The sequence below is a fragment of the Lactuca serriola genome, chromosome 6 (genome assembly GCF_051521515.1).
Source record: "Lactuca serriola cultivar US96UC23 chromosome 6, Lser_US96UC23_V15, whole genome shotgun sequence".
NCBI lineage: Eukaryota > Viridiplantae > Streptophyta > Magnoliopsida > Asterales > Asteraceae > Lactuca > Lactuca serriola.
Window position 1 is genome coordinate 78,445,886 of NC_136413.1, and position 72,089 is coordinate 78,517,974.

Consider the following 72,089-nt stretch of genomic DNA (forward strand, 5'->3'; position numbering starts at 1 on the left):
ACATAAATATATGTCAGCTCAAGGTTGTACCTGGTCTATTTCACCCCTGAGTCTATTTAAACTCATATGTTAGCTTAAGGTTGTACCGAGTGTATTTCACCCCCGAGTCTATTTCAACTCAATCGATAATTTTGAATCGTACGGGTCTATTTCACCCCATATACATGTAACAAATAGGCATACAAACATACAACAAGAGTCATAAAGACAACAAGCATATAACATATCCTAGTGGGTCTTCCTTGGTACCTTCGACCCACGGGTATAGTGAGGAGACTCCCTTCAATCTAGATATAACCGAATCACACGTGCTGCAGCTATTGGGCTCCTCACACTAAACACATCCAAATTATACTTAATTGATAATTAAGAAAATTTCCCATAAACCAAGTTCCAATTCATATCTCCTTATAAAAATGGGTAAAAGACTATTTAACCCTTCTTATACTTGGCCCAACAAGGCAAGGCCTAAACCCAAAATGACTCAAGGCCCAAAACCCATTCAGATGCATATGCCCAGAGTATGATGTTGAAGCCCAAATTCATTTCCAAACCTCTTAATGCCTTAAGACAACATGCATAACTTCCATATTTGATTCTTATGGGACATCTTGAGTCATAAATTTCCTGACTTTATGACTTTGCATGGCTTAATTGTGCCTAAAACAAAGCCTTAAATCTCTAACTTCAACAAAAGACCACCAAATCATGTATAGATGGAATATAAGGACCAAGATCACATTTTTATGGTTCCTAATAACTCCGTAATGGATAAATTTTCCAAATTTATCCATTAGAATGGTCCAAACAACCAAGATATAGTCTTTAAGTCTCAAGGGACCAAAAGTGTATCTTTTTCAACTTAATCCAGTAAGTCTAAGTCCCCAACCTTTAGATCTAAATCAATATGATGTTTAGATAGATAAAGTTTCCAACTTTATCCATAATAAGGTCACAAACTTTCAAGATCTAAACTTTATGCACTAAAGTGACCAAAAACTCATAACACCCAAGACTAGCTAGATCTATCAAATGCATCATCAAGATTCATCCTTTATACCTCTAGAAGAAAGAACAATGTGAAAAAGGCTAGCTCTACAAGCTCTATGACAACCAACACTTCTCCAAGGAGTTCTTCTTCTTCTAAATGCACAAAATCCACCAAAAATAACTCAAAGGCTCAATATCCTTTCAAATGGGGCTAGGGTTTGGATTTTAGGGTTAGAGGGGATGAAGGCTAAAGATAAGGAGGGTTTGAAATGAGTTAAGCTCTTTAAATAGGGTAAAAAAAAACCCAAAATTAAGGTTTTAATCTAACATGCATACACCCAACGTACTAGGTTGGTCATCCACGATCATTCCTGCCTAGTACACCCAACGTACTCTGCTTACTCGAAAATCTTCGTAACTTCAAAGGGTCATAACTTCTTCATTCCAACTCCGTTTTCAATGATCCTTATATCCACAAAAAGGTATTGAGGAGATCTATAACCCTATCTAATTACTTATGAATTAAAACACATCAAACTAAAATCCTTAATTCACAAAAGAAGTATGAAACACCACTTTTCCCATTTTACCCTTTGACTCCAAAGCACAACTGTACTCTTGGATCACATAATCTACATTACCTACATCCAAATGGGTCTAAAACTCTCTTTCCCTAATGCCTGAAGCCTTATGATACTTGATCTTCAGGTCACAGCCCCAAATTATGAAACGACTCGAAATTGGGTGTTACAAATTTATAATGCATATGTATTTTTATAGATATAATATATTGGGTAACGAAGGGTAGTGAAAGATTCTATAGTACGATAAAAGATAGGATGTCCTAATATGTAGATAAGGATAGGATTCCATGACTTTAGGAATGGTACTAGTATACCAACGATGTAGTCACTTAGAAAAACATAGGTGACAACTACCAGACTAATTGATGACAGTCCCGTATAATATTGGCAGCTATGGACTTAGTGCCTAATAGATAAATAATGACATCTATGGACTTAGTGTCTAATAGATAAACATTGATAGATATGGACTTAGTGCCTAATAGATAAATAATGGTATTTATGGACTTAGTGCCTAATAGATAAACACTGCCAACTATGGACTTAGTGCCTATTAGATAAACACTGGCCGCTACGGACTTAGTGCCTATTAGATAAACATTGGCAGCTATGGACTTAGTGCCTAATAGATAAACATTGGCAACTATGGACTTAGTGCCTATCAAATAAACCCTTGTGGCGATGGGCTTCATGCCTATTCCTTAGGACAAATCCCTAGGAATAAATATAGAAGAAAAAACTACTGGCACGTATCATGGAGGAATCCCTGAACTGGTACTGTCAACATAAATGATCCTTAGGGCAGATCCTAAAGAATAAAAGAAGATAATGGGGATGAGAATTAGGTTAATTTTTTGATGATTAAACATATTGATTATATTATTGTGGGTTGAAAAACCTAATCACTCAACTTGACCCACTCAGTTTATTGTATCACATGTAGCGATATAAAAAATACATTATGCTGAGATATTCGAGGAGTATTAGGCCACTAGTTTAATTACTATAAGGCTTGTAATATTTCTTTATGCTTATGTTTTTGTATTGACGATGACATCCCAATGTTTTAATATAAATCAAATAAATTTCTTCAGAAATGCTTTGACAATATAATTATCATGTTTTTGGGAACAAATTTCGCAATATTATTCCTCAAAAAGGATACTCCAATTTTAATTAAGCATAAACAAATCGATCTTTTTCTGGCCATGAAATTGGGGATGCCACAGTCGCTAAATACAATTGCTAATACAAATTCGAATAACCAGTAAATAGTGTTTTCCAAAAACACTGCCAAACTCTGATTAGACGTTAGTCCTAAGATAAGTGATCATCTATCCCTCCTTTCTACAAGATACTACACCAACGTATGTCGTAATTGGGTGTTATATAGCCGAGCACTTTAGATGTCGGTAACGAATCATCGGGCAATCGACTTAATGACTAAACTTGTTAAAATGTTTCATGTCAATGCTCTTAGCACGCATATCATGTCTTCCTTTGGTCATCACTATTGTGAATGAATCATCAAAAAGGTATTCACTTCACAACTAGATCTCCATGCTCAACATTTTCTTAGGTGTAGTGGAATTCCTCCTTTTATGCATTGACCTTTTGTGATATCAAGAATCCTTAGTCAACATGAATGTACTTTCAAATAATGTTTTGAATGGAAGTTCGTTACTCAAAACAAATCAAATGTCAACTATGAAGTTTTTCTAATGTAGGTACGCTCCTTGGATACTTCACTTGCACTAATGTGGTCTTAACCATATTGTCAAATCTACCGCCATCTCCTATATGAAACCTTTCACGTTACAACTTAAAATGAATATCCATTTAGTCATCTCTAAAATTCATGTCACTATAACTCTTCTTGATCATGTCTCTACTGTCTACAAGCAACCATTTCTTACTATCTTTCAATACCTCGGAACGCTCTTGAATATTATCTAGCGATCCAGTCATGCCAATTTCTGATCTTATCTCACGATGCTCAAAACATCTGAGACATCAGAATAATCACAAGTCATAGCATTCATGATTGATCCTATACTAGAAGCATATGGGACTGAACTCATCCTATCATTTAATGACTAGTACAAAAGAACATTTGAGATTCATTTAATTCCTTGCTATGAACAATCCATTTGGAATTTTCATGTTGAAACCTTCCAACACATTGTGCTTTTACTGAATCGTATTAATCATTTCATTATATACTTTTAGATCCAGAGACCAAGTATCAATGTCATTTATCCATGTCCATCATAGCGAAAGAATTCTCGAGCTTTTGCACTCTGCAACTTAGAGACAATGTTTCTTATGAGTGATATTGTCAACATGAAATATTAGGAAGACAATGACACTCCCACAAGATTTGACATGTACTCAAGACTCATATATACTTATAGAAAGACAAAAATCTTGACTTCTTTGTGGAATAATAGATTCATGCTACACAATGCTTGTCTAAATCTACAAATAGATTTTTCAAGCTTACACACCTTATTTAGATACTTTGTATGTTTAAATCCTTTCTGAATATGTCATACATCCTTTGAAAGTTTCCTTTTAAGGAAAGTCATTTAAACATCCACTTTACCATATCTTATATCAAAGAAGGCAACAATGGTAACAAATAACCAAATATACATTTCTTAGCTACTGTGAGAATGTTTCCTAACAATCAATTTCTTGAGTCCGAGCGAAAACCATTTCTACCATACTAGCTTTGAATGTGTGTACATTCCTATCCATCTTAGTCTTCTCATTAAAGACCTAATAATAACCCATTGTCATATGACTAGGCTTTCCATAAACAAGTTTCAATATTAGTTATCCTTCATGGACATAATTTTGCTATCCGTAGACACCTCTAATGGTAGCCATAGGGCCCACCATTGCTTCTTAGTAGCTATTAGGCTTATCTAAATTGATTAATGTTTTATTACTAATCAATGTATCTCCTTCCACAGTTAGATGAAACTCATAAAAATTAGGAGGTGCTCTAACTCTATTATATCTTGTGAAGAGATAAGGCAATGTCATTTGACTCAACCGGTTTATCAACCTCAGGTTGAGAACTAATGCCAACTATGGGTTCATTGTCAGTCATATCTTGAACTTCTTCAAGATCAATATGACTCTCGTTGACTTCTTGATATATTTATGTTATTTCTCTCAAGGAGTATTCCTTCGAGCTATAATCACAAATATCGAAAGTCTTTACTGAATGTTCGACAATGTAACACTTCTCAGATCTCGATTCAAGTTGGTCATTGGTTTTTCGTCTAACGAAATACCTCACAACAAAAGATCTAAATATGAGGGAACTTTCCAACTCCATATTTCATGAGGTGTTTTCAAACCTACTTAGTTGGATACAAGGTTAAAAATATGCTTTACTATTTCAAGGGTACATTCCTAAAAATTTGTGAATGGTAGCGAAACACGACTCATCATAGATCGAGCCATATAGTATTCGACTATCCTTTTATTAACATCATTATATTATGGTGTTATTGGAGAAGCCAATTATGGAAACCGTTCCACAATCTCTAAGTTGATTGTAGAACTTAATACTAAGTGTAACTTTCAGTTTAGGTGAGCAATTGTCAACTTAAAAAATTCAAAATTTTTTGCCTACTCATGACATGAGATATGTATATCACGTTGTGAGGAGATTAGTGAAATCACGCATCACCTTTGGGATCACAACATGAGCACATATGGCTCACGACATGAGACTTGCATGTGAGGAAACCCTAATATTGGGGGTTTTATTTTCGTATTTAAATGAAGTGAGTGTTGGGGTTAGCCTACCCTCACCCTTATCACCTCCTTGCACTCGCCTTTGAAACCCTATCATCCATATTTGTGTTGGATCTATATGCCCAAGAATCATTATGGAGTGATATTGCTAATAATATATGATCCTATAGGGTCACACCTTTATCAAGTTGGCACATTTTATATATTTATTGTGATTATTAAATAAAAATATTGATTCTTGTATTTTAATTAGGGAATAATTATTCTTTTATGAAAATAATAATTATAAGAGAGTATTATTGGTTATTATTTCATATGGTATGAATTAATAAGCCATGCACAACATTTTTGATTAGTTGGATTCTTTTGTCTTTTACCTAAAGACAAAGTTTATATTTTATAAACTTGGAGTTTATAAAAAATAAAGAATCCTCCTCTTTTCAAGAGGTATGGCCAAAAATATTAAAATATGGGGGTTGTTATTCAACCTCCATGCTTTTGTCTCCCATGCTTCTAAAGGCTACCATTACTTTAGATTATTTTAATGGTTAGACCTTACCTTTCATGGACTATATAAGAGTGTCTTATGTATGAGAAATGTGCAAGTTTTTGGTCTCATTTCTTCTCTTGAAGCACATGGTCAAAACTCTCTCTTCTCTTCCCCCCTCTCTCTCTTTTAAAGTTAGTTTGGTGGTTTAGAAGACCTCTTGACTTGTTCTCTTTAGTTCTTATTTGAGTTAAGCACTTAAAGGTTTAAGACACTCAATAATACAAGAAAGAACTAACATTCCAAGTGCCTTACTCTTGATGATGGATACTTGTATAGAAGATCATACACTTTGATATTTTGCTATCTTCATCAACACCCTAAAACCAAGTGGGTCCAAAGGCTTCAAAGGTTATCTCTAAAACATCTTATGGTTGGTTTTATTTCATTATAACCTCTATAAATGGATCCATGATGGTTTGGTTTTGTTATGAACTAAAAATAAACTTGTTATTTTTAAAGTCTTTTGTTGCCGGTTTTTGTGAAAAACAAGCTTTTATTTTGTATCAAAACCCAACAATTTGATCTTGAGCTTATTGGTGGTGATTTTGGCCAATGAGAAGGAGAGGAAGAGCATCTAGTCCATCATTTCTGCATTCAAGTCTCACCATCAAGCATTTGCACACCTTCTGGACCTTTTGTGAGTATCAAGTTCATTGCTTTATGAGTCTATAAGCTTAGATCTAGGTTTTTATGCTTAATCCTTCATATGCAAGATGATGTAGTGTTTGGAATACATAAAGTCGCCAACTTTATGGATCTCCAGTGTCCCTTAAGTAGTATAGATGCTAGATCTGGAATATGGTTGAGTTTGATGACTCTTGCATGAGATTTGGGGCCATTTTCTCCTTTTGTGCCCTAGTTAGTGTTTGGGACATGTATTGGAAATGCATGTCCAAAAATCATCGATTTTTATGATGTTTTGGAGTAAATAAGACATTATGGAGGAATTGGTTGCTTGACCAAAAGATATTAAGAGTTTCATTAAGAACTTCTGATCAAAGCGTTCTCATGATGTGAGCACATGGGTGTCACGACGTGAGATGGTATTCCTTGACTATTTTGACTTATTAAGTCACAACATGACCATTAGGGGTTACTACGTAACTAATGGATTATAGGACAATCGAGTGTGGATTGATTTTGACTTTGACCAAGTTTGACCTAAGGGAATTTTGGGTATTTTGAGTTGTATTTGAGATTGGTCGCTATTTGATGAATACGTGATCGGTAGAGCTGATATTTCGAGTAGTGTCATGTTCAACGATATTTTCAGACTGAGAGGTGAGTTTTCCTTATTGTTCTTGTGGGTCGAAGGAATCAATGTCGGTCCATCAGTTTATGTATCCTGGTATATAGGATGTTGCTATGTAGTAGTGATATGTAGAGTTGTCTGTTAGTTTTTTGACTGGTTATATGATTATTTGTTGCTAAGTATATGTCATTTGTTATTTATATGTCGGCAAAGTATGTGGGGTTGAGACTGTACCGCTTTGTGTTGTCAGTCAACAGACTGGGGCATTCAAACCAGGAGGTTGTGGGCCGGGGGTAATCCAACCAGGAGGTTATGGACCCGTTATGTGTTAAGCAAGCCAACCGTAAGGTTGTGGGCTAGGGGTAATCCAACCAGGAGGTTGTGGAACCGATATCTGTTGATTATTTGTTTGTGTGGTGGTACTTTGGGGGAACTCATTAAGCTTTGGCTTATTGTTTCAAGTACTTTAGATGATCGTGGCAAGGCGAATGTGTGATCATGCACATCCTTCAGATTTATGTTATTTGGATTTAGGGATACTTTGATTACTGAAATACACTTTTGAAACAATGGTTTTGGGTTGTTTCTAAAAATTTAAAATTTATTGATATTTTTGGGATGTTACACTAAGGCATTCTCCTTTCCTTTCAGATTCGAGTTCATTTATCTTCTTGCCCAACTAATTCCCTACTTTGTTCTGATACTTTTGAAACTTTTCATAGTGTTAAAATTATTCTTAATCATACCACATATACTCAACCTATCAATAAATATTACATGGTAGTGTATGTTGTCTTTTGTGGTGGATTTGATGGGTCCACACACATTAGTATGTACAAGATCCAACAACCCTTTATCACCATCACATGTCCATGTGAATAGTGACTAAGTCATCTTACCAACATACAAGACTCGCATACATCATCCAACTCAAGGTCGAATGATTCCAAGGCAGGTCCAATTGGAGCTTGGTGATGCGATTCTTACTTATGTGGCCAAGGCAATCGTGCCACAAGCACGATCATATCTAAGCTATTTAGAGGAATCAATGTTTAAGTCGTCACTGCTATTATTAGAAACACAAACTATAAATTTATGAATGTCAATTTCAAGAAGATTTTTTAGACATAAAACCATCATCTTTATAAACTAGAATTGTCACTTTTCCATTATTAAATGAAAATTGAAATTCATGTTTATATTCAACGCATAAGATGAAATTTGGTTTCTAAACATCTCTGAAGAGTAATATCAAGCGATTAGGTTTATCCTAACTCCATTACTAAACACAAGCTCAAAATCCTCAATCATCGAGACATGCGACATTCGTCTATTCCAATGATTAGGTTTAGCTCTTTATGCTTAACTTCCTTCTTTCATATATATATATATATATATATATATATATATATATATTCTCTAATGCCATCTAAATGTGATTACCATATCATGCATTAAGGATCCATGAATTTGAGTCTGATTATTCAAGTGCTTAATGTAGAGTAAAACATTTGAATTTACCATCCCAAAGATACTTAGGCCAATCTTCGTTTCATATGATCCTTGCCACTGCACTAATTGCAACTTGACTCTTTTGAGTCATGGTCGCATGGAATAAAGGGCACACCAATGCCATTCCTTAAAAATGGGAAGTTTTGTCCGAAAATGTTCCTTTCTATTTAGGATTCAAACGTTTCATATTCATTCCGCCAAAATTCAAAAGTGATAACTGAGATTGGATAAGAAATCTAATTCTTCTCCAGTTTTCTCAGTTTGGAGAAGGTTTAAGAACCACATCAATGTTTTCCTCCATATTATTTGTATAATAAATTAAGTCGAAATTATCATAAGAACAAACGAAAGATCGAATAACAAGATCTATAGCAAGACTCTTGTCAAGGGCAACATTTAGATTCTTGAGTTTGTCTATGTAGATTTCATTGATTACATATAAAAGTCTATTCTTCAATTCGAATGCAATTAGGAACTTTTGATGATTTTCAAATCACTCGTGTTTTGCCATTTGGTGACACATTTTACTCAATTGCAAATTCATTTCATACGTTCACATGCTCATAAAATTCCTTTTGGAACATCGAGGACATAGACATAATAATGCAAGAAACCTTCTTTGACAAATCTACATTTTATGGGAACAACAACTTATCTAAAGTTGACACATTATTGATTTAGAGATATGATCATTATAGACATCTTTCCCAATATCAAAATCAAGGAAAATATCATAATAATTGATCAATTCTCGAGGGACAACAAAGAGAAACTAGAATTAGTAAGTGGGTGCGGAGGTAGAAGAGGATTCCATCTAACTTAAAGGAAAAAAGTTTAATTAAGTCGATTTATTCCTTAAATATTAACCTAATTTTAAATTAAGTCTATGATCCATAAATACAATTCGTAATAGGAAGAGGGATGTCATAATTACATCATGAATATATTTTAAGTAGGTAAAGCATTTTACCAATTTCAATCAAAATGAAACTCCTAAATCTTTTGAGATCAAATGAACAATCAATGACGTGTTAATCTCAGATTATGCTCTTCGATTTGCGGCTAAGATGCTAAGCATCACAAATAAGTTGAGAATAACCATGCAAACCCATGTGATATCCTCTAGGTCATTTATGATTTCACATTGATGTGCCAGTTAACCACACACGCTCCATCAACAATCATAATTTTTGAGAATGTGCCATCATTTCAACTTTGTAGTCCCACATTAGTGTGTCGGTTAACCACATACACAACACTAACGACTCACAAAGAAATAATGTGCGTTTTCATGGATTAGTATACACTTTTACATTTTTATTCTAAAGTAACTAAAGTGAGATTTTATAGAAGGTTTTATTACTTTATACATTATACTTATAATGTGATTAGTGTCATATCAAACCCGCTCGACTAACGACCATCCACCACACAAATAAGCGACGGGTGAAAAGGATTACCAGCTAATATTTAATAATTAGTATTTGAGCTATGATTTAAGAATTATCTATTAATTAGACATTTAATTAATTTTCTTAAATCTTATTAGGATAATCATATTATTTTATAATTGGTAGTTATCTTATTTATCTTCCTTTCATATTCAAGTTAGGAATCTAAATTACCTAGTTGATATATTCAGATTTTATACATTTAAAATAACATGGATTAACTAGTAATTGTCCTATCTTTTGAATCATGGCAAGAAAATTCATAAATCACAATCCAAACTGTCTTCACGTCATGACAGAAGGTTGGTCACGATGTGGCAAATAATTTTTTAGTTTTTTTTATTTGTTTTGAGTTTATCTATTATGTACCATTAATGTGAAAATAAAGTTTCTAATACCACTGATGGGAATTCTAGGTTACAATAACAATATACTTGCGGAATTTCACTTAACATGTACATGCAACCTAAATTGGATCTATGTCTTTTCACATCTAATAACAACATACCTACGAAATACACAAACCAAAACCTATGAATCAAAATTCAAAGTTAAGAAGATTTGATTGATTAAATAATATATTTTATCCCAATTCAAATCATTTTCTTATTAGCAACTAGGAGACTTCTAGAAACCCTAAGAAAGACTCCAAAACTGTCCATGTCATGGATTATTATAGAGTTGTCTCTTTTTTTCAACTATTGAACAATTACAAATCACCCCTTGCACATTTAGTTAATTCCAATTAATTACGAATTAATTCCAAATTAATTCTAATTAAGAATGAACCAATTTTGACCATTTCTAATTAATTTATTATACATATAATAAATTAACACATCATCAATTAAATATTTCTAATTAATATATTAATTACATAATATATTAACAAATCATTTTAAATTTATCATTTGATCAATCTAATCCATTTCCTGGTTATAAGGGCAAACCAAAAAAGATTTTACTTTTATTCATCAACATTATACCAATTTAGATAGGACCTTAGACACTTAATCCAACAAATTCAATGTTCAAAAATGGATTCATTATCGGCAAGATCTTGAAGGTAATCGATTTTGTATTATTTTTCTTGAAGGTCGTCGTTTTGACTCTACGAATTTTGTGGTGGATGGCAGCGGTGGATTGTGGTGGTAGTAGTGATTAACTTCTTTTTTAATCTTGTTATTTTGCAGGTAGTAAAGAAGAGATTTCATTAGACATTTTGTTGATTTACCGGTCCACCATGTTTAAATTGAGACCATGGTAGACGACAGAGCACATGAAGTTGATTCTGACGACGAGAATTAAATGTATCTGGGTCACGGGATATTTGAGTGTGTCTAACATTAGTCCCATCACAACTATTATACCTCGAATAAGGTATCATCGAGGGGATTTAGATATGAGGGGGAGGATTAAAAACACGAAATGAGAGAATGGACCGATGAAGCAATATACTAAGGTCTGTCATGTTCGGAAAATATAATCTATTCTGGCGAGGATGGTGATTCCAGTGAAGAAGAAATAAATATTAGACATTCCAACATACCAAGCTTCGATTGTCCGACATGCTTAGTGGCGAGGATGAACGTACAATGACCGATGCTAAATCCGGTGAGAAAATGAAGGAGGACATAGGTTAAGTAATATGAAGAGAGCGATGTTAGTAGTCCAAAAATAACATTGAGTATGCCAACTACTGTAAGGAATATTAGATGTCCTTTAAAAATATATAAAGATCTAATTTAAAATGTCACATCACTAAAGTAATTGTCTCTCCCCACATCAGGTCATATGATATTGTAATTGACACGTAAAGGTTAACTTTAATGGTCTATTGTGCCAAAAAAAAATATAAATGGTCGATCTAAGACAACCACAAAACTTGATTGCTAGTAGAATGTCATTTTCCCTTACATTTTCTTTGAATTTGTTATTTGGTGTTTGGTAATGTTTCTAAATATTTATTTAACTTTAATATGGTTCTTCCCCTAAATGATAATCACTTATTATGATTTTAAGTTTTAAAAACATTTTTATAGGTTTTTAACTTTAGCCTTTGATAGTTTACTCTATCAAACACCCTTAAGAGGTTTGATCCTAATAGTGCTTAATAGTCTCCTTAAGCTCAATCTATGTATTTTGACATGTTTTCAAATTTGAAAACTTAGTTGAAGACCAATATGAACTTAGCAATTGGATATTAAATGTTAAATTATTTGAAATTTAAGATGTATTTAAGGATGTTACTTTACCTTGGTTTATTGATTATGTTGTTACAACCTCGTATGTCTCGACACTTTAAACTTTTTAAATGTTAAGGACTTAACTAGTTAAAACCTATATCTGCAAGTAGTTTCATGAAATGATTCTTATTTTTCACATTAGTAGTTGTTTTTTGACTATCTGAAAAAGATATCTATGAAATGTCTTGGATATTTTTCAAACAATAAAGTTTTCAATGGTGGATCTTAATTAACATGAACAATTTGCTTTATGATTAAATCAGTGATATTCATATGGATATCACTTTTTCTATAACCCACTTATAATCATATATAAACATGAAAAATATGTAAAATTCATTTTTATGAAATTTGTTAGAAAGAGTATAAATTGCAAGTTATATATATATATATATATATATATATATATATATATATATATATATATATATATATATATATATAAATTGCAAGTTATATATATATATATATGTATATAAATAACGTGTAAATATTACGTTCAATGTTTTTATTAAAAAACTAATATGAGATTTCTTAATAAACAGATTCAAGAATTTCACCTCTCTGATTTGTGTTTTTCTATACATTTACAAGAAACACGGTTTTACATTTTTCAGTCTCATTACAGTTTAATCTCAACTAGTTCTATGATCTAGCTCACTAGTCCTATCAAACTCGTTCGACTAACTACCATCCACCACACAAATAAGCGATGGGTGAAAAGGATTATCAGTTAACATTTAACAATTAGTATTTGAGCTATGATTTAAGAATTATCTATTAATTAGACCTTTAATCATATTTCTTTGAATTTGTTATTTCGTGTTTGTTAATGTTTCTAAATATTTATTTACCTTTAATATGTTTCTTTCCCTAAAAGATGATCACTTATTATGCTTTTAAGTTTTAAAAACCTTTCTATAGGTTTTTAACTTTAGGTTGGATATTTGACTCTATAAACACCCTTAAGAGGTTTGATCCTGATAGTGCTTAATAGTCTCCTTAAGCTCAATCTATGTATTTTGACATGTGTTCAAATTTGAAAACTTAGTTGAGGACCAATATGTACCTAGCAATTGGATATTAAAAGTTAAATTATTTGAAATTTAAGATGTATATAAGGATGTTACATTACCTTTGTTTATTGATTGTGTTGTTACAGCCTCGTATATCTGACATTTTAAACTTTTTAAATGTTAAGGACTTAACTAGTTAAAACATTTATCCGCAAGCAGTTTCATGAAATGATTCTTATTTTTCACATTAGAGGTTGTTTTATTTAACTATCTGAAAAAGATATTTATGAAATGTCTTGGATATTTTTCAAACAATGAAGTTTTCGATTATGGATCTTAATTAACATGAACATTTTGCTTTATGATTAGATCAGTGATATTCATATGGATATCACTTTTTTTATAACCCACTAATAACCATACATAAACATGAAAAATATGTAAATATCATTTTTATGAAATATGTTAGAAAGAGTATAAATTGCAAGTTATACATACATACATACATACATACATATATATATATATATTTGTGACATCCCCAAAATCACGGCCAGAAAAGACCGGTTTAATTTATGCTTTTAAAACAAGTTCACAGTAATCCTTTGATTAAAAGAGTTGCGGAATTTGTTCCCAAAATGAAATATGATAAAATAAGATTTATCAAAGCATTTCATAAAGAAATGTATTTTCATTATATAACAAAACTCGGGATGTCATTTTCCGATAAACAGAACAAAAGCATAAACATTACAATACAGACCTTACAACAGTTATATAAAACAATATGTCTATAATCCAAAAATAACTTGACAAGTCATCCAACTTATGCTCTGGCTCCACTACCTGTAATACAAAGAAAACTGAGTGGGTCAGGCTTGGGAGCCTAGTGAGCATATAGGGTTTTCAACCCACAATAAATAATTATATTTAATTCCACCAACCAACAATAACCCAATTACCCATTCTCGTTATTCTCACTTTACATCCGTAAGACAACTAACATAAGGGACCTAGTCTAAGAAGATTTCATCAGGGCGACAACACATGCTTCGGGGGTTCCTCAGCAATATAAGTCAAATAAGGCAACCATGAGGGGGATGGAGTATAGCGAATGAACACCCAAGTTCATTAACACCTACAGGTGGCGAGCCTACTAGCGTTCCATAAGACTGTCTAGAAAAATTTGTGGTCGTCATCTAAACTCCGCTAGATGACTAAATCAAAAACATCGAGGCCTCTCATCTTTTTATCACAAGACAACTATCTACCCATGTTCTACCCAACATTTTAGTAGATAAATTATTAATTTTTATACATACTTTAAAACCTGTATGGTATGTTCATTCAAAACACATTCCAGATAAAAGATGAGACACATAAACATAACACGTATTTCATAAAGAATAAATCATATCTATGAGATTAGAAGATAACATCGATACACTCACATAACACATATACTTAGTACGTTAAATCGATACCTGTATAAAATCGTGCATTTGAAAGAGATTATGTACCCCTTTCAAATCAACACCAATATATAAACACATAGCACGTATTTCATAGTAAATACTTCGTATTTATGTATTAGAAGAAAGTAACTGCACACTCGCATATTAAGACGATGCTTGGACAGCACTTCGGCTCTTAAAGTGGAAATTCTTCAATGGATCCGGGATATCTTCACACACCGGATTTCTCACGGGTAGAGCTTCGGCTCGGAAACTCTTTTCTTCTCGGGGTCTTCGGGCTTCGGGACTTGCTTCGGGTCTCGGGATGATACCGGGGCTTCGGGGCTACTTCTTTGCACGTAAATCAAGGTAATATGGGTGAGAGAAGGGTGAATTAGCAACCTTGGCCGGCTGCCCCTTCAAATCTATTTATAGGGCAAAATTTTCATTTTCCACATCGTGGACACTATTTCCACGTCATGGGCTTGGTCGTCACTGCATGCGTCATCGCAAGTTAGGTCTGACAGACTCCAGGAGGCGTCAGAAAACACTCCACGTCGTGGGCACTGTTTCCGCGTCGTGGCCACCGACAGTTTTGGGGTTTCGCGCCCCGAACTTCATGAATTCATAACTTTCGCATACGAACTCCGTTTTCGACGTTCTTTATATCGACGCGTAGGTGAGATTATGCTCTACAACTCTCGTTTAGAATCTATTGGCTAATTTTGGCTTTATTTTTAATATATTATAAATATATTACTTTTATATTATTTTTAGTAAGCCGGGACAGGAAAACTCCATTAGAAATTCATAACTTCTTCATCCGATGTCCGTTTTCGTCTGTCTTTTACCGTTGTACTACTATCAACGAGATCTTCGATTCTCGTTTAGATTGTTTCGGCTAAAAAATCACTCGATCTCATATTCGAGTATTCGGGCTGCATACCGCTAAGTCGAAACTTCGGAAAATCATAATTTCCTCATACGAAGTCAGATTTGGGCGTTCTTTTTATGCACGCTCTCGGTTTAACATAATCTATGACTTTAATTTAGATCACTAAGGCTAGATATCACTCTATCTTAAGTTCATATTTTACTTCACTCAGCGTCGTGCCGGTTCTGTCGCGAAACTTCGACAGGTCATAACTTCTTCGTTATAACTCGGATTTCGGCATTCTTTATATCTCTGGAATCCTTGTTTCAACCACTACAACTTTAAGTAAAGAAATCGGGCTTATATCATACTTTAATTTTGATGCTTATTTTATTCTTAAATAATTAAATTATAATAATTAAGCAAATAAACACATAATTCACGTAATACTCAAATATTTCATCATTATTACTTCAAAAAGAGTTACAAAGGTCAACCTAGACTATTACATCAACGTTAATGCCTAGAATAGAAACGCGGACGTTACAATATTAAGTTCAAATGAGAACACTATTTAATGTGAGAACGTGAGAACACTACTTTTTGTTACTATTCTACTATGAATTTTGTATATACAACGATATTACATTATTCATCAACAAATATACGAACAATCACACATTAATATTCACATTAAAATTTTGTATGTACAACTTTATGACATTATTCATCACCGAATATATGAACAATCACATATTTAACATTTACATTAGAATTTACTAAATTACTACACATATATATATATATATATATATATATATATATATATATATATTATAGTAGAATAGCAATATAAAATTGAATATATTCATATTATAATTACTACAATCCTATACATATAAAATTCATAGTAGAATAATAACATAAAGTAGTGTTCTCACGTTCTCACATTAAATTGTGTTCTCATTTGAACTTAACCATATATATATATATATATATATATATATATATATATATATATATATATATATATATATATGGGCCAATCAAAATTAAATAAAAAATTATATATATATATATATATATATATATATATATATATATATATATATCCCTATTTTAATAAATGAATAGTTTTAATCTCCATTTGACATGTGTCACTCTAATACAACTCTTTATTAATATTATGCCACATGTCAAAGAGATATATTAGGCAACACTTCAAAATTCAAATTTAATTTTTTTTAATTATATTTTAAATTTGAAGTAATAATAACTTTAAAATTTTGGTATCTTTCATAATTAATGATTTATTTAAAGTAACTTATAAATAATTTTTGAATTTTACTATGGAAATTTAATTTATATTGTAACCGTGGTTTCCACGGGTTATAAACTAGTATATATATATATATATATATATATATATATATATATATATATATATATATATATATAGGTTTAGGTGTTCAAAGTAATTATTGTGTGATTGTATACATAAATTTGGGGCAATCAAAATTAAATAATTAATTAAATAAATAAGGGTAATTTAGTAATATGATTAATAACTTCCAAAAATAATCCCTATAATCATGGTATTGACTTTTAACCTAATTTCTCCAGGTTTATATCTAGAGTCGTTCCGCTCTTCATCTAAAAACCAAATCTTGTCCGATCTGCAAAATTGGAATAGACTACAAAATCAATCTTGAGTTCGACAAAAATCGATTGACATCGCCATCTCCGATCGCCATAAACAATTACTCAACGACGTCATTTTCCTGCCATGTCTACTCCGTCGCTCGTCGCTCCCTTCCGACGTCCACACCTCCGACCGATCCCATCAGGTGAAATTGAAGTTTATTCGAGTTTTACCGGTTGCCATCGTAACCCAAATCCTAACAATCTAGGGTTCATAAAGGTTTGTCGATTTTTGCTAGGCTTGATACATACAAGCACAAGCTTTAATTTGAGGTAATATTTTTCTTCTTAATAATAAAATAAATAATTAATCATATCTATTAGATTTAGTGTTGATTTATTCCTTGTGTCTTGCAATTTAAACTTTTTTGTTATCGATATTTTTTTTACTTTCATTAGATCTAGAAGCTTTTATTGTAATCTATATGCCAATTCTAAACTATTTATGGAGTTTTTGGCTTGTGACTATTGGAGGATATCATCTATTTTGAGATTTAAAGTTCAAAATTCAACCATATTTTTAAAATTGAGATATATTATTGAATCGCATGTTATATTTATTTGACTTTCATAGTAAGTTTTCTTTTTATTTGTGTTAAATTGATTGCTTTTTATATAAAACAATGATTACGAAAACTTGTTTCCTGGAGCATATATGTTGTGTGGAGATTTGATGAGTTTTTTATTTTAATATTCATTATATGATGGTTTTCAATTTCATGGATGGTTGGTCATCTATAAGAGGCATCCAAGTTGTCACAAATTCTACTCATCATTTCTGTGTATGATTCATATATTTGTCCATCAACTTATGAAACTACTTTCTAGTAATCCCTTAGTGGTTTGTGTATTTTATAAAATTCCAATTCTATCGGAATTGAATCACGAATTCAAATTCTATCAGAATGGAAACACGAATTCTAATTATGTTGGAATGGAATATGGATATTTTCTCATTGATTATACATGTTCTACAGATTTTGGTTATTGGTTTTGGTGCAGTTAACAAGTCCGCATATTTTTCCAAAGGAATATAGTTTTTTATTTATCATTTGCTAATGTGTTATTGGATTCTAAACTACAATTGGATTTTTTTTTCACAGAAGTTGATGCTTGAAGAAGTTGATGTTTGAAGAACGGACAACAAAATTGAAAGTGTTTCTTAGCAACATTATTCTTTTAGAATGAATTACTGTATTTGTTAGATTTTGATGTTTTTTTTCCGGATTTGAAAGTTTTTTAGTTTTATTCTTTAACAATAAATGTAATTCTTAGCAATTGTTACATGTATTCTATAAGAATTAATGTAATTTTTGTTTTAATTCTTCAATTGATGGTTCAAGAATTTTGTTCTTCTACAAGAAATTTTTAAAGTTATGATCAAGAAATATGTTCAAGAATATTTTTATTATTTTATGGTTCAAGAATATTTTTATTTTTGAAAATACTCAAACATATTCTGTTAGAATGTCCGAATTAAAAACCTTATAATTCGTAAAATCAGATTTTTAAAACTAATAGAATCTATGATCCCTTAAAATATGCAAATTTCCTTTGTTAAATCTATATTAATTGACTAAAATACCCGTTTAGTTAAATTAGATGGTATTTTTCAATTATATTTAATTTAATAATATGTATTAATCACTTTCTTAAAATAAGTAAAATGATTGGCCCACAATCATTAATACAATCACACAATAATTAGTTAGAATATATAATAACCTAAGCCTATATATATATATATATATATATATATATATATATATATATATATATATATATATATATATTATAGGGAAGGGTTATTTGGAAAACAAAAAAACTCTAAAAATCATAAAAATGCATAAAAAAATACCAAGACATCACAATACTTTATTTTGAATTTTTTATCAAAAAATCGCAGCATTTTTTACAATTTCGCTGAAGAAAAAATAAAAAATCAATTTTCTTTTTTTTTTTGTAAAAAAAAATTTTCAATTTTTTTTTTCAGCGATTTTGACCTAAAAGTTTGCAATTTTTTGATAAAAAAAATTCAAAAAAAAGTTTTGTGATATCTAAGTATTTTTTATGCATTTTAATGATTTTTATGGTTTTTTGTTTTCCCTAAACCTATATATATATATATATATATATATATATATATATATATATATATATATATATATATATATATATATATATAAGGAAGAGTTATATGGAAAATGAATGATTAGGGCAACACATATTTGAACCAATGAAAACATGACAACACATCACTTCCACAATAACTTACACAATACATTACTTGTGAAGAAAGAAATGGACACGTGTCATCTGATTATTGGTTCCGGTAGATGTTGCCCTACTTATTTGTTTTCCATATAACTCATTCCTATATATATATATATATATATATATATATATATATATATATATATATATATGAAGATAATAATGTGTAAATATTACGTTCAATGTTTTTATTAAAAAACTAATATGAGATTTCTTAATAAACAGATTCAATAATTTCACCTCTTTAATTTGTGTTTTTCTATACATTTACAAGAAAAACGGTTTTACATTTTTCAGTTTCATTACAGTTTAATCTCAACTAGTTCTATGATCTAGCTTTATTGGTTCTCACTAAATAACATGTTTAGATGCAAGCTAAATTATTATTCATGCAACAAGATTATATAATGGTTAGGCTATTGGATATACTTCAACATCCTAAAAATATGACCCAAAATTTTCATTTTTCATTCAAGTAAAAACAATATTCCAAATCATTGTTCATACAACCCAAATAAAATAAGTATGTCAAACATCATAGAAATCAGAGTGTGTCCTATAAACAGAATCCATATGGTGTGTGCGATGCAGTAAACTCGAGCTCTTCTCCTTGGAACCAGAAGTACGTGAAACATAAACTAAAAATCGTAAGTACAAAGCTTAGTCAGTCCCCCAAAGTACTACATACCAACATACATAACATATAACGAGCCCCGCCCTAGCTCGCATAACAGTCCCCGCCCAATGAGTATAACGGGCCCTGCCCTAACTCGTATAACGGGCCCTTCCCAATAAGTATAATAAGCCCCAACCTAACTCACATAACGGGCCCTACCCACATATAAATCATATAGCAACTAATTACATACAAGATAATTATCGGCCCCGCCCATAAAACATACAAGCACATATACATACTCGTGCCACACAAACAATGAGTATCCTAACATATCATATCATGGGTCGGCATTGGTGCCTTCGACCCGCTATACATGGTAAGGAAACTCACCTCGAATGCTGAATCTCACGGAAGATCCCTAGTTGTTGTCCTGACGACTCCCCGAGCTATCAGTACAAAATAACACCCTATTAACACTTGGGTTCCATACTATAACTAATAATCCATACTTGGGGTGAAATGACCATTTTACCCATGGCATAGCTTGATCCAAGACTAAGGCCCAAATCCAAATCTAAAAGGCCCAATATCGAATAATCCTTTAAGGCCCACTTATGGCCCAATTTTCCAAATTGGGTCCAATTCCTTCTAATGGGCCTTTGCCCAAGGCCCAATAATATTTATGGCCCAAAAATCCCAAATTCAAATGGCCCAACTAAACCCTAACCTTCTAAGCCCAAAACGTGACCCAAACCTAAGGCCCAACTTTGAAATGCCACCTAACTGAGTATGCGGGGCGTACTCAGCTTGTATATTAAGCGTACTGGTGTTAGGGTGCAAAGCTATTCATGATTGACTTTGTAAATGTTTGACTTTTGTAAAACCCACTTGCATGTGGAGTATTAGCCTTGTGACACATGAGAGATAGAGAGTGAGAGAGAGACATGTAAACACCTCTATAAATAGTGGGTTCATACCACTTGTAGAGGTGTGCTTGAGAGATGTAAAAGTTGAGTGTGTAAGTGTGTGTTATCAATGTAGTCTAGATCTATATCCTTTTTGTATAACACCATACATATTCAATACATCTCTTGAACACCCAAATCACCATGTTCATTATGCATTCTTTAATTCCGCATGCCAAACCATGTTCTTATGTCACTACAATTGGTATCAGAGCGGGTCTTCAAGATCAAGGTGGTTTTTGAAGATCGATTCTTGGTTTGGCAACTTTTGTCGCAATTTGAGCAATTTTGGTGAGTCTCTCTCTATGATCTCTCTTAATTTCATTGAATTCGTGTGTTGCGTTTTTGATTTGTGATCGTTTGACTCATTGGATCAAATATTTTTTGAAAAAAACCCCATTGTGTGATCCAATAATTTTTGTTTAGATCAAGTCAACCAAAAACAAAATCAATTTTACTGTTCATCAAATTGAATTTCAAGCCCAAAGACAAATTCAAAAGTAAATCCATTTCGTTTATTCAAATATCGAGTCCATTACTCGAGTTTGTTACTGTTCATCATTTGTGATTGTAGCCCAAAATCATTATCTGATTTATTTGAGCCCAACAGTTGAGATGTTACTGTTAATAATCCGTTTGTGAGCCCAAAAATTCGTTTACATCATATGATTTTTGAGTTTTGTTCCAGATCTAGTCACATGTATGCATAAAAAAGTTGTACTTTACTGAAAATTCGAGACTCGAGTGTAGTTCGACATATTCTCACGTTTTTGTTCTCGATTTCATGTTTATGTTAACCGATTAAAATTTGTTCGTAATCTAGACTTGTGAATCGATTGAATTTGAGTTGTTCTATTTCATATCGATTATGATCAAGTCAAATTTGAAAAACATCAAATTGTATCTTTGATTTCTATGAAACTGACCAAGAACACTTGTAGGAGGTGAAGAAAAGTTGGTTGAACAAGTTTTGATCTGAAATTTGTGGTTAGATTCGTCAATTTCGTGTTTCTTGATCTTTGACTTCGAAAAGTCAATCCCATAAAAAGTCAAACTCGACTTCTATGGGTTGATTCAATGAATTGGAAGAAGAAATTGGAAGATACAAGTTGTTTTTGAACTGTGAATGTCAAAATCATGTTCAATTTGGTGTTTAATTTTGAAATTTCTTGGATTAGAGCTAATGGTGTCGATGCCTGTTCTTATGTTCTTGGTTGATTTTGGAACTCGATCTTGGAATTTATTTGGGGTCGAATGTTCTTAATGTGAGTCAAAGTTGATGTTTTGGGTTCGTGAATGAAAAGCAAAGTTAATGCAAGAGTCGATCGATGCGAATTCAAGAAAGAGTGGAATCGATTGATATCCAAAGACGATGGTAAAAGAACGAAGGGTGTATATGAATGTTTTGGATTAACATCTGATAACACGAATTTGGGAAGAAAGCAGGTCGATTTCAAATGGGAAGGTTGTATGAGAATCGATAGTTAGAAACGAACTGGGAAAGATCGACTTGGTAAGGAATTATGTTTTGATGTGTCGATGTCTAAATTGGAGTTCGTTGTGGGATTTATGGAGTCAACTTTCGCATCAATGGATGATAATTCGCATCTGGAAATCGATTTAGGAATATGACTGATTGAAATCGACGAGTTAGATGTCACTTGGATTCAACATTGAGTATTTTACTGGGAATCGAATTTGATTTGGCAATTGTAGAAGGCTTCGCTTTTGTGATACTTTGATGACGAACAGATGGTCGATGCGAAGTCTAAGTGGATATTGGAATCGATTATGCGAAGTTAAGGATTAAAGGAAGTCATCATTCGCAATCTATGATGTTTTGGAGACGTTCGCATCTGGAAGCAAAGTGGAGAAGAAACAGATTATGTCGATTCGCATTCCTAAACTTTCACTGAAATGACACTTTATACAACTTCGCAAATGGGTAATAAAAGTTGAGAAATTGCAAAATTTTCAGTTCTGGTCCCTGCAGTTTGTGCGAATTTACACATTCTACCTAGTTTCGCAAATGGGGGTGTGTTTCGCATATTTGGCTGTTTTGGGCACAACGAGTCACTGCAGAATTTTGAAATTGACAATTTCTACCCATTTTTGAGAAATTTTGTCAAAGGCAATCCGTGAACGAAGCTAAAAATTCAATATTTTTTGGATTTTCCGGATTGAAGCACAAAGTTTATGCCACATGTTAAGGGAGAGTTTTGACATGAAAAATTCCAAATAGACCATGTTCTTTTTCCTTTGGAGTTTTATAATCAAATTTCGATTATAAAAAGGGGAGAAGCTTTATATGGAAATTCGAACTTGAATTTTTCATATTACGTGGATTTGAAGACCGAAGTGATCTTGAAGTTTTGAAGCCTACGAGATGATGCAATTGGAAGTTCGGAAGTGATGTATTCGAAATGGGTTTGGAATTATTGAAGATTTTTAGGGTGTGTTTTTATGCGCAACTTTAGGGTGATTATTTGGAGTTTGGGATACTCTTAATCATTCGTTGCTGCTCGGATTGTATTGTCTCACATCCTAGAGCCCAAATTGAAGAATCATGGAATAATTGAAGATTGAAGTTCGTTTCAACATGTGTCACCTTTGAGGCTCGAACTGCGTAGTTGCTCGACTTTGGAAAATTTGAAGAAGTTCATTCATTCCTAACTTTGAGGGGGAGAATGTTAGGGTGCAAAGTTATTCATGATTGACTTTGTAAATGTTTGACTTTTGTAAAACCCACTTGCATGTGGAGTATTAGCCTTGTGACACATGAGAGATAGAGAGTGAGAGAGAGACATGTAAACACCTCTATAAATAGTGGGTTCATACCACTTGTAGAGGTGTGCTTGAGAGATGTAAAAGTTGAGTGTGTAAGTGTGTGTTATTTATGTAGTCTAGATCTAGATCCTTTTTGTATAACACCATACATATTCAATACATCTCTTGAACACCCAAATCACCATGTTCATTGTGCAATCTTTAATTCCGTATGCGAAACCATGTTCTTATGTCACTACAACTGGCTCGAAGGCTTGTACGCTGCGCGTACGGGCTTGTACGCACAAAGTACTCATCCAGATAAACCATCTTCTAGATTTAACTCTCAACCCATTAAGACTTCACCCCATAATGCATATTTGACCTCCTTGAGTTGGGTTATCACGTAAAGTTGCCAACTTTACGTCCATGCATGGCTATATGAAGCTCTAAAGCTCAACAAGGACTTAATAAGAGACTTAATGAATGCATGAGGCCCTAAAGCCCATAAAGTTGGCACCTTTATGTCTAAGGAGCCCATGATAACCTTAGATTTGAAAGAATAAGTCTTTGGGACGTCCTAATTCCATCATTCACCCAAACCATGGCTAAAAATATAACAATTTAACCCAAAAAGAAATCTAAGCAACTATTAATCAAGATAATACTTGATACCTCAAACTCCTTGCAAAATGGGTAATGGTTCTAGATCCAAGACTTCCTCTCCAAGCTTAGAAACTTCAAGATCTTCTAACTCCTTCACAATGCACAAAATAAACACCAAACTCTCTTCAAAGGCTCAAATGCTTAACAATGGTGGCTATAACTCGATTTAGGGTTTTGGAGGCGTTGGATGCTGGAAATGAGGCCAACCCCAGAGAATAAGGTGACTTATATAGGGTGCAAGACCCTCAATCAGGGTTTCATTAAAGTCCACGTACGCCCAACATACATGACCTAGGTCCCGACTCGGCAATAACTCAGTACGTTAAGCGTACCAAGTGGTACGCCCCGCGTACTACTTCAAGGACCAAATTTGATAATTTCAAAATAGAGGGGTCATAAGGTACATACCAGGGCATAAGTGTTACATGTACCCTCACCACAACATATGGCAGGGGTGTTGTGGTATTGAATGGAGGTGGGAGAACATCACACCAAGTGGTGTGATGAGTATAATACCTTCCACTATGAGAACCGAAACCAATACATAACCTCCTTTTTTTTTCTCCATTGTTTTGACACTTACAATACAATATCCTATTGATTCATATTTATTAAACATTATATAAGAAGTATAAAAAATAAAGGAATAATGACAAAAAAATGAGGTACGGTAAAAATAAAAGGAATGGGATGAATATACATTTTGACCGTATAATGAATATTCACTTCTATACCTTGTCTCTACTTATATCACATCCTTGTTTCCCAAATCATTCATATAAAAATCTATTGGGTGATTCGATCTCGAGGCCTTTACTGAAATATGTGAAGGAGCTTCCGTTGACGCAACTGCCCCTCCAAAAAAAAATACTGTATATAACAATTTATTACTACTTCAAAGTGAAAAATCTAAAAATCTTGAGGGGAGTCAAGTGTCGAATTCCAAAACCACAGGGCACGAAATGGATTCGTCAGCCTTGACGACACAGTACACACCAACAAGCCATAAACCACAAACCGGAAAAAGAAAGACGAGAAAAAAACGGAAGGAAAAGGAGTGGAGGATCGATTCTTCACAGGAGAATCCAGCCATAGCAGCACTTACCATCCCCAACACATAAAACCCTTCGCTTTTCTTGCTAAAAAGGGAATCTTTCAACGCAAAGGGTTCGTATTCTGTTCGTTGTTTCATCAAATTTCTTCATTGGTTACCCAGAATTCGCACATTTACAGATCTCTTTCACCTCCGTAAGTCTTAATTGAAAACCCGTTTTCAGTTTTCTCGAAATCTCCACCGGTTCACATAATCAGAGCTCAAATTTTTTGTTTTTCCACTCTTTTAGCTTATTCGATTTTAGCAACTTACTTCCTTTCTTAAATTTGTTTATATATACTTGAAATTGAAATCCTCAGTAGCTGAACCTTGCCTTTGAATACTTCAATCATCGCGTGGGACAGCTAGTAGCTTGACGCAGCAGGGGAAAATGTTTCGTAATCTATGATTAGGTATGCAATTGCCATAAACTCAGTTCATATTATCTGTATGTTTATATTTTTGGGGATTTTCGCATTAGTTTTTTTCATTGGCTATATTGGGTCCATATATTATATGCGATTATGGAGCTAGGTTTCCAATTGTTACTCTGATTGTGCTTTCATTTGATCAAATTTGAAGTTTCTAGGGCTAGCTAGGGATTCATTATGATCCCTCACATGTCACACAAACATCATGTATATGACTACTTTAAACACTCTGTATCTCTTTTATTCAATCAATGAAATCTTTCTTAACCTCAGTTGCTAATAATTTCATTTGATTCTGATCAAAAACCATACAATTGGCTGATTTCAATTTCCTTCAGGTGTCTAGGGAAAGACCTCTACTAGTTTACTTGAATGAGGATACGAATGTGGCTTTCAATAGAACAAAGTTTTTACCTGATTTGAACTTGTGGGGAGGTGTTCAAGTGCATTAGTGATGTGGACAAATGTCTTCAAAATCGTACGTTTCTTCCCTTTACACTAATCTTCTTTTGAATATATTATTATCGCTTGTATTCGGCTATAGTAATGTTAACAATTGCTATCTACTTATCATTTTCAGCTAATTATTCAAGTTCTTGATTTTCTTCCATTTTGGACGCGTGTTATTGTTTCTAAAGATCACATGGTTTTATTATTCATATTCTCATTTACTTTCTCTCTTTGACTTTTCTGAAGGGTGGTCTACATCAAGTATCATGGTTCCAATATCTCCCGAACGAATCTGATCCCAACATTTCTGATAGAAGGTTCTTCATTTTCACAAATTTTAATACTTTAGTATATTATAATTTATTAATTCTTGCTAAAAATCATATCTTTTTCAATTTTTTCACAGTGCAAAGTTAAACCAAAGAGATTTTGCTGCACAATTAGTCCTTTCATCCCATTTGCAGTTACAAAAAGATGGATTCCTTAGCACATGGGGTAATTCTTTTGTTGGCCCTTGGGATCCATCTCAGGGTCTACATAACCCTGGTAAACCTTTAACTCTTCAATCACCTGTTTCAAGAATTGAAAAAGTGACATATTTAGTCCTCCAACTAATTCTTACTTGACAAAATCTTGTAGATGAGAAAATCAAGCTATGGCTTTTTATCCCTGGTCGCCATTCGTCTCCCAATGATAAAGCCAAAGCCATTGTATCTAAACTAAGAGGTGCACTTTTTTGTTGCAATCCATGTTTATAATCTGTGAAAACATATACTAGCAACAATACTATAAAAATACAAAAATAATGAAAGCAGATATAACTTATAAGCAATCATGGTGTAATCCATGTTCATAATTTGTTGCAGTTCTAGCATCTGGAGTTTGGTTAGCACCTGGGGATTCTGAAGAGGTGGCAGCTGCACTTTCTCAAGCTTTAAGGAATTGTATTGAAAGGTTCTTTTTTTTTTTTTTTTTCCTTTTCTATTCTTTATTTAAGTTTCTTGAAGAAAACTATATAATAAACATATGAATTTCTTTTTCTCTTAACTAATGTTGACAGAGCATTAGTAAATCTTTCATATATGAGATTTGGGGATGTATTTTCAAGATACCATCCATCTTCACAAGGAGAATCATTTAGGTATTGATCATTGATATTCTGTAATTGTTACTTTTTGGGTGTTTAAGTAGCTTAAAAATTACGATTTTTGCCATTGTAGGAGAGGCAGACCAATGCTTGAGTTCATATTTACTGCAACAGAAGAAGCAGTATTCGTTCATGTCATAATATCTGCAAAGTTTGTTGCTTTCTTCCTTCTTTTTTTCTTTCATCAAATCATCAATTGTCTTTATGACTATGAGCTCTTATTTGCTATATGAAGATATTTACATTTATACCCTTCTTCCTACCAGGCATGTTCGGGCACTTTCAAATGGTGACATGGAGGCAATCTTGAAGCGCACGTCTAGTCATTCTAGTGACAGGCTTCCAGGTTGATTTATAGCATCCTACTTTCATTTATTTCTATTACAACTTTGTACTCATTTTTATTCTTATTAAAGCATTGATTGTACTTTGAAAAAATCTATTCAATTATAGCAGTAACTGCTAAATCTTTTTCTTTTTGGACCATTATACTCTAAAAATCTTTCCATTTATATTTGGATGACAGATTTTCCAAAAAACAATTCTGTAATAAGAAGAAATGAAAGTAGAATGCTATAGTTAACAAATCAAGAAAATTAAAATTGCTATTTCTTGTATTTAACTCTATAAAGTATTTCCTTATGCAGTTATTGCCTCACCTCATGGAATGCGTGGCAGACTTACAGGATTTTGTCCAGGTGATCTTGTGAAGCAATTGTATTTCAGGTATTCCTTCTTTTTATAATAATTAATAGTTTGATAATAACAAGTAACAACACATAACTCATATTTCTTGTTTTTTCTTGTTCTTGTAATGAACAGTTCTGGAAAGTTCAAGGCTTCAAATGGAATTGTAGGTCTTCCAAACCAAATGTCCCAAACCTCCGGGTGCCAACTCAGGGGCCAAAAATGTTACCTTGAAGTAACCCTAGGGTGCGAAAATGTCAAAAATGAGAAACCATTACCATCAAATTCAACTAAAAACTTTTCAAAGCATCATTCAACTGAAAATGAGAAGGGGCCCACGTACGATAAAACTTTCATATATCCAACCGAAGCAGTTCTTGTACCCGTTGTTCAAACATCATCCGCTAGATCCTCTCTAAAAAGGCATCCCACTTTATCTTTCATTATTTAAAAAAAAAGAAGTAAATAAGCTTATATTGCTATTATCTATTTATATGTTCACTAAGTGTTACTTTATTGTATAGATTCTGGCTTCAAAACTGGATGGGCCCATCATTGTCTGGTTCCTCTTTCTCTATGCAATGGTAACTCTTTTTGTTTTCAATCAAAACATACAAAAACATTGTAACATTTACAATTACATAATCATAATCATAATCATAATCCGAATTCTGTTTGGATCTCTGTGTAGTGATGCTTTGAGTAGCATGGATGGATCATGGCATGATGCAAGCATCCGATGTCAACAGGGTTACAATAGTAGTGGGAATAGTAATAGTAGCAGTATTAGCACAAGTTCATCTAGTGATAGTGATTATAGAATGACAGCAGAAACTGGTGACCTTGAAGCTGATGCTGATTCTCTTTCTTGCATAAAATCTGGATTAACTTCTGCTGATCAAATGCATATTGATGCCTCCAAAATGGTACAATCATTTATCTAAATAGTAATTTTTTTTTTGTTGCATTATCTTAAATTATATATTTTAAATCTATGAATTATATAAAATTATGCAGGGTAGCAAGCGATCAAGGCCTGGAATGACTGAGTCATATGGTCAAGCTGGAGCAGTCATTAATGACTTTGGGTCAATGGAAGTCAACAATGAGCAAGGTGGGTCCCAGTGGGATTGGGATGATGATGACAGAGGCATGGGTATGGACATTCAAGCACTTCTCTCAGAGTTTGGAGATTTTGGAGACTTTTTTGAAAATGATGCTTTACCTTTTGGAGAAGTAAGTGATAACATTACAAAACAATAAAATCTTTTAAGAAAAAAACTTTTTGTTTTCTTCTAAACTTTTATGATGTGTTTTTTTTGAAAATTTTAAAGCCACCAGGGACTGAAGAGTCACAAACACAAACTCCCATGTTTTCTGCAACGGATGGTGGAGATGCAAGTAGCAGCCCATTTACAGGGATGATGGATGCATCTGATCAGATCATTATTCCACTTGGGTTTTCATCTTTTGAAAGCTTTAATCCTCCATCAACTGTTGTAGAAGAATCCATAAGCAAAAATCAAGAACTCACAAAAGAAACAGTGTCATCAGGCTCAATGAACTACAACCCACCAGCTAACAACACTGAGTTTGATTATGTAATAAAAGCAGAAGCCATGATGACATTCGCACCTGAATATTCAGCAGTTGAAACCCCTGGAAATGACTTGTTATTAACTGTCATTAAAACCCCATATGTCCCAAAATCAAGAACAACCGAAAGTGCAAATTCAAGCACGAATAATTACATCTACTCTTCAATTCCTCCTAAGCATGATTTATCTGATGATAAATCGGGTGCGAATTTGAATGATAAGAACTACTACACTCATGTGGAAAGTGGAAAACTTAAAGACAAAAAAGATGAAAAGGATGAAAAGCTTTCGTTTCGCGACAGTTTTGGTTTTGGAGAAGATGTTGCTAATGCTAATGCTAATACTAATGCTAATGCTTCAGGTTTCAGTTCTTTAAGTACTGCTTCAAGATCAAAGATTTTGGAAGGAGGATTAGGAATGGAGAATTTTGTTTTGTCATCAAAGACAGGTGTCGCGAATGAACTCGAATGCGTCATGTTTCAAGCTTTTATGTGTAGAATAAGACATACATTATTAGCTTCAAACAGATTATCCGGGAACAACAACAACAACAACAACAACAATAATAATAATAATAACAATACAATTTTGTATCAAATGCATAGTGAATCAAATGTTTTGGGGGATAACATGTCATCAAAATATGATATAAAAAAGAAAGAAACAATTCCAGTTAGAATCGCAGGTGGTGACATGGACACTGGGCTTCTAGATGGGCCTTTGAACTCGCCTGTTGGTGTTTGGAGGACAGTTGGTGTCGCAAAAGGGTCAAAGGCAATGAGCATGACACAGAATATGGAATCTTTCGGGAATATTCCTCATAATTCTTTCACTGAGGAAGGAATGTTGTTGTCATATGGTCAAAGGCAACCTCTTTTAGAGCTTCTTGATGGAATGTCTTTGCTTTTTCAACAAGCGTTGACTTTTGTTGATGTCACTTTGGATTCCGATTGTGGGGATGGGCCCTACGGGTGGTTGGCAATGCAAGAGCAATGGAGACGCGGGTTTTCATGTGGGCCCGCTTTGGTTCATGCGGGTTGTGGCGGGGTGTTGGCGGCTTCTCATTCTCTTGATATTGCTGGTGTCGAGTTAGCGGATCCACTTTCTGCTGATGTAAGCTTCCACACTTTTTTTTTACTAAAAGACTATTTTGCCCCCCATTAGTACAACTTGTTCTTTGGTTATGACTTATGACAGATGTAATCATTCTACATTTTTGTGAAAATTTGTATTTTTAATTAATGTTTGATAACTTTAATGTTATGTTTCAGGTTCCGGCATCGTATGCTATAACATTACTACAATCGGACATAAAGTTAGCCTTGAAATCGGCTTTTGGTAACTTTGATGGACCCTTGTCAGTCATGGATTGGTGCAAAGGGCGAAATGGTCAAATTGATGGGTTTTCAGCTGAGTCATCAGCTAGTATAAACGATTGTAGAGATTCTTCAAGTACACCAACAAGCCCATCTCAATCTGCTGGTGGATCAACATCCTGTCTTAGCAAAGCTGGTAAATATTTTTACTCATTTAGTAAGTAGTAAATACATTTTGTTGTATACATATTTATTGTTTTAATAAAATAAAAATCACATATTGTTGATAGATGGAAATCGAATTGATGATGTAAGCGAAAGAAGATCAAACCAAGATGAGTCAGAGCAGCAACTCGGCCTCAGGCCTGCACTTCTTGTGCTTCCTATTCCTGCTATTCTTGTTGGGTATTATTATTATTATTTTTAATAATATAAAGTTTTTATAATGTTATTTTGACTAGTCAAACTCTAAAAGGGTGTATTCAAATATAACAGGTATCAAGATGATTGGCTAAAGACATCAGCAAGCTCTCTTCAACATTGGGAAAAAGCTCCTTTTGAACCTTATGCTATGCAGAAACACGTGAGAAAATTTTAATTTACCCTTAGTTTTTAACTTTTTATTAATAATTGTTAACTAATTTATTATCTTCTTTTACATAATTTTTGCAGATGAATTATTGCGTTGTATGTCCAGATATCGATCCCCTTACAACTGCTGCTGCAGACTTCTTTCAACAGCTCGACACTGGTGTGTCATAATTACTTGTCTTCTTCTTTTTCCATTAAGTTCTTTTTCTTTTTTGGACTGAATGAACTAAGTGTCTGTTTTCATACAGTTTATGAAACCTGCAAATTGGGAACTCATTCACCTCAAAATTTGGGTAACCAAACTTCCAAAGACTCGGTCAAATGGTCAACTTCTGGGTTTGTTTTACTAGATTGCCCTCAATCAATGAAGATCGAAGGCGATAGTGCATCTCTCGTGGGATCAATCAGTGATTACTTTCTTTCTTTATCCAACGGTTGGGATTTAACAAGTTTCTTGAAATCCCTCTCCAAAGTTCTCAAAACCCTAAAACTCAATTCCATCTTTGCCCCTAATTCAAAAGAAGGAAACACCACTCCATGCACAGTAATATACGTGGTGTGCCCGTTTCCCGAACCCGTTTCGATTTTAAAAACCGTGGTTGAATCATGTGTAGCCATTGGATCTGCCATGTGTCCACCATCCGATAAAGAACGAAGATCCGCCTTACAAAATCAAGTTGGAAAGGCTTTAAGTTGCACAACAGCTGTAGATGAAGCATCAATTTCAAACATTGTGACAATTTCCGGTTTCAGTGTCCCTAAATTAGTCCTCCAAATCATAACCGTTGATTCCATCTTTCGTGTCACAACCCCATCTCTCAACGAGCCCGTGATTTTAAAAGAAATCGCCTTCACCGTCTACAATAAAGCCCGAAGAATCTCCCGAGGAAATGGAATCGCGGATTCCATTCCATCGGTTAGATCTCAGTCGCAGTCTCATTCTGGAATGATGCAAATGAATTCGAATTCGCCGATTCCTGGGATGTGGAAAGACTCAATTGCCCCTCGAATGGTGGGACCTAGAGAGGGCGAGTGGGATAACAACTCATGGCAAATGTCTAATCGTGTCACGGGAGAATATTTTCTTCAAGATGAGTTAAAATACATGTTTGAGCCGCTTTTTATTCTTGCGGATTCACCGGAACGCGGGATTCCGCCGGAATCATTGAAGGTTTTGTCAGATGATGGGACGAGTTCGGATACCGGAGACGGGTTGGATGACGGATACGGGTCGACCCATAAACCTCCCCCGAGTTTACATTGTTGTTATGGATGGACAGAGGATTGGAAGTGGCTTGTTTGTATATGGACTGATTCCAGAGGGGAATTACTCGATAGCTATACGTTTCCATTCGGTGGAATCAGTAGTAGACAAGACACAAAGGGGCTTCAATTCCTTTTTGTTCAAATTTTGCAACAAGGTTGTCAGATACTTCAGGCATGTTCACCGGAAACAACCACCGCCAGGCCACGAGATTTTGTCATTACGCGTATCGGTTGCTTTTTTGAACTCGAATGCCAAGGTATAATTACGTTTCTACCCTTTGGTATTACAATTTACAATTACAATACTCGTGTTAATTAATTAACATGATGTGATGTGTATGCAGAATGGCAGAAAGCGCTTTATTCTATTGGTGGCTCGGAGGTGAAAAAGTGGTCATTGCAACTCCGGCGATCGGTGCCGGATGGGATTCCGGCGAGTAGTAATGGCGGTTCTGAAATGGGTATGATTCAAGATCGGAATCTGGCGGCTCATGGGAAGGGCGGTGGGTTTATGAAAGGTGGTGGGATGGGACAGGCGGCTTCTAGAAAGCAGATTTTGAGTGGCGGCGGTGGTGGTGGTGGACATATGGGAATGGATAATTCCAAGGGTTTGCTTCAATGGGTGCAAAGTATAACTTTTGTATCGGTTTCAGTTGATCATTCATTACAGTTGGTTTATCAAGCAGATTCATCTCCAGGTTAGTTTTATTTTGGAAGGAATGGAATGGTTCATTCCAAGGAATGTGATTCCTGTTTAATTTAATTTTTTAAATTTCTTGGTGCAACAGGGACAACTCAAGGGAGTGGAATCATGGGGCAATCGGTGTACACTGAAGGATTCACACCTGTAAAATCTCTGGGTTCCACATCAGCATCTTACATATTCATTCCATCACCCACCATGCGATTCCTCCCCCCGAACCCCCTCCAACTCCCCACCTGCCTAACCTCGGAATCACCGCCACTCGCCCACCTCCTCCACAGCAAGGGTTCCGCCATTCCCATTTCCACCGGATTTGTAGTCTCAAAAGCCGTTCCTTCCATGCGAAAAGATTCAAGAACCAACTCCAAAGAAGAATGGCCTTCGGTTCTCTCAGTAGCCCTTTTTGATTACTACGGAGGCAACAACAATAACAATAGCAACAACAATAATAATAATAATAACAACAACAATAATAATAACGAAAAAACATCCAAGAACATGGGAAAATCTATGGAGAATCATGTGATTTTGGACAGAGTGGCGGCTGAGCTACACGCGTTGTCTTGGATGACTGTGAGCCCGGGGTACTTAGAAAGAAGAACATCGCTTCCTTTTCATTGTGATATGGTGTTGAGGTTAAGAAGGCTTTTGCATTTTGCGGATAAACAACTCTCGCAGATTTCGGTTAAGTCAGAAGTTTAGATGTCTTAATGGGTTATTGTGGAGAAATAGTTGTACAATGTATAACTAAAAAAAATGCATGAATGTAGGTTTTTTTTTTGGTGATTAGGGATAATGTTTTTATCAAGGGTTGTGAGAAATAGAGGGGAGATTAAAATACATAGATGGTCATCAAGTGTTGTAGTGGTAGGAGTTGTTGATTGTTTGTACAAAAACAACATTTGGATTTTGAAGGGTGTTTGTGAAGCATTATAGATCAACATAATCACCTCTTATGTTAGTCCATTAGTCAAACAAATGACTAGATGACAGTGTTTGATATGTATTGGACTGTGATTTGATTAATATTAACGAGACAAAAACTATAATATTTTGTTCTGTTAAAAGGTTGAAAAAGACAGCAAATGCAAATTTTCAAATACAATCTCATCTATGGGTATGAACTTCATCCATTTTATTTGTGTAAAAAAAAGAAAGAAAAAAATTATATAATATAAATATAGAAGGATATACCGAGAGAGATGATAACATGGGGTGGGTGGGGGCAATTTAACCCATGTGAGAGACAAAGGTCCAACCAACCGACCCTTTTCGATAGTGAAAAGCAATAATTATGTGTAGACACTCATTTGGGTTAGGCCTTCTTCCCCCATGTGCAATGCACATGATGCCAAAATCTCATTTGTCATTTTACCTCACCTTCATTGTTCATATCTTGTGATCCTCAAAATATCTTTTGTTTTTTTCATTATTGATCGACCTAAATTTTGCTCACATAACATGAAAAATAAGTTATAAACTTGGTTATTGTTTTATATTATTTGTTACGCATTTAGTTCAAAAACCAATATTGTTTCCATTTACTCAACTTGATTTCATTTTGTTTTGGATTTGGTCACATAGTCCAAAATCAGGACGCTACGCTAGTCGTATGTCTGAGGGTATTTTCGTCTTTTCATCTACGTATTTGGTGAATGCGATTAATGGTTTTATGAAGAATGATTGAAAACAACCTCTCACACAGCATGTGATATGATTTGACGTCTAATTTTGGACAACATACCAATCGCAAAACAAAATGAAACCACAATAATAACAATTGTAACACAATAATTTTTGAATTAGATCTATAACAAACAATATAAGTATATAAAACAAAGATAATGGTAACAAATTTTGGAATTGATTTACATTAGTAAATAATTATTTCTATTAATATTTGTAAGATGGAACAGTTTTTGGTCTGTTTTTAGCCTTTAGGATATGCCATAGAAGTTTCTGTTTTTTGGAGTTGAGCACAAGTTTTCTCCAATGATGTGGGGTTGATTTGATTGTTAATCTTGTTTGTTTTATTAGCATTATTATTTAATAATTCAAAACAATAATGAAGGTAACATGTTAATTCAACTTTTCCATCTTAAAAAAAAAAGTCGTTCTGTCTTTTCTTTAAATTAGTGAAAGATGTCTCCTTTTCTACTCAACAAATTTATCAACATAATTGTTGTGATCAGCAACTTGAATTTTGAACGCAAAAAACCATAAATTTCTTATTATTATTTTTTTTTTACCTTCTCCGATAACAGAATAGTCATCTTGCCATTTTGAATGGTTTACGTCCCCTTGTTTTCATACAAGAATAATTTAAGTAAAGCTGCTATACTAAAGTTCTTATTATTGAATTTAATTGCATATAATTACAATATTAATTGGAATTATGAAAAATAGGAGAGTATCGAAAAAGCCATTGATTAGCAAAAATAAGTAGAATCTGTCAAAAAAATTAAATAAAGGAATGAATTGGATTATGAAGTAATTGTAATCAAATAAATATTTGGTTGACAGTAAATAAGATAAAAATCAATAATAGAATGATTTTTTATTTATTTATTTATAATATAATGACATGTTATTTATCTACTGATGTTCCGGGAGTAATGGTATATAGAAAAGGTTGTGATGTTGAATTAGGTGTTGTTTGTTTTTTGGAAAAAAACCTTTTCAGATTTCTTATTGTTGCGCGGCACACGCGTAATATTTTTCATCTCGCAACTATTTATTTTTCAGAAGTCTTCGAATTAAAAAACCTCTGCACGTGTTCTTGGCGCATAACTTGTTTTGTCTCTTCCTACCTTTTTCAACCTCTTCTTCTTCTTTTCCTACCTTTTTCAACCTCTGCACGTGTTCTTGGCACAATTTTTTTTTCGTTTTTTTGTTTATTTTTATTGATTTTTTTATATTGAATAATAATAATTTGTTGATGAAATATCATTATTTTATGCTAAAATATCATTATTTTTTTGTTAAAATATCATTATTTTTTTGCTGAAATATCATAAATTCTTATCGAAACATCATACATTATTAAATTTTCGGTATTAAAAAAACTATTTTCAGATTATAAAATCAGTTTATTTTAATTTTTTAATACCTGCAGCAGCATGCAAATGTTAAAAAAACAAACACGCTTTTTATTACAGTATGCAGCCGTTTGATCCATCTCTTCTACTGCAGAGGGTTGCAGAGGTGGTCCACAGACTTTATGAACTTTTGCTTCAAAAAAAACAAACACCTTAGTGAATCTTGAAGCATACTCATGAAGCTACCGCTTTGTGAATCGTATTGTTGGAATTGTGGAGGCGTTGTGTTTAGCTAGAACGGCGCATCTTGACTTGCGGTGTTTGGGTTTCGTTTAGGTGGTGGTTTGTTTGGATTTTACTTCATTGGTTGAGTATAAAAAAATAGATGAGAAAAGAATTAGTTTATATATATTATAAAATGAAAGATTCTAGTGAGGAAATATTTTGTTGAATTTGTGTATATTTATAAGTAAAATTTAAATTGATTTTAGAATATATATGTTTAAACAGTAATTAAATATAATCTAGCATTCCAGTTAAATAAACAATTCCACATTCATATAAGTTACCATCTCATTAAGTCATACACAAATAACACTTAAGGTTTGATTCAAAATGACATAACAAGACGTCTAAACTGTTTAAAGATATTTGAGCATTAAGTGAATGTTTCTTATTATTAATCAAATGTTTTAAAATAATTATGAAAAAGTAGAAACTATTTAATGATCATCTTATTACTTTTCACCTAATTTTAATTGACCTCCATTAATAAAATTCTAAAATTCCACAAAAGGAATAATAATGTGAAATTTGAAGTAGAATCATGTACTACGAAGTGGGAATGCTATTCCCAAAGCACAGGTTCGGAAAGCAAGATTTCGAATAAAGCTACAAAGGTGCAATTGTGCAAACGCATTGAGATTTGTTTTACTTTTGAGATGATAGAAAGCAAAATTAAGAATTTGATCAAAATAATCTGAAACTATCTAATAAATCCAATTCCAATAAGAACAATGTTCACGTAATCTGTATCTTCTCAAATCCGTAGATCAAATCCAATAAAATCAGGAACTGAATTTCATTAACAAGAATGATACAATATGAGTATGGAAATACTGATTACATCGTTAGATTTAACATTATGATAGTACTAGCTCCTCCCAAATCCACAGATCAAATCCATTAATATCACGAACTAAATTTTTTATTAATCTACCAAACCCAAACAGAAATATAGATAGAAGATTTACATTCTTCTCTCTCGCTTCCTTCTATTCAAAATAGGAGAAAAGAGAGGGAGCAGAATTGATAGGTATATGTATAGTAACAATAACTCTGAAAAATAAACCATACTCTGGAGTAGAATTAATTAGAAGAGGAAGGAGAAAACGAGTGCTGATAGAGAAGCGATGGCGGTGGGGATGAAGACGGTTGTGGCGTCGGAAGTAGGAGCTGGAGCCGGAGCCTCTGCGGCGGAGACAGAGATGGCTGAGACGGCCATCGTCATCACCATCATTATGGCGAAAAGCTTCATCATCTTTGTTGCCTCCATGAATGAGCTCTGCAATTCAATTCTCGATGAAGATTGTGGGAGAGAAGAGAATTGTGAGAGCAGATAGTGGGGAACAGAAGGGTTCGGGTGTTGGGGTTTTATAGGGAAGGGTAATGGAGTATTCTCAAGACATGGGTGGTAGTAATAGAGAAGGTCGCTGCCCGCTGCCCGTTTCTTTTTTGGAGAAGAGTAAATTAGTGTTTTGGTACATTCAGCCACCCTCAATTGAAGCCAACAGGGATCGAACCTGGGTCACATCCTTTGGAGAGTGATTTTCCATGTCAATCTTGTCCTTATGCCATCAAGGTGATGGTTAAAATATCATCCTAATATTGTTTTTTTCCATCATTTTTTAAAAATTAGTAACCACGAGCATCTCATCTTCTCCGATGATACCCTCACCAACTACAAATTTGAAATTACACGAGTATTGAAAACTACAAAACATGTAGTCAAAACTTGAAATTACACTACCGAGTGCATAAAAATTAAAATAATATTTTAATGCCATAAAATCCTATGAATTTATCTTCATAACTAATTCAAGAAAAAAAAAATACGTGGAGAAGAATCTACGAGGAATCTAGACCAGAGAAGAATATATAAAATCAAATCATGAAAGAAAAATAAAAAACATGAGGATAATTATCAACCTGAGGTGTTAGAATGTACAAAACTAATATGGGCAAGAGTCGATACAATTGCTTCAGTGGGAACTGCTATTGGGGCGATAGTCGATACAAAAGGTCGTGTGTACATCTTTATTTTTTTGCTACGCAAGCGGCCCCTATTGTTTCAAGTTATTTCATGAGTGGTTTATGTAGTTTCATTTTATTTCATAATTGATCTAAAATTACTATTTTACCCGTATTTGATTTTTTTATTAATTTTTATTTCTTTTTTTTTTCCATCTTAAATTAATCTTTTATTCATTAGAAATTACCCCACTTCACCCTAACCCTAAAGTCGCCACCTTTCTCCCCCGTCTCTACCAAGAATTGCCACCTTTTTTTTTCTCTCTAAAAAAATCACCACATTTAGTTCCATCGGCAACTACGGCCTTCATTTTCACCCTACATCAACAACATCTTCATCTCTCTATAGTCCACCTCATAGAACCAATGAAGTTGCCTTCAAGTGTAACATCCCAAAATCCAATGCTAAAATTTTCATTTTTAACATAATAAAAACATCAATTTAGAAAAAAATTACATCCAGGGCAACCCATCTGTTCATAAACCATTATTCAGAAATCAAAGTCATAATGAAGACAATGCGGAATCTCGAATCATAAAACTGTTGATGTGTGTGTACAGTCCCACCTTCGCAATCCGATAAGTACTTGCAAAATATTTAATCTATAACTATAAGCAAAAATCTTAGTAACTTCCCAAAAATATCGCATACAACATATAATAATAATTAGTTATGTGTTATCAGCAACCCTAGGGACTATCAGCGATCCTAGTAGGATACCATCACCCCATGTAGATAACAACACACCTCACAGGCTATCAACAACCTAGGGACTATCAGCAGTGCCATAGAATCACAACAGTTCATGAGTTATCTGCAACTCAGTCATAGATAACAAAAATCAACAAATAAGACCTAGCTAGTCAACACACATATACTACCACATAGGCAAGTATAGTGAGAAGACTTGCCTCGTGAATAGCAACTAAGACACAACATCTCACACACAGGGAAAACATGCACAACAAGACACCTAACAACAATCAAGACGTACCCTCTTAGTCTACACCCTAAAGTCTTAGTATGAATAAAAGTCAACCATGGTCAAGAGTTAACGATAAAACCAACCCCCAGCTAATTGTCATGTCATGGCCACCCATGGGTCACGTCGTGACGAAGTTAGGACAAAACAATCATGGAAATGCTCATCTCACGAAGTGACATATAACTCATCACATCGTGAGACCCGATCTGGACAACTTAAAACATTAAGCTCTTAATCCTTAAGCCAAACCTTCAAATCTTCCAGAAGGATTTCTCCAACCTAAGGACCCTAAAAATCATAGTTTTTTTTAGACATGCATGTCCAATGCTTGTCTTTTCTAAAAAAAAACAACTATGTAAAAATAAAGGCAAAATGAGACCAAAACTCATGCATGGAGTCCAATCCACCACCAAACTTTAGATCTGATACTTATGCTTATAAAAGGACCTCAAAGATCCATAAAGTTGCTAACTTTATGGATTCCATGCATTCAACTCAACCCATACATGGAGAAAAGTGGGTAAAACCTAGATCTAGCATGCTTAATCATGAAATGCTAAAACTTGAGGACTTACAAGGGTCCAGAAACACCACAAGATGGTGAGGAGGAGGCTTGATTGATGAAACAATGCACCAAGGGAACATTCTTATTCAACAAGGAGCTAAAAGCCACCAAGGAGCTCTCAAGACCAACAATGGATGCTATGTTCGCTTAGTGTAGAGAGGGAGGTGATGGATGTTGAGGGTGTCCAAACCCTAGCCCTCACCTCCATTAAATAAGGCACAAAACCTGAGATTAATGTTAACACTCAGAAAACCATCATGACGTAACAAGATATTCTTCACGTCATGACGCCCAAAATGAATGCATGCCTTATGCATCATTGCCCATGTCATGATGCATCCACCATCACGTCATGACCATCTAAACATCCTTGTTTTTAACATATTAAATGCCCAATACACAAAAGAAACATTTACTTGCAAGAAGTGCTACATAAACTCTATTCCATTGAAACCAAAACTTTTACTTGATCCATTTACAACCCGCTATTCCGATAATAGAAACATCTGAAAACTAGGTGTTACAATTCTCCCATACTTAAACTGGATTTCATCCTTGAAATATGACTCGGTTAGAATTTTAAATACACTAACACAAGCCATATGATCATGCCAACCATTTCATATAATTAATGCATCTGCATCGAACTCGGTGGACCATCCAAAACCCAAATGATTCCAACAAACAACCCACTTGATTGAAACACTCAACTGCATCAACTACCTATCTTCCCAACTCTAAGACCCAACTCATAGAGAAAACCACTTAAACGAGAATTCCCAAAACTGGATCTACTAGCCATCCCCATCAATGAACTTCACAAAATTGGAAGCCCAACAGTCCAAGCTCTAGAGACAAACACAATGGCTGAAGATCATCCATACGCTATACATACCTCAAGTCCATAACCAGGAACATTGTGAGAAACAATAAAGATTGATAGATTCTATATTATGTAATAAAGAAATGACAAGAAACGATATTGATCAAAAGGATGTCGAATGATTATTAATTACAACCATAGAATAGTTCTTGAGGCGGAACTATTCTGTACTTGCTTCAAAAGTCGTAACCCTAAAAGTTACATGCATGATATATATATATATATATATATATATATATATATATATATATATATATATATATATATATATATATAGACAAACTAAGATTCTAATTCCGAACATGGATAGGCCCATTTCGGAATCTGAAATAAACATAAATCTAATAACATACATTTGGCATAATAACATGCATGATATATATAGACGCTTCCATCATCTCACCAGAAAAGACTTAGCACCGACAGGCAATCGGGTTCCTTTACAAGGATCTGGAAGAGAGAACAACTCGGTTTCTCGCTCTAGTTGCCATTTTTGCAAAAGAAGGTATGAACAAATTACACCATTCACCTTCGCAAAAAAAAACACTTTTCGCTTATTTCCATCGATTAACGTTTTTCCCTTTCTGATTGTTCAGGAAAACCGGATCAAAACTAAACGGCAGAAGAATTCCAATAACTGGATTGAAGGTAGAAAGTATACCAGCCGATGATTACTCTTTTTCGCTTTCTCTCTAATTTTCCACTGAAAATCTCTCTCTCTCTCTCTCTCTCACACACACACACAAACATATAGGTATGTAGTAGTTTGTAATAGTTGCATATCGGTTGTTTTGCAGGTTTACAAAGGATGGAGTGTTGGTGGAAGGGTTGTTTTAGAAAGATGTTGAGGGCCTGGTAAATGAATATGCTAAGGCTAAAGGAAGAAGAACTTTCAAGACAAAAAACAGATCAAGAAGATGGTTTCAGGAACACCAAAAAGTCAAAAAATCAAGAAACTCCATAGAATCAAACTCGATTCTTGTGGCTCTGGAGAAGAAATGCCTTCCCGATGGTGAAGATGCGGTGGTGGTTTACACCACCACATTGATCGTACTGGTGAAAGGTGTTGGATTAAGTGTCTAAGCCCATAACTATATTTGGCATGTACTTGACCTGGTTGTAGCATGGTCCTTTTGGGTTGCCATCACGAAAGCAACTTGACTGGATGAATAATGGAGAAAGAGGTTATTATGGTTTATTTATATATTATATGAATAATATATTTAAGGAGAAATCATATTAATTAATTAACATTGGTCAAGAATTAATTTAGAATTAATTTTGTGGTTAAAAGAGGTTAATTGAATTAAAGGGACTGAACTTGTAATTATTAGATAATTGCAAAATGGGATGAGGAATCCTTGGAAAGGGGTTGGACGAAATCTTATGGGAGCCCATAAGGATTTCGTCCAAGGGACCAAGTTCTGGAAGGTTCTTATGGGCTGCTTAGAGCCTAAGCAACCAGATGAGGACTTTGACTGAAACCCTAATTCTTCACCTATATAAAGGGTCCCTAGGCTTCATAATTTCGGATACACCAACCCTAAGAAGAGTTCCAAGAGCCGAAATTACCTTCCCCCCTCTATCTCTAAGATTCTCCAGTTTGCTTTGGTGTTTGTGATCTATTAGAGGCACAACATTTGAGGTGCTAAGGTTCTCAAAAGCTCAAGATCTTCAGGCTACAATCAAAGGTATGCTTCTAACTTGTTTTTAGTGATAGAAACTGTAACATCCGGATTTCCAGGTATTCTATGTTATTCATTTATTTTGAGTTAAAGAGAGGGACTCGCTGAGTCGATGCCTAGACTCGTCGAGTAGGATCACGATTTGCTGACTGGATTAATGATTGGACTCGACGAGTCCATGTTGATGGAAGAAACCCTAAATCTTTGGGCCTGTGCCTTATTTAAGGGTCCTTATAGCCTTCATTTGCGGCTACCAGTCCAGAGAGAGAAACCCTAGAGAGCTTGAGCGAGTTGTGTGAGAGAAAAAGCCATTTTGACCCTTTTTGGTGTTGCTTTGCAAAGAAGAAGGTGTTTCCAGCTAGAGGAGGTCAAGAGGATTGCTAATCTGTGGTTTCCAAGCTTAGATCTACAGTGCTGAGGTAGCCCATCGATCATTTTCTCTGTTTTTTTAAGATCCTTGGATTTTAGGGTTTTCTATACTGTTTATTTGCTTGAATTGTTGAATATGTTGTCCATTTGAGTGTTAGACTCTGGATCTGGACCTTTAGAGGTCCAGAGAGCGCGATCTATTCTACTTTATGTTGTTCCATGGAGGAAATGAACGTGGGGTGCCATTTTACAAGCCATTTCACCAAAAGAAGCCTTGGGTGCGTTGCATGAGTGTCAAGATTTGACCTTTACGTGATTATTGGTCATGGGGAAGTCAGATCTATAGGTTAGAGAAGCATATCTGACCTCAGAAGGTCATTTGGATGTTGTCATGGAGGAAACTCGCCTAGTCCATATGGGGACTCGATGAGTCGAGCCGGGTTGCCCCGCGATTCGTTTCCAGTGGCAACCCATCGAGTGGGAGGTTCACTCGACGAGTCGAGTGAGACCTTAGAAGGATTCAAGGGACACGCTTGGACTCGCCGAGTCATCCAGGTGCACTCGACGAGTCTAGTCAAAGTTTAACCGTTGACTTCAGTTGAGTTTCGTTGACCTTTAGGGTTTGGTCAACACTTGGACTTTTGGATCATTAGAAGGGTAAAATAGTCTTTTAGCCTTCTGAGGGACCATTAGAAGGGACTAGTCTAGCCTGGAGAGCTGTTATTGATTTGAGGTGATTGCTTATGTGTTTAGGCGGGGCTAGATCATTGTTATGAGGTTTAGGGATACCGAGCACGTGAGTTACTAGACAACATACAAGGTGAGTCTTCTCATTATACTTTACCTAGAGTGTTAATTACGTGTGACCGGAAGGTCTTATGTGCTATGAGTAGAATGCGATATATGCTGTTATATGATATGTATGTGCTATGTTATGTTATGAGTAGTATAGTATGGACCGAAAGGTCATTATGATATGGACCGGAAGGTCAGTGTATGGACCGGAAGGTCAAGATGATGAGGACCGGAAGGTCATTACGGGTAGAGACTGAAGGTCTACCAGGGTTGGGACGAAAGTCCCATGAGACACATGGACCGGAAGGTCCCATAGAGCTATGGCCTTGAATGATGTATGTGTTGTATGTGGTATTTTGGGGAACTCACTAAGCATTTATGCTTATCGTTTTATGTGTTTCAGGTACGAGCGAGGACCGTGGGAAGGCGCCGACATGATCCATACACACTGAGAGGATTTATCTATTTGAGATCTTGGGATTTGTTTATTTATGATAACATGTGATATAATGGAATTTTATGTTAATTTATGAATGGAAGTATGTTTTAAAAATGAAAAATTGTTTTGAAAATTTACGTTGTTACAAGTTGGTATCAAAGCCTTGGTTTGAGGGATTCGAATGCACCTTCGGGCGAATCTGAACTTAAACTGAGGATTTGAGAAATTTTTCAATAAAAACAATTTTTCACTTGGGTGACTCGAAGAGTCGAGACGCTTTTTCCCCAAAAAAACGTCTTCTGGAAATGGTTTTGGTTAAGTGGAAGGAACGCTCAGCCTGCTAGGGGTTTGCCTTGGACCTGGAAATCATGGGACTCGACGAGTGTTAGAACACACTCGGCGAGTCCAAGGCAATCTCCCAATCTTTGAAGATGGACTCGGTGAGTTTTCTTACAACTCGGCGAGTCATAGACTGGACACATTCATATGCTGAAGATGAACTCGACGAGTTGTCAGTTGAAGATTGACTGAAGTGTTGTTAAAGGTGAACTCGTCGAGCTCTTGATAGACTCGACGAGTGGGAACAGGTTTGTAGTATTATGTGGACGAGGGGACTCGGCGAGTTGGCGGACCAACTCGGTGAGTCTGGTCAACCAAAGAGTTGACTTGACCAGGGTTTGACTTAGACTTAGACTTAGACTTAGATTCAAGTTGACCCTTGAAGGGGTTAGGGGTACAAATTGATAACATATAAGGGTTGTCGTGTAGGGATTGAGGAGTCGAGGAGAGCTGACTTTCACACCGAGGGCAGTGCAGACGCTACACGACATCGAGGTGAGTTACCTTCCTATAGGGGTGGGTCTAAGGCCACAATGCCGACCTACCAACAAGAGTAATTGGTAGATAATTGTCTTTATGATAATTATCTTGGCATGCTTATGTGATATGTTTATGAGATATGCTTATATGATATGCTATGTGAGTTAGTGGTAGTAGTAGGGCATAGCTTTTCCCTGACTTGGACCAAAGGGTAGGTCAGTACCCCAGATACCGTATGATTATATTTTGTTATTGTATGAAAGAGATAGGGGTGAAATAGTCCCCGATGTCGGTTGAGATAAACCAGAGGGTAGTCGGCACCCCAGAACGACATGACATGGGTAGGTCAGCACCCCAGAATGGCTTGACATGGGTAGGTTAGCACCCCAAAATGGCTTAACATGGGTAGGTCGGGCACCCCAGAATTGCTCGACAGTATGTATGCTATGTGATTGTATGATATGTGGTATGATGGGAGAACTCACTAAGCTTTTTTGCTTACAGTTTCAGTTTTGGTTTCAGGTATCTCTTCATCCAAGGGGAAGGAGCCAGCGGCGTAGCAGCGCATCACACACACATATTTGATTTCCGCATTGAGTTTTTTGGGATTGCACTCTAAATTATACTACTGCTCGATGTTGTGAGTTTTAGACTTATTCATGATGGTTTACGGGTTAATATGATTTTGACAATGTTTTTAGTAAACGAATATATAATTTACTTAATTACAAATGAAATTTTTGGACGCGAAAATTGGGATTAGGACACACCCTCGGAGGTGTCTGAACTCAAACCGAGGGCTTGAAAGATTTTTTTTACAAGGAAATGGTTTTTCTAAAATCTAAATTAAAGAGTTCTAGGTAAGAACAAGGTGTGTGATGCGTGCGACCGACCGAGCTCAAGTAAGTTTTCCCCAAGATACCCATACTAGATATGTTATATGATATGACTATGAGAACTGCATTCTAGATTAGGTCTAAGGATCTAGGAGGATTCCTTGTATGCCTGTTATGTGTTTATGAGAACTACATGCTAGAATAGGGCTAAGGATCTAGGAAGGATGCCTTGTATGCCTGCTATAGGAGCTCATCGAGCCGTATGTTAGAGCTGTAGTTAGCAGTGAGATATCCTTATTAGGTTATGCTTGATTCGATTACTCTTTGCATGAATGCTTCTTGCTTTGTGTTATAGGGGTTCTGGCTAACTTTAACTAACTTGTGAGCGAATATGTAATAGTATTCGCAAGCTAGTTAGGGAAAGGTGGTAGGGACCCCTAGTGCAGCTAATGGCGGAGAGTAGGTCGGAGGGTGCCCTAAGAAAGCCTAGGATGAGATTAGTTAGAGAAGGATAATGGTTAAGGGACTTGGTGAAGTTGAGGCAATCCTTGAGGAAAGTATGGATAGACGTGGAAGGTAGTATGAGCCCGTACTACTGAAAGTAGAGGATCCGTACTCGAGTCAAGGAGGGCCAAGATGGAACCAAGATACTTGGGGAGAGTGAGACCTCTCAAAAGTATGTATGATTCTGACGATTACATGTTTTATTTTCAGTATGGTGGTCACACGACATGGAGCAGGAGGTTTAGGATCTGAATCAGGATCAGGATCAGGCTCGGGTGTAGGGTCCGAGCAGGTCGATGACAGGCTACACAAGCTCATCGCGTTTGAGATCACGAGAGGTATCCTTCAGGTGACCCCGGTTATTTTCAAGTCGATCAAGGAAGGGATTGTTGAGCTGATGGAGGATCGCCTCCGAGCATTCAGGAGTGACTTGGCATCCAGCCAGTCGGGTACGCGCACACTATCCTTTAAGGAATTTCGAGGGAGTGGTGCGCCAGAATTTCATGGGGAAAAAGACCCCATTACAGCCAGGAGATGGATTGCGGACATCGAGTCTGCACAGTTGACGAGCTTCTGTCCGGAAGGGTCGAAGGTCCGCTTTGTTGTGGGTTGTTTGAGGGACAGAGCTAGAGATTGGTGGGAGTCAGTCGGTAACTCGCTGGGAGCCCCAGCCGTGGAGGCTATGACTTGGTCAGACTTTGTGACCAGGTTTAGGGCGGAGTTTGCTCCAGCTGTGGAGTTTCAGCAGTTGGCCAGGGAGTTTCTGGATATGAGACAGACTACAGAGTCAGTAGCGGAGATCACCGCCAAGTTCAGGGAGAGGGCCTTATTGGTACCTCAGTATGCTGGGGATGAGGAGATGCGGAAGACCCACTACCATGACATGTTGAGGGCTGACATTCGGGTGCATGTCATCTATTCAACCTGCTTGACCTTGGAGTCCATGACTTCCAGGGCGCGGGAGAGGGATATTGATTTAGAGCACCTTAGGAAGAGGAAGGTGAAGACTGAGCAGGTTACAGGGGTTTCGGGGAAGAAACCCAAGGGACCTGACGTCAGGTCGAAGAGCCATTCGGGCCAGAGCCACTGCAAGAAATGCGGCAGGCTGTATGAGGGAGCTTGTAGAGCAGGATCGTCAGGTTGCTACAAGTACGGCAATATAGGGCACTTTGACAGGGATTGTACTGCCCCGCCCCAACAGTTCAGACATCAAACCTGATTTGCTTCCATTGCAATCAAAGGGGCCATAAGAAGGCCAACTACACTAGATTGTCAGTAGTATCAGCAGCAACGCCAGTGGTGGCGCCGACTCTAGCGACATCACGAGTTGTGGATGGCCGGAAGGTCAAGGCAGAGGCTCCATTGGTGCGGAGCCGAGCGTTTCAGTTGACAATCGAGGAGGTATGCGACGCACCCGATGTGGTGACGGGTATGATTTCTTCTCTCTAATTTTTTTATGTTATGTCGCTGTGATTTTGATATGTGATATGCATGTTTTCTTTAGGATCGTTCCATGTGAACGACATCCCAGTTCAGGTGTTGTTTGATTCGGATGTTACTCGATCGTTTGTCTCTCTTGCGCTTAGCAAGAAGTTTCCCGAGTTTCGGGTACGTTGGATTGCCCTCTAGAGGTCGAGATTGCGGACGACCGGTCAGTGCGGGCATCAGAGGTTTTTAGGGATTGTGTTTTGAGATTATTCAAGGAGCGTTACCTGGTAGACTTGGTTCCCATCCCGTTGCGGGGGAACAAGGTTATAATAGGTATTAATTGGCTAAGCCCCAATGGGGCGGTGATCGACTGCGCGTAACAGTTGGTGCGGATCAGAACCCCAAGTGGGGAAGAGCTAGTGATTCAGGGTGAGAGGCCACAACGAGGACCAACCTTATGTTCAGCAGCAAGGGCTAGGCGCTACCTTCAACGAGGACCAGCCTTATGTTCAGTAGCAGTGCAGACGCTACACGACATCGAGGTGAGTTACCTTCCAGTAGGGGTGGGTCTAAGGCCACAATGTCGGCCCACCAACAAGAGTAATTGGTAGATAATTGTCTTTGTGATAATTATCTTAGCATGCTTATGTGATATGTTTATGAGATATGCTTATGAGATATGCTTATATGATATGCTATGTGAGTTAATGGTAGTAGCAGGGAATAGCTTTTCCTTGACTTGGTCGTTAGGACCGAAGGATAGGTCAGTACCCCAGATATGTCTGACCGTCTGAGTATATTTTGTTATTGTATGATAGAGATAGGGGTGAAATAGTCCACGATGCCGGTTGAGAGAGATCGGAGGGTAGTCGGCAACCCAGAACGGTCTGACATGGGTAGGTCAACACCCCAGAATGGCTTGACATGGGTAGGTCAGCACCCCAGAATGGCTTAAAATGGGTAGGTCGGGCACCCTAGAAATGCCCGACATTATGTATGCTATGTGATTGTATGGTATGTGGTATGATGGGGGAACTCACTAAGCTTTGTGCTTACAGTTTCAGTTTTGGTTTCAGGTACCTCTTCATCCAAGGGGAAGGAGCCAGCGGCGTAGCAACACATCACACATACACACATTTGATTTCCGCATTGAGTTTTTTGGGATTGTACTCTGACTTATACTACTGCTCGATGTTATGATTTTTATACTTATTCATGATGGTTTACGGGTTGATATGATTTTGACAATGTTTTTAGTAAACGAATATATAATTTACTTAATTACAAACGAAATTTTTGGACTAAAAAAATGGGATGTTACAATTGGGCTTGGTCATGCTTTGAGTTAGTGGGCCAACTTATCTGTTTTGGGCCATGGTTACTATGGTTGGGCTTTATTGGGCCATGAGGCCCATTAATGATTTTGGACATAGACTTTGGGCCATTAGTAAATAATGTCTTTTTTGGCTGTTATGAAAGGTCTTGGGGTTTGGGTTCTTCAATTGAGTTATGTTCAGCGCTAACCTTGGGTAATGGTATTATTGTTCAACACGGGTGGTTACAGACTGTTAGGAGAGCAAATTTCGGATTCACCAGACAGAGGTGAGTCTCCTCACCATACCAATGGGTCTAAGGCACCAAGGTCGGACCATTTTATGATATGTGGTACACTAGCTGAAGTTGTATTATGTGGCATGATAGCTAGTTATGTGCTAGGAATTATGTTAGTTGTATATGTGGTATGCTTGTATGGAAGACCATGGGAGAGCCCATGGTACCAAGATGTAAGACCATGTGGAGAGCCCATGACTTTCCTATTAAAGATCATGGGAGAGCCCATGACACCCGGATGTAAGGCCATGTGGAGAGCCCACGGCTTTCCTACTAAAGACCATGGGGAAGCCCATGACACTTAGGTGTAAGACCATGTGGGGAGCCCATAGCATCCTGGAGTAAGACCCTGGGGACGAGCCCATGGCATCCTTATATGTTGTATACATGACTTATGAGGTTTATATAACTCTTATAATTTTTTTTTTAAAAAGGTGGGTTAAGTGACCCACCTATATGACATGTAAATTCACCTGTGGGGGTCAGTGATAGCACTTTGAAATGTTCTTCACTGAACCCAGTCAAATTCTTTACAAAAAATCTACGGCCTACAATCCTGCAAAACGGGGTTTCTTCATTAGTTATATTTTAATACCAAAATATAAAATACAATTATATCAAATCTTTATTTATACTTATATATATTATGTTACAGTTATACATATAAAAAAAAACATTAAAAATATTATATAATTATTATAAGGAAAATATATTTAAAATAGAAAAGTGTCGGATATATAATATATGAAAGTATATTCAATATTTTATATTGAATGGTTAAAATAAAAAATTTTAAATCTATTTAATCCAATAATATTGGATGGTTAATAAATCAATAGTAATAATAAAAATTAAAAAAAAAAAAAAACTCTTAGATATACTTGCTTGCCGTCTTACCTTATACAATTGTTTATATGGAAAATGACTCTAGAGGGTAACTAACTGTTAAGTTTGTTCTCATTTGGTCTATTTCCTTTTTTGTACCAAATGTATCATCGAACTTGTTGTTTGTGTTCACCGTAACCCTTTTGACCGGTTATCACCTGTGATAGCCGGTCTAAAGGGTTATGGTGAACACAAACAACAAGTTCGATGGTACATTTGGTACAAAAAAGGAAATGGACCAAATGAGAACATACTTAACAGTTAGTTACCCTCCAGAATCATTTTCCCTATAAACAATCGTATAAGGTAAGACGGCGAGCTAGTATATCTAAGAGTTTTTTTAAAATATTTTTTACTATTGATATATTATTGTGATAGCTAGTCAAAGGGTTATGGGGAACACAAACAAGTTTGATGATATATTGGGTACAAAAAAAAAATTAACCATATGAGAACAAACTCAACAGTTGGTTACCCTCTTTAGTCATTTTCCCTTTACTCATTTATAAAAAATCTCACGTCATCTCATGCTTATATTAATGACTTTATGAGATTCATTCTTGCTTCTCTTCAAAACATAACCCACGAAAGAACATTATTCATACATGTACAACTTTGTAATGCACTTGAATATTTATTAGGGGAATATTGATTGAACAGGTGCATTTCATGACTAAATTTACATTTCCAATCAAATGATTTATCGTATCATGGATTCTGGACAAGTCTACAAACGAGTGGAATCACAAGTGTTGTGATTTTTGAGTTTACTTGGCTTTAAGATCGAATTCATGGGATAAGATGCAACATCAATATGTACAAGATCATGCATCTTTTTCAGACACATCATCATAATATATCTTGAGGTAAACATTTATGTTGATAAATATACCTCTCATACACAGTCATATCATTTTGCAGAGAATTGTTGACGGCTAACAACAGTAAGCATAACATAGACCATGTTTTGACAAAGTTACCCCTCCGAAACGCTCTTTATGTACGTTATGGCCTAAGAAAGTTGCAGGAGATGACGTGAGATTTTCTGTAAATAAGTAAAGGGAAAATAACTCTGAAGGGTAACCAACTGTTGAGTTTGTTCTTAGTTGGCCTCTTTCCTTTTTTTTGTACCCAATTTACCATCAAACTTCTTGTTTGTGTTCACCATAAACCTTTTATCGGCTATCACAGATGATAGTCGGTCAAAAGTCAGTCAAAAGGGTTATGGTGAACACAAACAACAAGTTTGATGGTATATTAGGCACAAAGAAAAGGAAATTGACTAAATAAAAACAAATTAAACACTTAGTTACCCTAGAGTCATTTTCTCATTGTTTATACTGCTACATATGAATTTTCTGTCATGTCACTTTTGATTTACAAAAGATTCGGGGTAATCAGATAGTTTGAGCTTATTTCACAATTTGATATTTGCTGTATAATATCTTACAATTATATTCATGGGAATATTAATTATAAAGGGCGAGAAACATGATTGCATGTTCTAGTTTAATAGAATAAATGGGGCATGGGCCATAGAAGTTTCTGTTTCTTGGATTTGACCGCAAGCTGTTTTTTTTGTGTTGGTGTATAGTGAGATAGTCCACATGATGGTTCCTATTTGTTTGATTGTCTTAATTCAACCGTTCACATGTGCCTTCGCCCTTGCTTTATATTATAATAAAAAAAATTAAAAATTAAAAAAAAAAAAAAAAAAAAATCTCGTTTCTAGAACTTTTGAGTTCACAACTTCGATAAGTTTCGTTTAAAATGATTTTTGAATACAGTAAACTATAAAGATACAGATTTGTACATAATATTTTTCAATTATACGTAATAATTTATTATGTTGTACCAATTTATACATTAGATGATTTGTACATAAACTATAAATTGTTATTTATAGCTAAAAAGTGTTATGTTCGGATCATCATCCGATCATAACTATTGATTTTGTATTTCACGTATAATGTAAATAGTAAAAAATTTGGTTTGGTCTTTAAAAGTGTTTGGAATTTTTTTTACACCTAATAAAGGAAGACATTGGGTGTTATAAGTAAGGTTATAAACGAGACAACCTAAATTTCAATTCTACAGGATCTAAGACCATCTTGAAACTTAACATCATTTTGTATATGAAAAAATACGTAATAGATTTATCGATGATCTTGTTTTACATCTAAATTAGAGTTTCAAATACATGGGTCTATGATCCATCATAAAAAAAGGGCGTTGACGACGTTTCATACCACATTAAGATGATATGATTAAGTGGAAGGCAACGATATGATTTTTGTGTTACAAGAAGGTGCCATTAAAACTAAATGAAATTTTATAAGGTGGCGATAATGTTGGCTTTATTGTATGGATTCAAAATTTCAAATGTTGGTCGATTAAAAAATGAACATAAGAAGAAGATGAAGATCATTGAATTAAGAATACCATGGTGGATATGTGGTAGAACATTGTTGGACATGATACCATACACATTGACTAGAACTTCGTTGGGGGTGGCATCGATCATCAATAAATTGAGGGAAGGAATATTACAGTGATTTGATCATATCCATAGGAAACAATCGATTGTTGTTGTTAGGAGAGTGGATATAATTACAACTGAGAGTGTGAGGAGGAGAGGTTGTCGAGAATGAAGTGGGAAGATAGTGTGAGACTAGACTTGGATGTGTTACCTTTACCTCGGACATGAACTCATACAAAAAAGTAAGGAGAGTTAGAATCATGGTAGCAGAGTAATATTGGTGTAGTCTATGTTCTAGATCCTTTTCCATTGTTAGTGCTTGTCGGCTTGTTTCCACCTTTTTACTCTTGTTTTCCTACATACAACATATGCAACATTGCAACTAATATCTGCTTTCGAATTACTTCTTATATATGGTTCAATACTTATGAATTTACTCATGTTTACTTGTTGACCCTCACCCTCTTCATGTGTAAATTTCCTTTGTTCTTTATTCGTTCTTTTCATAGGAGACATATACCACATGATCATTCATCATGGGTGAATGTATTTGTATACATGGATCTTATGCAAGGATAACTTCAATGTCAACACAATTATGAAATTTTAACTTGTATGTATTTATTATTATTTGGGTTTTCCGTTGGATATTTTTACAGAAGCCATTTTAAACCCTAATGTGGAGCCAGCAACCATCCTACCTTCCTCTTACTAAATTTGTATGAGATTGTGGAGTTATTTGATTGTTGTTGATTAAATCAAGTTATATTGAGTCACACTCAATTTCTTATCAGACCCAATAAGAAGCATATCAAAGGCTATAGTATCGAATCATAGGTTTTTGAGTAAATTACACGAATAGTCCTGATGGTTTGGGGTAATTTCCGCGCTTGGTCCCTAACTTATTTTTTTAACTCGGAAAGTCCCTAATGTTTGTTTTTGTTACGCGTTTGGTCCCTACTATTTGTTTTTGTTACGCGATTGGTCTCTGTCTTATCTAAAAAAAACTATTATTTAAATAGGAAAAAATTGTAGGATAGGTAGGGTAAAGTGAGGGGGGTTGGGGTTGAGGTGTGTTTATTTAAATATTTTAAAAAATCAAGGGCAAAATAGTTTTTTTAGGTAAGACAGGGACCAAGCGTGTAACAAAAACAAACAGTAGGGACCTTCCGAATTAAAAAAATAAGTTAAGGACCAAACGCGCAAATTATCCTAAACCATAGGGACCATTCATGTAATTTACTCTAGGTTTTTAATTATGATATCAAATTATTTAAATTTGATTAAGTCAGACTCAACATCTTACAAGACTCGGTAATAAACATATCAAACAATATATTTGTATAAGAGCTAGGTGTCGTTTACCTTTTTGGTTATTTAGATCATTGGACGTAGATATTTGATTTTATTCTTTTAGGATTTACTATTTTCATTGGTTTAAATTCGTTATTTGGAACATTTATTGGTTAGCATATGCTTTTTAATTTTTTTCGAATCGTGATTTCAAAAGATAAAGAGATGGCCTTTTATAGAAGTGGTTTGTATTTTATATTATGTTGGGCTATTATCATGTTGATTTATTTCGGGAAATATTATAATTAATGTCTTTTTACATTAAATGTGAGTTATTAATGATTTTTACTTTGTTTGGATGATCTATTCTAGTTTTGGATATGACGTCCATTTAAAGGACTTTACTTTTTGTACGTATATGTGTCTTAAATATGCAATACGATTGTATCAAGCACTATATTTTTGTATAATCTTAATCGTGAATCAAACTAGGAATTTTCAACATAATCAACCCTTTTAGTATTGAATTAATTCTAACTTTTGGTTAATGATGGTTAATAATCAAATAAAATAAAGATTTACTCATATAATTTGAATAAACAAAATGAAATCTCGATGTTAAGGCCTCCCCACAAATTCCAAATAAGAATACCAGACAACGTGTTAGGAACTATTTTAACATCAAAAATTAAAATAAAAAATAGACGTATTCTTCTTTTTCTAATTTTTTTAATAATATAATACATTAATTTAATATACAATATAAAATCAATCAAAATTATAATGTAATATAAACTAAATTTATATAATAATAAATAAATATCAATTTATTTATAATATAATATTTCAAATAACTATATTAACTACATATATTTTATATAAATAATCTAATAAAAGTGAATAAATTTAAAGTTGAAATATCAATTTGTAATGATTAAGTGTTTTATTAAAACAAATTACACACAAATCCACTGCTGTACTTCTAAAAAATCTATATCATCCTCCAAAGCCATTTTGTTGTAATGATAATGTATTAATATTATATTAAATGTTAATGAATAATATAGCATTAAACTTTAATGTTAATGAATAATATAACATTAAATTTCGTATTAAACTATTTACCATCAGCAAATTCGGAGTAATCATATTTTCTGTAATATTATTCAACAAACCAATTTGGGCGTAATTTTTAATGCTCCTCGTACAAAAATGGTGTAAAAAATCGATTATTCAATTAAAATGACTTGTATTTTTGGAATGTTCTTAAAATTAAACATTAGATGTACGACAACACAAATGGTATTTGGTACTTGTATATCATTCCTTCTTTCCGTTAATATGCCACATGAAGGCATCTTATCCAATAAAATCTTGAATCGTAAGCAAATATAAAGATAACCACTTAAACAAAGACGTCACGTCCATGTGCTCGATATAACTTGCGGGTATCTTTAGAAAAATAAAAAATAAATAGCTTAAAATTGCAAACTCGAAAACTATAGCTTTTATTTGCTTGCAAAACATTTTGATTACTCCAAAAAAAGAAAGTAAATAAACTTACTGAATTTGATGTACATATTTTTATGAATACTTTGTAATGCATTTCTACAATTGCACAAATTGTTCTAAAGAAAAAAAAATGAAGAGTAAAATGTAAATGTTTTCAAGTAACCTTGAGTCGGAGACAACAAATGTTTTGAAATCAGTTTGAACCAATCGGTTTAGTTGGGATTCAGGTAAATGAGTGGTTAAATATTATCAATTTTATGCCAATTTTCCCTTAAAAATAGCTTATTTCCAAAGCAAATTAAATAACTGGATAAACATAAAACTTATGCTTATCTATTTTTGTAATATACTTGTATTGATCTAAAGTTGTTTATGTATATTTTCAATGTTTGAAATTGTGGATGTGTTAAAACCATATGGAACCAACTTTTGAAATGATTGAGCTAACAACATTTATAATGTATAATTCAATGGAAGAGTTAAATGAAATGTTATGTTTAGTTAGTATTTAATTGATTAAACTCTATTATTATGAGATGTTATGAAATTCATTGGTCGTTGAACTTTTTAATAAAAAAAACGTTTTAATTAATAAATATATTTTATATTGAACTTTATAGAGTTTAATATATTATTGAAAATAACTTTGGTAGAGTTATATAAAAAATAGAACCATGTATCAATCTACTAAAAACTGAAAAAATCAATTTTTTTAAAGATTGATACAACAAGTATAATTACAATTATCTCTCCAAAAGAAAGACCTCCATGGCACCATTAAAGAATATGAAGTTTCTGGAAATAATAAGTAAAATCATGGAGAGAGAATGATATTCGTATTCCCAAAACAAAGTCTACAAAGCAGCATACACGATTAAAGTTACGTAAGGTACAACTGCATTCACCTTTTTGACCTCTGTTTTACTTTTGAAAGGATAAAAAGCAAGAAATCATGAATACATTATACATCAATTAAAGCTGAAACTGAAACCACAAATTTGATGCTTCAAGTCCAACGAATCCAGTAATGAATTCAACAAGAACAAGAACGTGAACGTAAACGTAACAATTAACATTAGTAAAAACCGTCTCCGAATTTATATATATTTAGAACGATAAAGTTCACAAACACAAATTTTCTAGATCTAGCAAACTCGAGTAGAATTACATATATAAGATCTACCTTCCTCTCAGGGAGAGAAGAGGTGTATGTATAGTAACAATAACACTAAGAATCAAATCATACTGAAATCTGAAAGGTGAAATTAATTAAAATAAGAAAGCGAAAACGACCGCAGATAGAGATGCGATGACGGTGGGGACGAAGACGGTTGAAGCACCTGCGGTAGGAGCAGGAGCAGGGGCGTCTGCGGCGGAGACGGTGACGGAGAAGGCTGAGACGACCATCATCATCACCAGCATTGCTGCGAAAAGCTTCATCTTCTTCAAGGCCTCCATGAAATTGCTCTGTGATTCAGTTCTTGATGGAGAGAAGAAAATTGCGAGAGAAAAGAGTAGGGAAGAGAAGGGTTAGAGAGATGGGGTTTTATAGAGAAGAAGGAAGGGTTCTTACTTGTTAAGTTAAGACATGGGTATGGGTAGTAGTACCTCAGTAGAAGTGGTCCTCCAATAAGAGAAAGATGGTATGCCCGTTGCCCGTGATTCCTGATTCTCTTTGACAGGTTGTTGGGTGTAGGGAGGTAAAAGACCGACACGTGTCCTTAATTAGTTCTTCCAAATTTCATGTATTTAATTTTCAGTTTTACATAAAATAAGTTTTATTAAACTCCATAGAATATTCAATATTAATGACAAAATTATATACTATGTGGTTAGGAAAAGCACCACTAAACGTTCTAAGTTTTTATGAGAAATTTTTTGTATGGATGACTTGCATCAATGGCTAATATCCTTAAAAACTAAGGGTAAAGTTTGTCACATATTTATTATTTATTTTTCTTTATTATTTAATTTTGATTTAAAATATTTTTTGTATTTAATATATAATACTAGATACTAAAAATACAAAATACTTAATTTTGATCTTAAATATTTTTGTTTATATATATATATATATATATATATATATATATATATATATATATATATATATATATATATATATAAAGTTATTTTTGTTTATCTATTTTGAAAAGTATCCCTACAATTTTTTTTAAGTTAATGATAAAAAAGTACATGTTTACATTTAACAAATTTAATGAATTTAATAATACGAGATAATGTATAGTTAAACATAAAAAAAAAATAGATCAAAATCTTGACGAAGTCATAAAAGGAAAAACATAGACAATTACTTAATTATATAGCCATTTGAAATTAAAAATAATTGCAAGGAGCAAGAAGGATATGTTACAGTAAAATAATATAATAAATTAATTAAAGTGTTGTGGGTTCCCTTGCAATGCCCTTTCAGCAGTTGAAAGAAGTCTTCCTACGTGGCTTTCAAATAGTGAGTACGTGGCTTTGCAATTTGGTTTGAAAGAACCGGTGTGGATGCTCTAACATACAACTTACATATGTACTCTATTATTGTTCATTTGATCATTTCTTGCACCTTGAAACTATCTTAATCTCATTGGATAGAATAATATAACAGACACCATATATCCCTTTCAACTTAATTTGTGTTTGGCTTAGCTTTTCACAGCCAAAAGTCCTTTTTGTAAAAGAAAAAAAACAAAAAGATGTTTGGCAAACTAATAACTTTTGGAGTTTTAATATAAGAAAAAATAACTTTTTGGAAAAGTTAGGAAATCCTGACTTTTTGTAACTTTTTGGAAAATTTCTTTTGAGCTTTTAAAAGATAAGTCAAACACGTCCTTAGTCGGTTGGAAAAACACAAAAAAAAAATGACAACTCAACTTTCTCGTGCGTTTTCTCTCCCATAAATACTAAACTTGTTGTAGTGGATAGTGGACATGACCATCAAAGCAATTAGAATAGATCGTCATCTTTTTTCAGGAGAAAAATCTCATAATTTCTGGATCAATACCACCTAAGGATAATAAAAGCTAGATTTAATTATGTTTTGAAAGTTGAGTTAAAAACCGTCATCAATTTTGGTATCATATATCCTAAATATGAACTTAATAAAATTAAATATGGATGGATGCTCTCGCGGTATATTTCAGTTACCTATTTTGATTCAAATGTTCAATCAGATCTTATGATGCAAACGGTAGTGAGCAAATGGTTTGTAATGATTCCGCCGAATACTGATATGCTCTAGGGATTCAATTCTGAAAAAAAAAAAAGTAGTAGTAATATTCAATTTATGATTACTTCAGTTATCATTGAAAAGAACTTTATTATGGAACTTTTTGGGGATTTATGTCGCGTTTAAGACAAACACGGTTATTGAATCTAATTAGATCTGATAGCCTATGTTTGCTTTTCCTACTCGATAATGTGGACGATGATTCAGGTTTCATTAATCAGTTCTTCGTCATTCAGTAATATATATATATATATATATATATATATATATATATATATATATATATATATATATATATATATATAGAGAGAGAGAGAGAGAGAGAGAGAGAGAGAAAGAGATGTCTATTTTGGTTTTAATTAATCGTAAACCAATTAAAGAAAAATAAAATAAAAATGGTAAAAATTCCATGTAATAAACACTTAATCGTTATGCTTTAACATTGTTAGGCATAAGGACCTACAAAGAAAGTTTTTGAAACCACAATGTCGATCTATCTCAAAAAAAAAGCCTATGAAGACTTGTAGGGTTTTTTTACGAACAAGAAGGACCGTTTATGTTATTTTGTCATGTAAATATTAAATGCTTTTAGTTTTCTTCCATGCAAGTTTTTGTAGATATTTCATATTTGTGTCTTCGTATTTAACGGATTTCGTTACATCTTTTTGGTCAAATTCCATTAAAAAAAACATTCATAAAAATTATTGTAGTATGTTTTTTTAACCACCGAAAGAAGGTTTTTTTTTTTTTTTTTTTTTTTTTTTTTTTTTTTTTTTTTTTTAAATTTTATCATTGGGAGTTTATTTGTTTTTCAAAAAAAAAAATCAATTTAAGTTTTCCCCCTAATTTGTTGTAGAAAACAAATGAGAGATTATTATTCGGTTAAAGATGTTTTTATTTTTAATTTCAAACTTTCAATGGTTAGATCAAAATAAAAATTCTTAGAATGGTTAAACTAAATAAATTTCAAGCTATAATCGTTTTTATATAATTTAAAGTTTTATATAATAGTTTTTGTAGATATTTCATGTTTGTGTTTAACGGATTTGGTCAAATTCCATAAAAAAACATTCACAAAAATGATTGTAGTATGTTTTTTATTAAACGGCAAATATATTAAGCAAAACACCTCACATCAAGACGATGCAACGGGAAAGTACAAAATTGAAAAAACAAAAAACAAGAAAATTACAAACAAAGAAAAGGACTAAGATTCCAAACTCTCTGATCCATATTTTGAAATGAACTTTTATATTTACACCAAATGAAATTTATTGATTTTATCTTCTCCACCGTATTGTCGGTACAAAGGGAATGTTTTTGAAAACCTTTTGATTTCTATCTTTCCATATACACCACAATCCTCCAAATAAAATCACATTCAACATACTTCTTTTCTTTTTGCACTTAGACCACCGAGATATGAAAATTAGCATATCATTCACCGAGTCAAATCCATCGTATGAGACTTCACACCAAGATAAAATCGAATTCATGATAGCTTTAGCCAATGGGCATAAGAGAAGGACGTGACCACTCGTCTCCTCATCCAAGTTACATGAACCACACATAGTCGATAGAATAGGAACTTCCCTTGATTTTAACGAAACTGATGATGGGATTCTACCAAACTTCGCTCTCCAAATAAAGCATAAGATCTTAGTTGGTATCACTTTACACCATTCGAACGGTCCATCACAAACAATGTGACTCGCTGTTTCAATCCGTTCTCGTAACAATCTCACAGAGAACTGACCGTCAATCCCAAAGTCGGAGACCCAGCAGCCTTCGGTTGATTTCCAATACACAATTCCATTAGGGGTTGATTTCCAATACACAATTCCATTAGGATCATTGTTGAGATTCTTTAACACAGGCCTGATTTTGATTATATTCTTCCAAACACCTGTTCAAGATCTATTATCAAAAGAAGGTTTTTTTAATTTAATCATTGAGAGTTTGTTTGTTTTTCCAAAAAAAAATCACTTTAAATTTTCCCGTTAATTTGTTGTAAAAAACAAATGAGAGATTATTATTTGGGTTAAAGATGTTATACTTTCAATTGTTACACGAATGGTCCATGTTTTTTTTTAATAAGGGATCAAAACTTGAAAGTCATCATTTGCTTTTTGATATTTATAAAAGTTACATGAATGGTCCATGTGTTTCGGCTAATCTGCCCGATCCCAAAAAAAAAAAAAAAAATAGGTAAGTTTTTTATTATTTGGTTTCGTTGTGTTTTGGTTCCTAAAATACCTTAAATGGCTGTTAAAACCTTCTTTTTCCTTTTTATGTTTTTATATTAATAATTTCCAAAAAAATGTTTATAAAATCAGTTGGTCCCCTTCTTTTAGGTCTTTCTCATGATTTGTATATCTACATTTCTCTTCTTCATCAGATATCAAGAAGAACAATAGGACCACTGTCATCCCACCTAATATCTCACTATCTCTCAACCATCTCCTACCATCATGTCCGGCCACCAGTTTTGAGCTAAAAAAACAAATATTGTTTTTGAATCATATGTACAACAAAAACATAAAATCCCAAAATCTAGAATCAATATGGAATAAAAAGTCGTTAACTCCCAAAGATCTTGAAAGTTAGATATGAAACTTGTTACCTATACTATAAAGTCTTAGAAAAAAAATTAACATATTATTAGTTATTATTTTTTATAATAAAACCAATTTATATTTTTGACGTTGTATAATAATACCATTTTATGTTCTGGAACTGGAACCAACGGGTTCCGGTTCCGGTTCCTAATATTGAATCGTTTGGGAACTTTTTTTCTTTTCCGTTTTCTCTCCTCTATGGAAAGAAAGAGGGGATGATACGTGCCATGGTATACCATGTTGACTGTATAAACAAACAAACTTGCAGAACCATTTCACCTAATCAATTGTGGTTAAGTCAACAATGGATTCGATGGATCATCTACGTCACGAATTGGATGACACACACAATTCTGACTAGTTCTCTGCACTAACTCAAATTCTACCCACGTAAATGCTAGTCGAATCTGTATCATAACATCCCAATAGAGGTATAGTTCTCTGACCTTAATCTTTTATGTATTTGCCAAGACTAGTCCTTATTGAGAAAACATGGTAATTGAGTACGTGGGGCGAACGCATGTGTACGCGCAGCGTACTCATGCACTTTGCATGAGCGTGGAGGCCACCAGGTACGTTGGGCGTACCAGAGGGTACGTTGAGCGTACTAGGCGCAGAGTAAAACCCTAATGCCCTTTTGTGCCCCTATTTAAGGAACATGATGGCCTCATTTCCAACCACCAACTCCAGCCTCCAACCTCCCTCAAACCCTAATTTCGTATTCCTAGCTTGTGTGAGTGTTTGTGGCTCATTTGAGTGTCCTTGTGAAGCTTTTGGTGAAGAAAAAGCCTTGAAGGAAGGATAGCTTGTGCATCTAGCTCTTGGATCTGAACTCTAGTCTTGTTGGTACATCTTCCAGAGGTATCAAGTTCGAAACTTGCTCATTGTTGTGTTAGTTCATGTTTTGGGTCCATTTTTAGGGTTTTATATATGTCCCAAAGCTTTGTGAGTTTGGTGAACTCCAGAGCATATCTCATGTCCTTTTAAGTGTATTTGGTTGTCGAGGTTCATAAAAATGGGAACTTGATCGTCTAAACCTCTTTATGTGTTATTATGCATTTTGTTTTTGTGACTTATGTTGTTATATTATTATGTGTATATGTTGATATATGACCGAAGGATCCATACAGAGACGTGAGACCGGAGGGTCTTCACTGAGACACATGACCAGAGGGTCCTTATCGAGGTTTAGCCACGAGAGGCTAATTATTTGTGTATATGGTATTTTGGGAAACTGTCACACCCCCGGACCAGACGGCGGAAATGTCCGGAGGCGGGTGACTTCATTGTGTAGTATCATAACAATTGAATATACATGAAACCGATCAATCCAAACATCATACATTGAGATAACAAACTTACATTGTTTACATATTGTATTTGTTCTTCGAGTTACACAAAAGATACATAAGCAGAAAAATCCAAACTACAGCTAATATTCTTGCATCCGCGTCCCTTGTTACCTGCTTACTAGATTCCTGATAATACAAGTCGTTTTGAAAAGCGTCAACTAAAAGGTTGGTGAATTCATAAGCATTTTTGTATAAAATCATTTACACTTGTTTAGAAACGTTCTCATTGTATTTTCAGAAAATCAGATATTTTCTATGAAATCGTTTGGAGTCTTGCCTTGAAAATCATGGATATATGTGTGCATGTCATTACTTTTGCTCGTCCTTATAAGGAGTGATCTTTGAAAAGTATTGTAATTTGTGAAAGCGAGTGGTGTCCGAGAATAGTTCTTTTGAATAGTAATAGTCAACCGTTTCAAGAAAATCCCTTATTTTCAAAAAAAAAATGAAATATGGTTGAAGTAAAATTAAGTGTGCGTTCTAGTTTATCGTTATCGAAATCGTAGATAAATCGTTTTCTCCAGAAAATCATATATTTTCTGCTGTAAAATATTTGTAAGTTCCAGTTTATCGTTATCGAAATCGTAGAAAATCGTTTTCTCCAGAAAATCTTATATTTTCTGCTATAAAATATTCGTAAGTTCTAGTTTATCGTTATCGAAATCGTAGAAAATCGTTTTCCATAGAGTCCTATGCTTTTTAATTTGTAAAATAGTAGTATTACGACTCTATACTTGTTAGGAGAAAGAATCAACATGACAATTGTGGACATTCTACACGGTGAAAAGAAAGGACAATCAACGCAACAAATGCAGACCATCACCTATCACGTATAGGACAGTCAACACAACGTGCCAAAATTTATTTATGAGGTTTTCCTTACATAAATTTCTAGTTAATATAACATATTCTAATAAGTCGTTATAACCATACAAATCTGACGGAGTGTCTGTTTTGGCGTTTCTCAGGCCCCCTCGGTTTGGAAAAGACATATGTCACCCTAGACTGGCCTGTCTAGCTGTAGCGAACAACGAAGGTGCGGGGTGTCAACCCCGTATAGATCTATATACAAATTCCCGCTCTGCCTCCAGGAGACTTTGGCTATAACTCCTTACAGGACTTAGACGTACACTAATATTTTCATATTTAGGTACTTTTGAGATTTGTCTGACTACAATATTAACAACCTTTTGAGCAATCGTTAGAGATCCATTATTTGTTAGATAAAAAATGAAATCCGTACTCAATGAATAGAAATATCGTTCTCGTTCCATATCGTTGATTGTGCTCGTTAACTGGGTCCTCGTGTTCGTTCCTTTTTTATTATTGAAAAATAAGTCATTTTAGTCAAGAGAAAAAGTGTCAAGTTATAATTTGTATAAATTTATAACTGCCGGTTATGACACGCATTTTCTGTTTTATGACATATAGAACATTACTTATGTTCTTGAAGGTTTTTATGACAGCAGCTTATGACATACAAATATTTCTGTCATAAGGGATCTATTTGTATATTTTCTTGACGCAAACTTTTATATTGAATATTTATAAAATACTCCTTGATAGTTTGAAAATAGTCACAAAGTTTCCATTTTTGAAGATTACTAGAAATGGTGTCCACATATCAAGATCCATTTTATAACTTTTATCTCTAGACATGAAAGCATAGATAAAGGGGTTAAGTTGGACACACCTAATAGTTGGGAGGCTCTTATGTACACAAAGTATCCTCTTATTCCTCTGTTCTTTATGAAATTGTGAAATCCTACGTTCATGAGTATATTACTAAAATAATAATTTAATAATATTTCACACACACATGCAAACATACATATACATGCAATTATTCAAGTATTTAGGCAAGATTTGACTTGTACTCCCCCCCAAAAACATTAAAACATTGAAGAAATGTGGGGTATGAAGCTCGCCTTGAGTTGGTTGAGGAGTTGTTTGTAGTTATGGAGTGGAGATTCCAAACCTAAACTTTGGCTGAGATGAGGAACTTCCCTGGGATGGATGTTTTCCTAAAGATGATCATCACATATTATTATGAATAAAATAATATGGATTCATTTTGAATATAATAAAATATTAGGTGAATGGAGAAATTTACCTTACAACTCCAGGGAGAAACTGAGAATATTTTCCTTTTCAGCAAGATCATTGTTCTTGCCTTGAAGGTGAGTTTTGAGGGAAAATGGGAAAAGTGAGAGAGAAGGTGGAGTCTAAACCCCTTTACTGTCGTTGCTTTGGAGTATAAGCAAAGGGAGGGAATCTTTGGTGCATGGAGATCCGATGGTCCATGCATGGATATTTGGTGGGTAAAGCATGGGATACTGTGATTTGCATGGGGAATAGGAGTTTTATCAAATCACCAAGTCAAACTTCCTTGTCCTTTTCTTGATTTAGGATAAGGTTTTCCTAAATCCTAATCCTTTTATTTTTATGTAAATATAATTTAAATAATTAAATTTGGTATAAAATAGAGGTTTTAGGGGTCTTAGTTAAGAAAAACACGAGTTTTATGGGATTCCTGACGTCAAAATACCCCAAAATGGAGAAAAGGTCCGAAATAGTCCAAAATCCAGAGCTAAAGGATGAATTCTGGAGTCATAGGGTGAAATCCGAAGCTCCTCTTAGAATTCCGGAGTGGAGGTTTAGATATGCGAGGGTCTGAAGTGGAAGCATGGGAGTTCCGGAGTCGCAACCAAGTTCCGAAGTCTATGCGAAGTCCGGAGTCCGGACCGAAGATGCGAAGGTTAACTAGGCGCTTCCGAAGCTAGGCTTAAGCGAAGTCCTTCTGGAGTAATAAGGAGGTCCGAAGCAGGGGTGTTCCGAAGGTGAGAACCTTCTTGGTTCCTTAGGAGGTGTCCGGACTAAGACGGTTTAGGAGCAAGAGGGTTCCGGACCAAGAGGGTCCTTTTGGGGTTTCCTCTTCCGTTTTTGAGTTGTTTTCGACTGAGGAAGGTACTTAGGGAGATTTGAGATACGTGGAGAGATTTGGGAGATATTTCACATACTTGTAGAGATTTGGGAGAGATTTCATATTCTTGGAGAGATTTGGGAGAGATTCACTATACTTGGAGAAATTTCACATACTTAGGGAGATTTAGGAGAGATTCACTATACTTGGAGAGATTTCGCATACTTAGGGAGATTTGGGAGAGATTTCACATACTTAGAGAGATTTAGGAGAGATTCACTATACTTGGAGAGATTTTGCATACTTAGGGAGATTTATGAGAGATTCACTATACTTGGAGAGATTTGGGAGAGATTCACTATACTTTGAGAGATTTGCATTCTAAGACTATATGGCTCCTTAGGAACGCATATTGAACACTTAGGTGTGTTAGCACAAGTCTCACAATAATCCTTGCTTACTTGAGGATGAAATTTCATAGCCAAAAAGGCTAGTTGTGACAGGAACTCACTAAGCTTTGTGCTTACAGTATTGATTAAATGTGTTTCAGGTACATCACAGGATCGTGGGAAGGCACCGACATGATTGTACACACCAGCTTGATGATTAGGGTTTATGTGGATTTTGGGATACTTGACTTTGTTTCATGATATTTTGTATTTAACAATTACATTTTGGCATGGGTTGATGCTATGAACTATGTTTAGAGAAATTTAAAAATGATCAAAAAAATGTTTGAAAATTTGAGCTGTTACATGTATGCCCAAACCACATAAGATAAGCTAAGCAACTAGATCGATTCCAAACGTACGTGTTGGGTACTTGTCGGGACCGACTACCCATTGTTTTTTAATTAAAAAATTCCTTAAATTTTTAATATAGATAATATATTTTATATAATCAAAAGTTTAAATTATATTAAAAATTTGAGTAACAACCATGACTAATTTTCGTTTAATAATGCTTTAAATATTAGTAGCAAATTTTGGCAACTAAAACATTGTATTAGAGTTAGATATTCTATGTTGTAAGGTGCTAACACTTGGAAAATCAAAAACAATTATCCACGAATCTCCATTCTTAATAAAAGATTCTCCTAGAAGTCACGTGTCCATCTTTTAGACTAGCCTTCTGCCACGTGGCATTCTCTCTGGCAATATTTTCTATTTTCTACCACCCAATTCATCATTCAATATCAAATTTGCATCCCTAAACTTCATTTGCCGAATTTGGTGCAATTTTCGCGACTTTCTCCACATTCTTGATACGATCCCATAAAATCGGGCATATCCCTTGATTCCGATATATCAACTACCATAACTTTGATATTGACTATCGCAAAAGTTAAGCAAACTTAATCTTATCCAAATTTAAACCTCTATAGTGTAGTTTTTATGGGATCACAATTACACCTCCAACCGACTGCATATTTTACCGATTTCCAAAATCAACTTCAGTCGTTAGGTTTTATTAGTTTACTTTGTGATTCGTGTGCTGCTCTGGGTGATCTGACTAGGTTTTAATTATAATGTTGATTATTGTGAGGTAAGTTATCCATATTGTATTTAGATTTACGGTTTCAATTTTGTGTTTTCTAGCTTCAAGTTGGTATATGTAATTGCTTATTTAAATGTATGTTTGTCTATGCGTCACTATTTTCTTTTAATTTTATGTGGATTTTGTGACAACCTGAAATTTCCATTCTGAACAAACCATATCAAGCCAATAGAAGTCAGAACAGTTACAGTGAAATTCCAAACTTTGGGTATAAGTTTGAGTATTTCAGGATTAGCACTTAAGAAGATATCAGGAGAGTGGATGCACTAGGGTTTTGTGCAACACTGTTATTCCAATACTCTAGGATATTAGAGTTTATTCCGGGAATAAAAATATTTTTTGCCAAAAATCCCAGGACTATATATAGAAATCTGAACCATATTCATTCATTAGTTACATTTCCAACTAAAGAAAAGCCAAATTCTCTCTCACGGATCTTCGGGTTTTTATCCCAAATCGTGAGTACTTCTATCTAGTTGTATTATATAGCTTAGATTATGTTTTATAACATCAAAATCGGATCAAAACCCCAAGATTTGGGAGTTTACCGCCCAAGATGTGACAACCCAAGTTGTTCCGTTACATTTCCCCGTTACCGTTAACGGAATATTCCAGTTTATAAAAGTTCCGTTAATTAGAAGTCGTCAAGTAAATAAATGTGTTATTTATTTATTTTATATGCCGTTAAAGTCGTGATAAAAGAAATAAAAACACTTATTTTATATTCCATTTATTTGGAAAATGTTAGTTTTTATTATTACGACCACTAAATCGGGTGCGACCAAAAGCCCCGTATAACGGCAGTATCGGGTAGAATTCCACTGAGCTCCAACTCCCACCCATATATAAGGGGGAGTAAACTCTATTTGATCCTTTTCCACCCTCTCTCTCTATACTCTCTCTCTAGACTCGTTTTCGACCCGAATCCGCAACCAAATGCTTCCAAATCGTAAGTCCACTTATCCTAACTTGTTCTAAACATTATGATTCGTGTTTATAGCATAGAATTTGACCAATTAAGCTGTTGAAAAGGAGTTCACAGACTAAGATCCTCCTTAGGCCGTAAACACCTTAAATATGGCCAAAAAGACCCAAACTTGTCCCTAAAAGCTTGGAAATAAATTGAGGATTTAGCCTAGGAGTGTTTGATCATTTAAAACCATCAAAATGAGGCATAAAAGAGATGTTACGCTCCAAGCACCTTCTTAGGCCGTAAACACCTCTAAACCTTGTCAAAATGCCCCAAACACACTCCCAAACCACCCTTAGGCTTAATACATAATTTAGGGACTTGCTATTTCGGGTTTAGATCATCCAAACACAAGGATTTGAGGGATTAAAAGGAGTTTACGGCCCAGGCATGTACCAAGGCCGTAAACACCCCCAAACATGCCAAAATGATAGTATTAATCCCTCCAAATGGCCTCATAACCCATCATAAATTGCTAGAAGTGATCTTGGGGCTTTAAACTTCAATAAACTCAAGGTGTAGGAGTTCACGGCCGTGAAATCCCCTAGGGGTGGTTCATGGGCCGTAAACTCCCTAATGATGCCTTTAAAAGCCCTAAACTCATTCATGCCATTTAGATTTGGACCTAGAAAAATCCCGCGAACAAGATTGAGCCCTTAAAACACACTAGAACCCCTCACCATGAGTTTACGGCCGTAAACTCATGGGGAGTTGTCCCTGGGCCGTAAACTAAGTGTAGAGAGTTTACTCTCGGAGAGTAAACTCCATTCCTAAGCCATACACACCCTTAGATGTTACCCGGGACACCCCAAACGCTTAACCAAAGTGTTTTCCGCTCTTTAGGGTGCGTATACTTGTTTAATTAGTATTATATGTACTAATTGTATGTAAACATATGTTATCATATGTTAAATAGGTCACTAAGTGTGTCCAAGTCTTTACTTGACACCGAGCACCCAATCGGCACCTTCGTCGGATCTACTTACACCAGGTGAGTTCATACCCCTAAATGAACCTTTTAAATATTTTTACATGTTTTATAGGGGGGGAATACGATTTAAATATGCCAGTTATCATATCAATCACATGTGATTGATAACCCGCATGCACAAGGTTTTACCACACTGTACACTGTTTTACCAAGTAGGATACTACAAAGGGTTTTCAAAAAGGTTTTCACTTGTTCAAAGCTCTTACTTATACTGTTTTATCTAAATTCATTTTAAACTGGTTTTATAAAGGTTCCAAATATTTCTAAAGGTTGTCACACTTATTTTTCCAAAGAATACCAAAATGTGATTTTCCTAAGTATAAAGGTTTTCCAAGGTTTTCATCAAAGTTCTCTTTCACGTTGTATACCTGTAACAGCCCGGAATCTCAGGTATTGTTAAATTATGTTTTTGGGGTGATTTAAGAGGGGAATCGGCGAGTTGGAGCCTAGACTCGCCGAGTAGGATCACAGACTTGGTCGCGGGTTCGCGACTGGACTCGACGAGTCCAGATATGGACTCGGCGAGTCTACGCTGTTTAGCGAAAACCCTAACCGTTCAGGTTTGGGACGTATAAAAAGGACTCATTGGCCGTCATTGTTCATTTTAGCCTTCTGAGAAGAACCCTAAATCGATTGTGTGCATCTGGAGCAAGGATTGTAGGCCATTGTTGATTATAGAAGAGTGGTTGTGCAAAGAAGAGAAGGGATTGGCTAAAGGAGCAGCAAGGGAGTCACATTCTGAGGATTGGGGACACAGAGGATACATCATCCAGGTAAGAATTCGAAGTATACTCTGCTATGTTGATGTAATTATGGAATTAGGGTTTATAGAACCCTTTTGTGAATAGATTGAATGATACCCTAGTCCCCTAAACGATTGTAACCCTGTATTGAGACCTATGGAGGTCCAGAATGTCCCATGTATGTGCATTTCGGGAATTGATGGAGGTTTTGGATTGGAATCCTTATGCCTTAGGTCAAAATGCAAATTATGAATCATATGGTGTATCATGAGCACTGAAATGAGGACTTTACGTGATGGATCAGCCTAGGAAGGCCAGACCTAGGAATGATCGGAGCGGTTCTGACCTTAGGATGCAGTTTGAGCAGTTGCATGGCATGGACTCGCCGAGTTCGACGAACAGACTCGGCGAGTAGCTTGAAGATTTACTGGGACTCGTCGAGTTGTTCTTCAGACTCGGCGAGTTGAGTCGGGGTGGCCCCGCGATTCTTCCAGGAGTAACTCGTCGGGTCAAGGAGGATACTCGACGAGTAGATAGGGAATCTCAGAGAGTTGGAGGACGTCTAGACTCGCCGAGTCGCCATGGCACTCGCCGAGTCCGGTCGAGTTGACCGTTGACCGTTGACCGTTGACCTAAGTCTGACTTCTTTGGGATAGTCACACTTAGAAGATATAAGTGTTAATGAGAGATATGTGATGTTATAGGGAGGTTGTAGCTCGTCGGATTGTGCACGAGTGATTTCAGGATTTGCTAGCTTTCAGCATTCACGAGGTGAGTCTTCTCACTATACTGTACCCGTAAGGGTTTGACTGTGTGACCGGAAGGTCAGATATGATATGTGATATGTATGCTATATGTGGTAAGTTATTTGTTATAGGTGCTATGTATGTTACGTGGGCCGGAAGGCAATATGTTATGGGCCGGAAGGCGATTATGTTATGAGCCGTAAGGCGTTGTGTTGAGGACCGGAAGGTTAGGGCCTGGAAAGGCGTATGTGCGTAAGTTGTATATTGGGGAACTCACTAAGCATTTATGCTTACCGTTATTATGTATGTGTTTCAGGTACTAGCGAGGACCGTGGGAAGGCGCCGGTGTGATCGATACACACTGAAGAATGTTTTTATGATCTTGGGATTTAGACATTTGTATTTGACATGACACTTAAATTACTTATGCCTTGTTTTGAATGAAAATACTCTATTTTTAAAATGAAAAATTTGTTTGAAAATTTGCGTTGTTACAATTGATATCAGAGCCTTGGTTTGAGGGATTCGGGTGCACCTT

At 34.8% G+C, this 72,089-nt stretch overlaps 1 protein-coding gene across 5 annotated transcripts; it reads left to right on the forward strand.

Moving 5' to 3' along the window:
* The first annotated feature begins 25,700 nt into the window (after positions 1-25,700).
* On the forward strand, positions 25,701-34,937 carry GCT (RNA polymerase II transcription mediator). Of its 5 annotated transcripts, none has more exons than XM_079007104.1 (23): positions 25,701-25,942; positions 26,108-26,200; positions 26,557-26,696; positions 26,915-26,985; positions 27,075-27,214; positions 27,308-27,394; positions 27,535-27,622; positions 27,729-27,809; positions 27,889-27,966; positions 28,082-28,161; positions 28,463-28,541; positions 28,638-28,925; positions 29,027-29,086; positions 29,194-29,428; positions 29,520-29,738; positions 29,837-31,213; positions 31,372-31,612; positions 31,707-31,821; positions 31,912-31,999; positions 32,089-32,167; positions 32,256-33,530; positions 33,618-33,971; positions 34,062-34,937. In XM_079007104.1, the coding sequence occupies exons 3-23, from the start codon at positions 26,673-26,675 to the stop codon at positions 34,676-34,678; spliced, it is 5,676 nt and encodes a 1,891-aa protein (XP_078863230.1). In that variant the 5' UTR covers positions 25,701-25,942; positions 26,108-26,200; positions 26,557-26,672; the 3' UTR covers positions 34,679-34,937. The 5 variants fall into 5 exon arrangements, with proteins under 5 accessions (XP_078863230.1, XP_078863234.1, XP_078863232.1 ...); XM_079007108.1 differs by having other exon boundaries at positions 31,372-31,607; positions 31,705-31,821; XM_079007106.1 differs by having other exon boundaries at positions 26,153-26,200.
* Positions 34,938-72,089: the final 37,152 nt, after the last annotated feature.

Bases quoted from the DNA above. Each gene is read 5' to 3' on its own strand.
- GCT (XM_079007104.1), top strand. From the start codon at position 26,673: ATGTGGACAAATGTCTTCAAAATC. The intron at 28,162-28,462 runs GTTGATTTATAG...TTCCTTATGCAG, and splicing joins TTCTAGTGACAGGCTTCCAG to TTATTGCCTCACCTCATGGA. The intron at 33,531-33,617 runs GTATAATTACGT...ATGTGTATGCAG, and splicing joins TTTTGAACTCGAATGCCAAG to AATGGCAGAAAGCGCTTTAT.